This window comes from Berghia stephanieae, chromosome 3, assembly GCF_034508935.2.
Source record: "Berghia stephanieae isolate SIO BIC M18660-M18661 chromosome 3, UCSD_Bste_1.3, whole genome shotgun sequence".
Lineage (NCBI taxonomy): Eukaryota > Metazoa > Mollusca > Gastropoda > Nudibranchia > Aeolidiidae > Berghia > Berghia stephanieae.
In genome coordinates, this window is record NC_088362.1 from 6,372,512 (window position 1) to 6,444,600 (window position 72,089).

Genomic DNA, 72,089 nt, shown 5'->3' on the forward strand with positions numbered 1-72,089 from the left:
GATCGAGGAGTGATACAATGAACATTTAGGGCAAGTTCGCCTTTTGAGAAGTGATACCCCTTTCCCATCTTGTTTCTTGAGAGATGGGCAATACTCATCATAGCAATTTATCTTTAGCTGTTTTGAAAGGAACAAACTTTGAAATAGGCTTTCAAATCTTCCATTATTGCCTATCTCCAAACCATCATCACATGAAGCAAGTGGTACAGGTGGTGGCAGAAAACGCTCTGGAAAAAAAGATGAATAGTTAGTACGCTAAGGTTTGCAGCATGAGTTGTCACTGCATTTCACTATTTGCAGCAGATATTGGGATTGACGAATGTGTTTTATCTTCCAATCATATGTTTCTTGAAATTGAAGTTTGGGTCTTGGATTTTCAGGTGGAGGGATGAATTTTCCAACTACTGGGTATCCATCTATTATCCACTCGGACCAAATATTGGCTAATATTTTTCCAGTAGCTTCAAAGTTCCTTTTTTCCAGATCAACATCAACAGTCTTGTTGCTTCCATCAAGATGACGTCCATGAATATCAAATGGTAAGATGACAGATGCTGTATCCTTTGAAAGCGGTGCCATTCTTCTTTCCACCTCATTATAAGCACTGAAACCTGGAGCGTGTGTAAAGACAAATACAGCATCAATATCCAGCGCCTTGAAATGTCTCTCCCAAGCAGCGAGTGTCTGTCCGTTTTTTGGAGCCTCATCTGGACCACCATCCACTGAAACAAATACTAGGGGTTTGATTTGTCCATTAACTTTGCTGATGACGTCGATTTGCCTGTTTTGATGACATCATCTTGGGTCTGACCCCCCCCCCCCTCCCCCATGTCAACACATGTCAACATTTGGTAGACCCCCCTCCCCCCTAGCTGATGACGTAATATGTGAACGCTCCCTAAGCTTTGACTTTGACGCGACTTTTTTTGGGTCGTGGATAGCTCATACGGTAGAGTCACGAGCTCCCCGGCCCTGCGGAATTGTTGTACCAGTAGATCGCGGGTTCGAGTCCCTATCGTCTCTGCGAAGTTTTTATTCTCTGTTGTCTTCTCACTTCATTTCTTGGCAATATCCAACAAAGTTATGGGAAATAGGCAACAGTGGGGATTGAACCTGAGACAATGGGTTTCGGCGAGTATAGTAAAAAAAAAAAATCAATAACAGGAGGGGGGAGGGGTGAAGAGAATTCCTTTTTTTTTACAAAATCCGAAAAAGTTATGGGAATTGGGCTTGGGACTCAGGGAGGTGTACTCCAGTGGGAAGTGAACCCGGGACTATGAGAAGAGGATATCAGTGGAAAATGAAACTGGGACTAAAGGAGATGGATACCAGTGGGAATTGAAGCCGGACTACGGGATATGGGTGCCGAGGAGAATGAATCCGAGACTATAGGCGGTGGGCACCAATGGGGATTGAACCTGTGACTGTGCGAGATGGATACCAGTGGTAATTGAAGCCTAACTATGGGATTGTGTACCAGTTCAGTTTTCACTGATATCCTCTTCCCATAGTCCCAGGTTCACTCTCCACTGGTGTACACCTCCCTGAGTCCCAGGTTCACTCCCCACTGCTGCCTATTTCCCATAACTTTGTAGGATTTTGGCCGGTGTCGAAAAAAAAAGTAATCCCCCCCCCCTGGTATTGCTTTTCTACGAAACCCAGTCCCAGGTTCACCCCCAACGATGTACACTTCCCTGAGGCCCAGGTTCACTCCCCACTACTGCCTACTTCCTATTGTCGTGAATAGATTTTTACATCTCACTCACGATGAGAAATAAAATAAATAATATGCACGAGGCATGTATCTCCACTAAAGTGGGTAGTTACGCGCTTAGTCCGGGTATGTTCGTCCGGTAGAAGAAACAGAGTCAACACTTGACTAATTTCAATCAAATATCCATTATCCGTTTCGTAGTAAAAAGAGCTTGTAAAATGAAGGCAACCCCGTTTTCATACCCCCTTGTGACGTCACAACTCACGGGAAGTAACAACACACAACAGTGAATGGAACTCACCATGATACTCAAGGTTACCCAGCATGAGAACAATTCACAACAACAACTTAATAGCCAAACAACGACAAACTGGATCACATTGAAACATAATAATAAATACGTTCCTACACTATAACTTTGTCGGATATTGCCGGGTTTTGTCGAGTTCGTAAGGAAGAACCACCCCTGCATAAGAAGACTTTGAATATTAGTTCTCAGTAAGTAGACAGAGTACTAGCCTAATGTAGAATATTACCTATAGAGCCCATCCCTTATTCCTTTGGATGCTCGAGTTGAAAATGGCAGACATCGACAAAGTGAAAGTACTCGTTGTTGGCGACTCGGGTGAGGAAAAGTATTTCATTTGTCATCATTTTACTTTTGATTTGATTTAATTCAATAGAAATGAATTGGGCACTTTTGGAAAGTCAAGTGCCTGCTGAGCGACATGATTTTCCCTTTTTGCCAAAAGGAAAAAAAAAGTCGCAAATTTTGAAGGCTGCATCTCTATCCTCATCTTGGTTGGATGAGAATAGAAAAACAGTCGAGCTCTCATCCTGGGTGAGAATAGAAAAACATTTGACCTCTCATCCTGGGTGAGAATAGAGATAGTGACACCTTCTCGCTATTCTCACCCCTGTATTAACCGACAGGTAGGGTAGTCTAGCCTAGCCGCCGCCCCTTCTCGCTATTCTCACCCCTGTATCATTGTATCAACCACCAGTCAGGTAGGGTAGCCTAGCCGCCGTGCCTTCTCGCTATTCTCATCCCTGTGTAGGGTCAGCTTAGCACCCCTTCTCACTAGTCTCACCTGATCACCATCCTCTCTCTCGTGACTAATTTTAGTAGTACTGGACGTAAGGAGGGTGAACATATATGTCGTGCATTTAAAATTTAAGACTGGCTGGCTTGAGATATGGGAATCATGTTGACATGTTGGAAATCTGTATACGGGAGTCAATCTCTTTCTCTCTCTCTCTCTCTCTCTCTCTCTCTCTCTCTCTCTCTCTCTCTCTCTCTCTCTCTCTCTCTCAGCTAAATGGATTCACCCAATTTCTAAGAATTGGACTTTTCCTTTTATGGCATGGGCATATTATTATTTTGTGTTGACTTAGCTGTCTCAATTTCTCCCTACGTTAGGTATTTTAACTTGTTTATATTTCCTCTCTCTCTCTCTCCCCCTACCCCAAACTCTATTTCTCTACATCTTTATATTGTTTGTATTTCCTTTCTTTTGTCCACTCAATATTTCATATCTCTCTCGCCCTCTCCCCCATCCCCCCTCTCTGTTTTGTTGGTATTTTTTTCTTTCTCTTTCTCCTCCACTTTCTATTTCATCTCTTCCCCCACCCCCAACTCTCTCCCCTGTCTCAATGTATATCTCTCTTTCTTACTACTCTGTCGTTATTTTTTTCAAATATCAACAACCATATCTTTCAAATATTGATTCTATGCGTTAGTTTAAAAAAAAACTCTCATAACATCTACCACCCAGGTACAAAATACTAACAAAAGAGTGAAAATTGAGAGGCTTCGTATGGGAAAAAACAGACAATGGACGCTTCGGGTACAAACCCTTCGTCAGCACAGCAATACACAAATAAACGTGGAAAACAAATAAGATATAATGCAAAAACACTTCTGTCGTCTGTACTCAATGGTGGTTGAGAGTATGAATGAAATGTTAGCATGGCGTGGGTAGAGGGTTCGGTGCCCCAGGGGGGTGATTCGATTGATAAGAAAAGGTCAGCGATGAGGGAAGAGCCTACCAGAAAATAATGGAAGATAAAAGACAAATTAGTAGTAGTAGTAGTAGTTGAAAGAGATGAAGTGAGTAGGAAAGAGTAGTAGAAAGCCGTAGTGGAACAGCAGGGGGCGGTGGAGGAGGCGAGGTCAAAAAGTCACGGCGGAAGGGGGGGGGGGGGGTTGTTGAATGAGCATCGGTCGAATCTTCGAGAAGGAAATACAAACAGAAAAGACGAACGGCCGGCTAGCAATGTGATAGTAAAGTAGAATATACAGATAAATATTTAGGTAGATAGATGCCCACCCATTTTGGATTGACTATCATTAGTTAGATTGGGATTTTCCCTTCCCCGTATCATTTGTTGTTTTTCTGTGCATACACATTCAAGTGTCGAGTCACGTGGGGGGGGGGGGGGGGCTTCTTTCTTCTCTATTTTGTCCTACCTTCTCATGCTCTGTTTCCATCTCTCTCTCTCTCTCTCTCTCTCTCTCTCTCTCTCTGTCTCTGTCTCTCTCTCTCTCTCTCTCTCTCTCTCACTCTCACTCTCATGACACTCTCTCTCCCTCCCTCCATACCTCCATCCCTTTGCTATCTCAATTCTTTCTTCTTTCTTCTCCCATGTTGCCCCCATTTCATCTGTCTTCTCTGTACTTTTTGTTTGTGTGATGTATATGTTTTTTTTTTTCAATCTTGTTCCTCTTCTGCAATAGTCTAAATAGCCTTTTGTTTCATCTCCAGGTGTTGGAAAAACATGCCTTGTATATCTTATATCCCATGGTGAGGTATGCTACAACCCAAGTGCAACAATTGGATGTTCAGTTGAAGTTAAGGTGATTATTGATGAATTGTTTTTTTTGGGGGGGATGGGTGTCTTTCGCCAATTTGTTTTTCAATGATTGATTGTAATTATAATTTTAAAAATCGTCTTGATTGGCAGCCAATTGCTACGGATTCATTCCTCTTTTTAGTTGGGCTTTCTTGTGGATTGACTTTCGCATTTTAACTGATAGTACCTGGTTAGAGTTCTGCTCTGTGGGTGGTGCAAAGAGTAGAGTCCTTGGTAAAGGCTTTTTAATTCAAATTCTCTCACCACACTCAAGTAAGATGAGTATCTGGCTGGTAACAGCATTCCTTCTATTGAAAAAAATTGTAATATAGCGCAACCTCACAGATGTTGTATCTCGTCCTGATGATAAGTATAAGTGCTGCTTTTGGCTTTGAAGCCATTATGCATATCTGGTGTGTATTGCTTTATTTCAAAGCTAAATTCCCCCCCCCCCCCCCCCCTTCAGACAATAATAATTTGTTGAGATCAAAGCATGTTATTGCAATTTAACTGACTATTATTTGTTAATTTTCCCCAAAAAATTACCAATAATTCTGTGTAACCAGTCTCTTCTCTTTTTTAACAGTATTATTCAATTTTTGTTTTCAAATTCTCTTTTCAGTTACACGAGTATCGTGCAGGGACACCTCAAGAAAAAGATTATTTTGTTGAACTGTGGGACATTGGAGGTGCTGCCAGCCATGCCAATAGTCGCTCAATATTTTACAACCAAGTAAATGGTATGGCTTAAAGTTTTTATCATTTTTAATTTATTGTTTAATAATCAAGGTCAGGGTCTGTGTTACGATTTTAGGTCTAACACGCGTGTCACCTGGAAAAAGATGTGTTGTATTAAAACTGTTTCTGAGTCAGTCCGGTTGGAATGGTGTGTTACGTTTATACATCGGTCGGGGATCGGGGGTTTACTGTGTTGTCTCCGTCTGAAAAAAATTGTAATATCGCCTAACAGGTGTCATGTCGAGTATTGCTGTAGGCTAGGGACCCCTTGTAAAGTGATTTTATCATGAATAGTGGATATTTCCCTATATAAATGTTCTAATTTAAAAAAAAAAAATTTCTCGTTCTATTTATTTTTTTAAAAAGATGTTGAAAGTTAGGGGAAAGGAATGATTTGGTTTCGAAAACTATGTTTCATTAGTAATATTGGGGTTCATGATTGGAGAGCACTTGCCTTACAACTTACAAGTAAAGGATTTTTTTTTATGGGTCTTGAGTGTGGACAGGGTCTTTATTTAACCCTTTTGTCCAATCAGCAGTGATTGAATAGCTGGCTCTGTAAGTTCTGTTGAAAAGGACTTTGGATAGACTTAATATATTTGTAAACCGAAACTTGCTCAACAGCTTGATTTTTAATTTTGAGCGGAGTTTCTTCCTAAAATCAAAAATCATTTCTTTGGTTTTTCCTACATTTAATTTCAGGGAGTTATCTTCACACCAACCAACAAATCTGTCGATCTCAGTTCTGTATGCCGTTTCATCATCTTTAAATATTAACCCTTGAAGGGCAGTGTCATCAGCAAATTTCAAAATTGGGACCAAGTCACTTGTATAGTCATTTGTGTAACCCGTAAAGAGGCGAGGAGAGAGAACACACCCTTGAGGGGCTCCTGTCTTAGTAATTATTTTATTAGATTTGTTTCCATTAATTTCTACAAATTGTGCTCTCTCTAAAAGAAAGTCTAGAATCCAGGAAATCAAATGGGGATTTATATTCAAACATTTCAGGTTTTCAACAAGTAAATGGGGCCGAATCGTGTTGAATGCTGAAGAAAAATCAATAAAAATAATTCTGCAATATGCTTTTGGTTTATCTAAATGACTGTAAATATTATTCAACAAAAGTTTAATGGCATCATCAACACTTCTATTTAACCCTTTTGTCCAATCAGCAGTGATTGAATAGCTGGCTCTGTAAGTTCTGTTGGAAAGGACTTTGGATAGACTTAATATTCTAACCAATGGGTAGCACCAGAACAGACTGTGACTCAAGGACTACTACCTAGTTGAGCTTTATATAGCGCAATATCCACTAAATGTGCTCAAAGCGCTTTACAAGGGGTCCCTGGCCAACAGCAACATTTAACATGTAGGACGGGACATGACGCCTGTTAGGCGATATTACAATTTTTCGGACAAAGACAACGCTGTTAACGGCCAGGTGCTCATTTTACACCTAAGTACAGCGAGAGAATGTGAGTAAAGAGCCTTTTCCAAGAACTCAACTATGCACCGAGCGCGAGGCTCGAACCCAGAACCTTCCGATCTGAAAGCGAGTGTCATACCATTAGACCACATAGCTGCACCTAGTTAGTTGTAATACTACCAAAGGTTGACAACAAAATGAACTTATTTTCCATAGAATGACTAGTTGAAATCACTCGAGTCTTCTTATCATCTTTTTCAGACCAGCAGAGAGATGATTGGTTCTTACTAAATTCTCTTAACTCTCTCCTTACCAGCCATTTTCAGGATTTTCCCCAAAACTTCACACCCAACTAACACAACAATATATTTTTTATAACTTGACATTATAGCAGTAAAATTATTGTCATATGCAATTTCTTTAGCAAAACATGCTCTACAACACACTGTTCATTTCCTTTAAATTTTATGATGTGCAAAAGAAATTTGAATAAGAAAAATGTTGGTTGTATCGTAACGAATGTGATGATTTTCCTATAGTTGGTAAGGAGAGGGTAAAGTAGACCATAGGTTAAAAAGGTTAAACAATTATGATCGTTTTGACAGTTAGAAATGGCAAGCATTTTACTTCACAATACACTATATATATGTAACAGACTTAAGGCATTTTTTTTTATTTTGGTTTTGTTTTTTGTTTATTTTTCTGTTCAACTTCTTCTTTCTTCTATTACAGGCATTATTTTGGTCCATGATCTCACAAACCGTAAATCTCACCAAAATCTCAGAAAATGGCTAGCAGAGACGTTAAACAGAGAAAAAAGTAAATCAGGAAATGGGTATGAACTTTAATTAAAGTTGAATGGTGTTTTTTTGGTTTGTTTTTGTTTTTGTTTTTTTGTTGTTTTTTGGGGGTTTTTTTTGGGTATTTTTTTGTATTTTTTTTTTTTTTTGGTATTTATTCCTTCTTTTGTTGTTGTCATTTTCATTTCTTTAATCTTGTAAAAAAAGCAGTTTGCAATAAATAGTTTAACTAAGAATTCACCAGAATGTGGATTTATACTTATGTGTAATCCAGACTCCATGATGTTTCTCTTTGTTGTTATCAAATCAGTCTGGGATTCCCACCAATGGTATTATAAAACAAAAACTGAGATTTCTAATTCAGAAAATTTTTTAAAAAAAGACTCGTATAGGGTGGATTGACCCAACAGTATAGTTGTGTATTATATATATATTTTATTTGTAAACATTTGGGTGTATTCCTCTTAGTGGGGACCTGTGCCTGTGTCTGGATGAGACTTTTAGGTGATCTCAGTCTCAGACTAAGTACATTGGTGGTATGCTCTTGGAATCTACATCTGATCCCTATTTGTTCCCAGTTCCCCTATGTCTTACTTTCTCTTGGCTGCTTTAATTGTAATTCTAGAACTTTTTACTTTCCCATTTTCTTCCTTTTTACTGGCGCTGATATAACCTAAATGTGTTGCAAGCGCCGTAAAACCCTTAAAAACAAAAAACATAGTGAAATATATGAGAAAGTAATTCAGACCAGCTGGGTGGGGATCCTGACCTCCCATAGCGGGCAGGGGGGTACATATTGTGTCTTCTATCCCTTATATCTGTTTTCCAACATGCTTTCTGTCTTTGTCTTGGAATGAGATTACTTGGTTTTGTCCTGGCCTGGCCCGAGTCCTGGCTGGGAGGGAAACAGTCAAATGCATAGTTATTGTTTTGAGAGATGATATTTTTTTCCTTGTAAATCATCTCTCTGTTATGTATTATTATATTTATATTTAATGTATGATGTAAGCATTTGAGTGTGTTCCTCCTTGTTGGATTTTGTGCTTGTGTCGGATGAGACTTATAGGTGATCTCAAGCTAAGTACATTGATGGTATGCTCTTGGAATCTACATTGATCCCTATTTGTTCCCAATTCCCTTTGTCTTACTCTCTCTTGGGTGCTTTAATTGTAATTCTAGAACTTTTTACTATCCATTTTCTTCCTTTTTACTGGCGCTGATATAACCTAAATGTGTTGCAAGCGCCGTAAAACCCTTAAAAACAAAAAACATAGTGAAATATATGAGAAAGTAATTCAGACCAGACACAAGATTATTATTAGGGATATGTATAGAAATTATAAAACTTCAGATTTTAAACCTACATATATATATATCTTTCTATCTGTCTTCTGTTACAGGCATAATTTTGGTCCATGATCTCACAAACCGTATATCTCACCAAAATCTCAGAAATTAAAAAAAAAATTATTTAAAAACATTTCTATTGTGTGTGTGTGTGTGTGTGTGTGTGTGTGTGTGTGTGTGTGTGTGTGTGTGTGTGTGTGTGTCTTTGTTTCATTATTTAAATCCTGGTTTTATTCTGCAGATACGAATATGATCCGGAACAGTTTGCTGGTAACCAGATTCCAATTCTTGTGATCGGAACAAAGGCAGACTCTGCAGAAACATTAAGAGACAAATTCAATCCTAGGTCCTCCACCATTGCAGAGGAATGTGGAGCAGATGAATTCAATGTGGTTGGTATTGTTGACTCTTGCATGCATACCTGCCGAATCTTACGAATTTTTCGTAATTTTACGAATTTTAGACAAATTTCATGACCAATTACTAATTTTTTTTTTTTAATTACGAATTTTTAATTCTCTGTATTACTTAAATAATGATGATAATAATAATAATAACTACTACTACTACTACTACTACTACTACTACTACTACTACTACTACTACTACTATTACTACTACTACCACTACTACTACTACTACTACTGCTACTACTACTACTGCTACTGCTACTACTACTCTACTACTACTACAACTACTACTAATTTCCTTGTCGTATTACTAAAAATTGACATAAAATTACCAAATTTGAAGTTTTCAATTTGGCAGGTCTGTGAATAGTGTTCAGGACATCAAGTTTTCACCATAATTTATACTGTTATTACTTACTAACTTACTTAGGCCTTTCACTCCTCCAGGAGCATAGGCCATCAACGATAATTGAGCTTTTACATAGCACAATATCCACTAAATATGCTCAAAGCGCTTTACAAGGGGTCCCTGGTCAACAGCAACATTTAACATGTAGGATGGGATACCTGTTAGGCGATATTACAATTTTTCGGACAAAGACAACGCTGTTAACCGCCAGGTACTCATTTTACACCTGAGTACGGTGAGAGAATGTGAGTAAAGAGCCTTTTCCAAGGACTCAACTATGCGCCGAGCGCGAGGCTCGAACCCAGGACCTTCCGATCGGAAAGCGAGTGTCATACCACTAGACCACATAACCGCACTGTCTTCTCCACACATACTTCCATGTTGTCCCCTTCTCCTTCAGTTCAGCCTCTATGTTGCTCCTCTAACTCTTACTTGGTCTCCTCCTTGTTCATTTACCAGACTTGCCAAGCATTACGATTTTATCGTAATTTTACGATATTGAGACCGCCATTACGTGATTACGACTTTACCTGCACAATTATGAAATTAAAAAAAATTTTTTTTTAAAAGCAACCCCCCCCCCCCCCCCCCCCCCCCCCCCCCCCCCCCCCCCCCCCCCCCCCCCCCCCTCCCCCGCAAAAAAAAAAAAAAAATTGGTTGTAAAATTGAGAATCTACGAAGTGACGTTTGTGCCCAGGTGGTCGGGCATATTCAACTCTGAACCTGGAAAGGCAACTTTCTCTTTATTTTGGACTGATTACTATTTTTTGTCCCAAATTACTATTTTTGGGGGCTCCAATTACTATTTTATGAATTATTTTTTTTGGCAAGTCTGATTTACCCTGAGGATTCCATAAGAGTGCCATTCATGCTCTTATGCTGTCACTTAAAATAAATTTAGCTCTTTTGTAACACTAGTTTTTATGAATTTCAATCGTGATCATCTAGCCTTTGTCTTTTAACTTTCTTTTTTCTTACTTTGCAAAAAGAATTAATAGAAAACAAAGTCTTACCCAATTGAGTTATATTTGTGACATAACTAGCTGATTTGATATTATTTTACCCCAGAACAGGGAATTGAAGAAAATGGCATGAAAACAAGCTTTCTTCATAAAATATTTATTTATATATTTATTAATTAATTATACAAGAAAGAAAACAAACTTGTGAAAATCCTAGTTCATGTCTCTAAATTAAAAAAAAAATGAAAAAGAATAAATGAAGACTTTACAATGATAGTGGCATTATCATATTGCATATTCAGTTATTAAAAATGTGATGCATGTTTATTTAAATTTTGTGTCTGCAGGACAGCTTTCAAGTTAAATATTTGGCTCCTGGTTCAACAAATGCGGTCAAATTGTCAAAATTCTTTGATAAGGTAAGAATGAAAAATATTTTTCATGTGATGAGATATAAATGATTATATTAATGAATATAGCAGCAGGGAAACATAGTGTTTTGAATGTATTGAATCCAAAGGGTAAATAATTAAGATAATTGAAGAATTTTTCATATCCAAAAATGGTGGTTTTTAACATCATATCTCTAAATAGTATAGGCTTTGAACGCAACAGGTTCATTAGTCAAGAGGAAGATTTCATTTATATCCCTGGAAATAAAATGTACAGAAGAGTGATTTTTTATTTTTGTTTGTTTGTTATTTTAAAAAATCAAATTGCAAATTATGTTTTAATCCTTTCTTCTTCTTAACATAAACTGATTGATTCAGTCAAAGTAAATATTTTTATCAATGTTGCATATGCAAAAGAGAAAAAAAATATTGACAAAAACTACTGAAATAATTGTCATTAAATTTTTCACATTTTATGAGGGTTTTTTCCCGTTCATCTCGTCTTCATTGTCGTGTTCAATGATAAAAAGCCTTTATAAATTGACAAAACACATGCATCAATTTCTTATTAAATGACCGACTCGGATAAGCTGAGTATTACTATTTATATGCATTTCAATAAATTATCAAGGGTGATTTCATGACGGTGGCAGCATTTGTTCACTCTCAAGAGGCTCAATGTTGCTCACGAGTCTACTAGTTGCAGGAAAATTGTTCCATGACTTGAACATATTAGGAAACAAGAGTAAATGAAGTTATAAATTCTTTTTTAAAAATATTATTGAACAAAAATCTTTTTTTATATTTCAAAGTTGGGTCATGGCTGACAAATAACCATAATACACATGTAAAAAAATAATGTACAAAAATAAACAGAACAGCTTCAAAAAAGAACAAAATAAAAAACACAGAAAGTTTCGGACTCAAAACTCTTAACAAAGACCAGTGACAACATTAATGTATCATTTTATTTCCAAACAACATGGGGATTTGAAATTATATATAATTAAGTTTTTACTGAAGAAGGGTTTTGAGTGCAAAACATGCTATGTTTGCTATTTTGTTCTTTTTTAGTGCTTTTATATTCATTTTTATACATTACTTTTCACACTTCTGGCAGTTTAGTAATCCATATTAAACATGCTGTGATTGAACTTTCAAATCCTGAGGAGAAAAAAATTCCATTACTTTTTGAATTTTTTTTTGAATAGCTGGATTTTCAATCACTATGCAAAAATACACTGACATTTTTACAATATACAAACTCTTGAGTTCAACATGAATGGAAATACCATGAACTTGTTCAATTGTCTATTCATACGAATACTAGAGGGTTGTGTGTATTCTTAACTGATGGCATAATGATAATTTCAACTATGTTCTGCTGATTGACAATTTTACACTGGTATCAAGCTTTTGAGACCTTAAAAAGATGCTCTCTACTGCTTTTCAGGAATATACCATAATCTTTTTCAATTTTTGTGGATATGCACATTGACAGTAATAATACTCAGTCTAATTCAGTTAATCAGATTGTATGAGGAGGAAGTAGGAGGTGGATATTTGTATAATTTTATGCTTCTTTTCTTTTTTTTTCTCTTTCTTTTTTTTTGTTAAAAAACTTTTTCACAAATTTTTTTTAGGTGATTGAACGGAAACTTTCCAGTCATCAGGTTAGTAACCCGCCAAATGCTGGCAACCCGTGTGGTGTCCGGGGGTCCCTCAAATGAGAGGGTCAAGAATAGCCCAACGCCAAGCCAGCGTGTCGTAAAAGGCGACTAATGGTGTGTGATTCCCCATCTTTGAGTCACCTGGTCCTCCAGGTTGGGGGTTGGCAAAGGGTTAACACCCCTTTCCGTTAAACTCAAACCGTTACAGAAACACAGACAGACAAACTAAATCCTTTTTTTAGCTTGGGCGACCGAAGAGTTTCTGGAATTACAGAATTTATGAAGGACAACAGACAAAGCCGAAAGGACTCTGCTGACCCGATGACGTCTTCGCCAAACAAGCAGCTTCGAATTGCGTCGTGGAACGTTCGCACCATGTATGAAGCAGGAAAAAGCTCTCAAGTTGTGACTGAGATGAGAAGATACAGGCTGCATATACTTGGAGTAAGCGAAACCCACTGGATACAATCCGGACAGAAACACCTCAAGTCTGGGGAGAAGATTTTATATTCAGGGAGAGGGGACGGGATTCATACACAGGGAGTAGGAATAATTCTAAGCAAGTTTGCCCAGAAGTCACTGAGAGGATGGGAACAATGCGGAGAAAGGATCATCATGGCGTCCTTTACAACACGGAGTAAGAAGATCAGCATGAACATTGTACAGATCTATGCCCCAACAAATGATGCAACAGATGAGGACAAAGATACATTTTATGGTCTGCTACAACAAGTCATTGACAAGTTGCCAAGGAAAGACATCAACATATTGATGGGAGATGCTAATGCAAAAGTGGGACAGGATAACGTAGGCTATGAAGGTATCATGGGACGTCATGGCATGGGAGAAATGAATGATAATGGAGAGAGGTTTGCAAATTTCTGTGCATTCAACAGTTTGGTGATTGGAGGATCAGTGTTCCCCCATAAGAGGATCCACAAAGCAACTTGGGTCTCACCAGATGGTGTGACAGAGAATCAGATTGATCATTTTTGTATCTCTCGTAGATTCAGACGTTCATTGGAAGATGTGACAGTACAGAGAGGGGCAGATGTTGGATCAGACCACCACCTGCTATTGGCAAAGCTTAAGCTCCGACTCAGAAAACACGGGGCCAGATCACATACAAGAAGAAAATTCGAGGTGAATGCACTTGATGGGGAAAAGAATGAGGAATTCAAACTACAATTGAGTAATAGATTCCAACCTCTTACTGAGCTCGAGGAGGACATAGATGTAGAGTCACATTGGGCAAAGATCAAGGAAGTCTACATAACAACTTGCCATGAGGTATTGGGGGTAAAGAAATCGGAACATAAAGAATGGATAAGTCCAACCACCTTGGACCTTATTGAAAAGAGGAGAACAAGGAAGGAACAAGTGAATGCAAGCCGAACAAGGGCTTCAAGGCTGGATGCACAAGAGCAGTATCGAGCCATAGCTAAGGAAGTCAAAAGATCTGTGAAGAAAGACAAGGAAGCATTCATGAACAGACTTGCAGAGAAAGCAGAAGCAGCAGCGACTGGAGGACACATGAGGATCCTTTATCAAACTACCAAGACACTTGCTGGAAAATATGGGAAACCAGAGGTACCAGTCAAAGACAAAGATGGGAAAACTATTTTTGGAAAAGAGGCTCAATCTGAACGATGGAGGGAACATTTCAACTGCCTTCTGAACAGACCACCACCAGACAACCAGCCAGAAATTTTGCCTGCAAGGAATGAGCTACCAATTAGCTGTGATCCACCATCGATAGCAGAGATTGTGGGTGCCATTAACAAGATGAAAAGGGGGAAAGCTGCTGGACCAGACCAGATTCCACCGGAGGCTCTAAAAGTTGATGCGAAAAGAAATGCTGAGGCCCTGCACCCACTATTTGAGAGAATCTGGAATGACGGGATATTCCCAAAGGATTGGAAGGAAGGACATCTTATCAAGCTTCCAAAGAAAGGGGACCTCAGTAATTGTAATAATTATCGAGGCATCACTCTTCTTTCTATCCAGGAAAGGTTTTCAACCGTATTATTTTAGAGAGAATTAAGAATGCAACAGATGCTAAACTGCGGGACGAACAGGCAGGTTTTCGGAAAAACCGTTCAACCACCGACCAGATTGCCTCTCTGCGAGTCATAGTAGAACAGTCTATAGAATGGAACTCTCCTCTTATTGTCAACTTTCTGGATTACGAGAAGGCTTTCGACAGTATTGACAGAGCAACATTGTGGAAAATTCTGGCACATTATGGACTCCCTGAAAAGATAGTAAACCTCATTAAGGAAATGTATGAAGGATCAAGTTGCAGGGTTGTACATGAAGATCAGCTTACTGACAGCTTTGAAATTAAGACTGGTGTCAAGCAGGGATGCTTGCTCTCACCATTCCTGTTCATCCTTGCCATTGACTGGCTAATGAAGGAAACCTCCAAAGGGAGAAGAAATGGGATACAGTGGACCCCCTGGACACAGTTGGATGATCTGGATTTTGCAGATGATCTGGCTCTTCTGTCCCACACCCAGGACCAGATGCAAGCAAAAACCACAATTATAAACAGCCTCTCGGAATCAATTGGTCTAAGAATTCACCCTGCAAAGTCAAAGGTCTTGAGGATAGGTACGCGTCAAAGGGAGCAGATCAAAGTAAAAGATCAGGAACTCGAAGATATAGACACTTTCTGCTATCTCGGAAGTATAATTGACAAGGATGGAGGCACGGAAGCAGAGGTGAAAGCACGAATAGGAAAGGCACAGGCTGCATTCACATCTTTGAACAGAGTTTGGAGAACTAAAGATATCCCCCTTCAACTAAAGCTAAGACTTTTCAACTCAAACGTGAAGTCTGTCCTACTGTATGGATGTGAAACTTGGAACGCATCACAGGCATGTATAAGGAGGGTACAGATTTTCGTAAACAGGTGCATGCGTAAGCTACTCAGAATAAAATGGATGGATAGAATAAAAAATGAAGAAGTATGGAAAAGAACACAGCAGAAACCAGTGGGAGAGGATATAGGAAGAAGACGATGGAGGTGGATTGGACACACGCTTAGAAAGAATGACTCAACTATAACAAAGAAAGTATTGGACTGGAACCCTCAGGGCAGAAGATCAAGGGGAAGGCCACGAGGAACATGGAGAAGAATTAAAGAAGCTGATATACAAAGAAGTGGTAAGACCTGGAATGAGATAAAAAAGTTGGCTCAGGATAGAGAAGGATGGAAACTGTTTGTCTGTGGCCTATACCCTGACCCAGGGTGAAAAAGGCAATGATGATGATGAATGAAATGCTGGCAACCGTCAAGGATTTGTTTATGCCCCATAAAGACTGAGAGAGTCCCAGCATATGGTGACACTGAGGTTTTATTATCCACATTATTATTATTATTATTATTCCATTATTCGTGGTGATGGTTTGATTCAAAGATGGATGGATAAAGCCATTTAGGTTCGGTTATGGGTCCTGCATGTTTAATATTAATTTTTTAAAGTTGCAACTCTCTTTAAACAAGTATTTGATAATATTGAACACTAGAAAACACTACCACAGCTTTTGTTGGTAAGTATGATGTACATTTTTTAAAACAAAAATAAGATGCAGATTATGCACTCATAGACCTGTAAATTCTCAGTCAATTAACTGAAATCAGTCAATTTGTCAAATTCAAATATTTAAAAAAAGGAAAGAAAGAAAGAAATAAATAAAAAAAGAAAGAATTCACAAATCGTAGTCCATGACCGTAAAGTAATTAGGAGTGTTCCACAGCGCTACGCATAGCTCATGGGGACCGTTTATATTAACGATGTATATATTGCCAAGACTAAGCGACACTTTTTATAAAAGGCGTGTCTGAACACTTCCCTGGGTATTTTCACACATCCTTCGTTAAATTATTTTTTCACTTTCCAAACCCGTCGTGATCCCAACTGTAGCCAATTTTAACTGAGCCACCGAGCGATAAATTTCACTGTTTCATCTAAGCCAAAATTGACCACATTTACCCGGCGAGTCTCAAAACTATGATAAAGTAAATTGCGAATGCCAGAAGTACGTTATGTAGACACCTTCAAATCGAAAGTTAGGATAGATTGCTACAAGCACATTTCGATTGCCTCACATTGTAAACAAACTGGTTGACCGTTTCTTCACTGATTGAGTACCTGATCATAAGGAACAATGGTAAGTAGCCTAATTAATTCCCGTGCAAATCAGGACGTTTTCTGCCATTGTTTTGCTCAAGCCCAAGCGAGCTTGCTGTTTTGTGGCGATTTACCTTCATTTCGATTCTTTGAATTTTTCCGCTACGCCTGCCGAAGTTTCTTCTTGATAATTCACTTCTACTTAATAATTCAGTGTATTGGCCTGAAGTCATATTTATTTAAATTTTTTTTTTCTGTCATTTACTGATTGAAAATCAAGTTTGCTCATTGCTACATTATTCTTATGTTCTCACAATGGCTGAGCTGTTCGTGGATTGCAATTCAATTCAGACTTGTCGAGCATCGATAAAGATAAATTCAATTGGTCATGGCTAGAAGTTAAAGATGATAATGGTGATTATTTTTCTGACTATGTCAAAAAAATTCCAGAGGCAGGAATATGACTTTGATGAAGTCATCTTTACCTATATGAATGACATGCTTATTTAGCATTCCTTCTACATCAAATTATGGCAGTCATACTTCCAGTAAGAAATAACACCCACCATTTTAATGTGTTGTATTTATCACTCTGCTCTCCAATGATGCCCTTATTTTTAAAAAAATAATTGAATCTTCAGTTTGTCGAGTTTCAGTCAATTTTTATTGAGCTCATTTACAGGTCTACACTCATAATAAGCAGAATTCGGGGTAAAAAGGATGTATGCATTCAGAGGCATGGTGTAAAGAGAACTGGTCGTAAAAAAATATGTGTGCGTCCCTGACATAATCAGTCGCATGGTGAAAATTTTTGTTTTTGCGTTTTTTTTGCATTTTGTGAAAGCCCAATGTCTCCTGAGCATTTAAATCTTTATTTGAAGCAAATCGGGTGATTTATGGTCATATGCATGGCTAGGGTGTGAAACCCTAATTTTGAGAAAATCACTTCCAAAGTTGACAAGAGTTGATATTAAGTATAATAATTACCTACATAAAAAAATTAAAATAAAATATTTAGGAGTAGAATTCTATTAAAATATTTCATCAATATGTAGAAAAATGTTTGATTTAATGATTTTTGATAACTCATTTTCCATAAAAATTGACCTCTTGACTAAAATTGTCAATATCTATGTTCAAAGTTTTTCACCTTGCGACTGATTTTCTCAGGGACGCCCATATATAGGAAAGGATTTTATTCATCACCTTGATCTATTTATAAACCTTTGCATAAAGTGTAATGTCTGGGTGGGGTTCCCAGCCTCCCATAGTGGGCAAGGTGGCACTTACTGTGTCTTCTATCCCCTGTATCTATTTTCCAGTTTGTTTTCTGTCTTTGTCTCGGAATGAGATTACTTGGTTTTGTCCTGACCCTGGCCGGGAGGGAAACAGTCAAATGCATAGTTATTGTTTTGGGAGATGATGTTTTTTTCCTTGTAAATCATCTCTCTGTTATGTATTATTAATATTTGTTATTTTGAGTGTATAATGTAAGCATTTGAGTGTATTCCTCTTTGTAGTATTTTGTACTTGTGTCCGTATGAGACATAGATGATCTCAAACTAAGTACATTGGTGGTATGCTCTTGGAATCTACATCTGATCCCTATTTGTTCCCAGTTCCCCCTTTTCTTACTTTCTCTTGGGTGCTTTAATTGTAATTCTATAACTTTTTGCTATCCCATTTTCTTTCTTTTTACTGGGGCTGATATAACCTAAATGTGTTGCAAGCGCCGTAAAACCCTTAAAAACAAAAACAAAGTATAATGTACCTAGTATTTTATGGTGACTGGTTCGTTATGGTGGTGGTTCATTTCTTATCTTTTAATCTTGTTTTATCATCGTTGTTTTATTGTGTTTTTTAAAAACTCAACTTTTTATTAGACCTGTAAATTCTCAGTCAATTAACTGAAATCAGTCAATTCGTCAAATTCAAATACTTTAAAAAAGGAAAGAAAGAAAGAATTCCTGAATCGTAGTCGAATGACCGTAAAGTAATTAGGAATGTTCCACAGCGCTACGCATAGCTCATGGGCCGTTTTCTTAACGATGGATATATTGCCAAGGCTAAGCGATGCTTTTTAGAATTGCTGTGTCTGAACACACCCCAGTGTATTTTCACACAGCCTTCGTGAAATTATTTTTTCACTTTCCAAACCTGTCGTAGCCAATTTTAACTGAGCCGGCGAGCGATAAATTTCACTGTTTCGTCTAAGCCAAAATTGACCACATTTACTAGAAGGATAGGAAAAGTATGAAAAAGAAAAATTCGAACACCGGAAGTTCGTTATGTAGATACCTTCAAATCGAAAGTTAAATGATTGCTACAAGCACATTTCGATTGCCTCATGTTGTAAACAAACTGGTTGACCGTTTCTAAGTTTCTTCGCTGATTGGGTACCTAATTATAAGGAACAATTGTAATTAGCCTAATTAATTCCCGCGCAAAATAGTTTTCTGCCATTGCTTTGCTCAAGTGAGCTTATTTACCTTTCATTTTGATTCTTTGGATTTTACCGCTACGACGAATTACGAAGAAGAGTTTCAGTTTCAGTCAATTTTTATAGAGCTCATTTACAGGTTTGTTTTTAAACTTTGGGTAATGGTTGAAATCTTTCTCCCTTTTATTCCCCTACTTATTTGAGACATAATTGAAATAGATAGTTTTTAACTTTGACCTCACTGTGCACAGTGAGAAATTCATCAGAAATGAATTAATGTTTGAAAATAAAACCTTATCAACCCGTCCAGCTAGAATGAATTCGTTTTCCGAATTCAGTGAAAAAGTTGTTTCTGATTTCACAATATATTCATATAATTCTTAGTTCAATTGAATGCACATAAAGTATTATTAGACCCAGTAGCTGAATTGTCAGAGCAATGGAATCAAACGCAAACGGATCTGTAATCACTTTGAATTTTTCTAAGCCCCCCTTGTCTCTCCACTCAACTGTGATTGAGAGGCTGGATCTAAATTAGATCCAGTGGAAAGTAATTTCTCATAGACAGACCAGCAGCTTATCAAAAGGGTAGCAGTTAATTGTTACTGTTCTATGAATCCAGGGGAAAAACTCCAACCTTATAGTTCTTCAATGTGACCTGAGTGACATATCTTTTTCAGATTTTTATCTTATTGTTCTTTTAGGATTTTTAGAATATGATGTAAGGGAATTTGGGGAAGGGGGGGGGGGGGCGGGGGGCTGTGGACTAAATCTTTTCAATTGATTAAGCTAAATATTTAGATTTTAAAAATTTTATTAAGTTTTAAAATATGTTGATAACTGAAGTTTTTATTCTAGAAGGCTCCATTGTGTTTAGTTATAATAATTTGATATGACAGAGACATCATTTCTTCTTGGTGTAAGTTCAGTTGTGTAAAATTGACCCGCAATTTAAAAAAAATAGGTTACAGACTACAGAGTATTAGAGTCCGTCATAATTGTTATGATTTTTTCTTTATTTAAATTTTTTTTCCTTTCCACAGGGTCACATTAGTCCATTGCAGTCAAGACGGATGTGGAAGAATTCTCATATAGATTGATTGTCATCAGCAAGAGAAATACTCAGTTTATAGTCTGTATATAATTATTGGAGTAAATAGAATAATGATTGATTATGGGTCCATAATAAGAGTAGTGTTAGAAGACAACAGAGAATAAAACAATTGCTGATGGTTTTCCTCGGATCCGCGGAAATTCGCGATATTTGAGTCAGAGTCAGAGGAGGAATTTCCTCTTTTTTTAAAAAGTTATATTTCCCTCAATCAAATGTACTGGCAGTGAGAGATTTGATGTGTGGTGGAACAAATAGGTGCAGTTTCCCACTCTCTAGAAGTTAGCTAGAGTATCAATGATAGTTTATCATCTCAATGCTCTAAAAATGTGTGTGTGTGTTGGGGGGGGGGGGGGGGGGGAGGGATGCTGTAAACATAATGGGGCTTAAAGGCAATCATTCAAAATTTTCCTCCCTTTTCAGTTCTTGGCACCATCAGCACTGATAAAAACTTTGCGGGATGAGGATTTGAACCCACAACCTGACTAATGATGGATGGTGTCGATTGCAGAGCTTGCCTCTCATGGCCAGGCAGAGTTGTCGTAACAGTCGGGACATGGGTTGGAATCCTCATCTCATCTCCTCAAAGTTTTTATTCTCTATTGTCTTCTGGCACTTTTCTACTCACTTCATTTGTTGTTATTCTCAACATAAGTGCCTGCTCCTCTCATTTTTCTCCATAATAATTAAAACATTTCTAAGATGGGGAAAGCATAATTCTGTAAAGCCAATATATATTCATTGGTGTGGATGACTATTATAAGATATGATAAGATATACTTTATTCATAAAAAAAAACTGGAAATTTGTTTACAGACGTGGCATGCATGAAAAATGTATAAACACAAAGTTGGCGACAATGTATATATATATATATATATATATAATATATATGCAAATGCACAAAAATGTAAAAATATACAACCAAGAACCAATAGCAACACTTTATATATTAATTTGATAAATTGAGATAGGCCATACCTCTGGCCTTTAGTCCGAACTTGTGTGTGTATATTTAAAAGATAGTATTTAATTTAAATTACAGTGTCATTGCCATTAATGTAAAGACAGATAGACACGTTATGTTCATAATCCTCTCATTTCACGCTAAAGCTGGTCTATATATGGGTTTTGCTTGACATTCTAATATTTGATTTTTCCAAGAAATCTCACAGTATCGACTTCATCATTTAGCAGTTGCATTATAAAGACAAAAACCTAGGGTTGAACAAAAAAAAAAAGGCCCTTACTTAGGGCTGAATAAAAAGGAAAGCCCTTTCCTAGGGCTGGAGCAAAATAAAACTATTTACAAGGTTGCTAGCCCTAGCACCTAGCTGTCCAAGACAGAGCTGTGGAGGGACAGCTCCATCGAGGGCTCTCTGTCCTTCATTTTTTTGTTCTCCTCCCGGAGACGGGTAACCTCTGCCGCCTCTGTCCGGAGGGAGGCCAGCTCCTGCCTGATCCTCAGCTGATTCCGCAGGCTGTGGAAGTCCCCCTGGCGGCGGCGAGATCGGTCTCGGCGGCCAGCTTGTTCCTGGCCCTCCATCCTATGCCCGCTGTGAGGCCGATCGTGGCACTGTCGGGTCGGGGTACTCATTCTTGTGACTCGGCGGGGCAAGCGGGACTGTCTCCTGCGGTCTCGGGACCTCTGCTCCTGGTTAGAGGCGATGGGGGAGGTCCGAGATCTTCTCTGATGGGAGGTGTCCTTGAGCGTCTAGGAGCACTCCTCCAGGGTTGCGCTGTGGAATCTAGCCTTGTGGATATGAAGTAAGCTCTTTGAAGAGCTGGTTTTCGAAGTTCCTTCCTTGGTCGGAGACGATCTGTAGTGGGTAGCCGAATCTGCAGAAGTTGTTAACAGCAGCTTGGGTCGTCTCTTCAGCTCCTGCTTGTTACGCCATTGTAGTAACTACCGTGATTGCCAGAACTCTGTATTCTGGCTGTAGGACTCCATGGCTAGGATGGGTCCAGATGGCCGGCGATCACGGAATTACTAAGTTAATTCTTTCAGCCCTGGGACTGACCAAGCGGTCAGATGCCTGAGACCTGGGCTTTTTAACCCAATTTCAAAAATTCATTAAAAAAAACGTTTTCAGTCTCAAATTTTTTGTGTTTACCAATCAATACTATTTCTATGTTGCTGTGGATAGACAGAAAGCTACGTTTAAAATTAAAAGAATGAGAGCGTTTTGAAAAGTGTCACTAAATTGAGCAAAAAGTAAAAAATCAAGGAAAGAGATGAAGTGGGGGTCTTACCGCAAAATCGCCAGAAAGTCATGCAGTATAATCCAATGAATGCCACATTTTGAAGCAAGGCACCACACACAAAGGTTTTCCACATGGCTCACACCAGTAAATCGTTTCTTTTCTTTAAATTGTTGACTGCTGGTCTCCAGTACAGCGCCGTTTTGTAGAAGAGCATACAGCGCAATTACGAGATGGGTTCTCCTTCTTCGGCATTGGAGGGACGAAGCTGAGATAGTGTTGCTCAGTCAACCGGGAAGGTGTCGGTTTTTGGATTTGGTTCCCGGCAGCCAGATGATTTTCATTCTTTTCACCTCTTTTGACGATAGTCTGCAGCCATTTCGGTGCCAAATTGGAGAAGGAAGTCTTGCAATGGCATTCGAGGACGATTGTTACCGGCAGCACATTTGTTGTATAGGATCTGGCTCTGGATGACTGTTAGGGTGAAAAGGTGAGAGAACTTTTTTCCACCACTTGACAGTTTTGCGACGTAGAGGGGAGTAGGCAAGAAGCTGGTCACTTTTGTCGACGCTGTGCATATTGAGAACATAGTCCTGTACTGCTGCTGGCTTTTCCTTGACAGATTTGGCTGTGGCAACTTTGACATTCACCGTAGGATTATGGATTGTTGTGAGAAGGTGCACAGGTTTTTTGTCCATCCATTTTAAAGCCACAAGCTGTCCCCGACGTCGGTAGTCAGAAAGTCCTTGTTCCAAATTGGTCTGAATGAGCTCTTTCGGCATGCCGACCCGATTTGACTGGACAGTACCGACACTCATGGTGCTCCTGTCCACTAACTTGTCCGCTAACCCAGAGCACGCACAGTAGTTATCCGTGTAGAGGACATGCCCTTTGTCAAGTAGTGGCTGCATCAGATGCATGCAAACTTCTACTGGCCGATTACTTATTGACGGGTCGCCACAGTAAATCTCGAAGTCCCACACGTAGCCGCTTGAAGATTCGCAAACCTCATAAAACTTGACTCCCCATTTGTGAGGTTTATCTTTCATGTAGACCTTGAAGCGGAGTCTGCCTCGGAAGACAGATAGCTTCGTTGATTGATACATTCTGCTGAGGCGTGTAGAGGCTGCGGAATGTATTCCGGAACATATCGACGACTGGCTGAAGTTTGGCAAGTGGGTTGTGGCCAGGTTGCTCATGCGGAATGTAGGTGGTGTTATCGCTGAGATGGAAAAAGGATAACATTTGCATAAATCTATCCCTGGAGAGAATGGTGGAAGCAAACGAGGTGTGGATGACCTTGTGAACAAGGCACATGTGAATCAGGATGACGAAAAATCCACGAATGTCATTCAGGGTGACAGGTTTCCACAGTTTATATATTGAGTAAGGAGCAGCATCTTCTTTAGCAACAATGGCCTGTGAGGCGTAATTATTCGTCTCCTTGTTCAGTTGTTTAAGAATATCCTTTGTCCAAAAAAGGAATTCCCTCTGGGACGTGTATGCTATTTTCCCCGGTGAAATTCAGCTGGTTGGGGAAATTTCGAAGGTTCCACACCCATTCAATAGAAGAATCCTCAGGATCAGCTACAGGTTCTACCACCACCAATTCTACAACCGAGTCATCGGAAACAGAAAAATGTCAATAAAAGGTTATATACAGGAAGCCAGTGAATAAAGAATGCATAGTAATGGGGGATTGTGCAAGAAAGGGGGTGTTTAGAAAAATATAAATAATTGTTTACATTGACAACGAGGGTTAGCAACACAACACTTACTATGATGGGGGCCAATTTTTAAATTTATGATATAATGGACTTGGGTGATAATAATGAAAAATATGAGGTAATATATTATAAGAAATAATGAAAAATATGAGGTAATATATTATAAGAATGATAAACAAAACAGCTAATCTACACTCAAGCACTGATCACAATAATAACAATGACTTTTGTTTTCACCTCTCATGACTCAGATTCTTACACTTAGAGAAGATCCTAGCCTAAGTCAACTAATAAAAACAAAAACTAAGAAATTCATATTTACTACAATATAAAGCCGCATCAACCACTGCTGAGTACAAAGCGCTATTCAGATAAGCGCTCGAGAGTGTTTCTGATTCTCAGTCACTTCAGTTGACAACATAACAATATATTAAGTAAAAATCAAATAACAATGATCATAATACTATTATTATTAGTAGTAGTGGTATTATTATATTACAATATCAGTAGTAAAATAGCGTAGATTTATACAAATCGGGACGAGCATTGATCAGGAAGATGCTTGGTTGGGAAAGTGAAACCCGCCGCTCCCCGTACTTGAGACGGCCTAATAAATCAAATAAAAATAAACAAAATAGATATTTACCTGTATGTAAAACTGTATCATCAGATAACAATGACGTTGAAGGCATTTCTTCATCATCTGAAAAGTCCTCAAAATCTGAATCAGTTGTAAAAACTGAATCAAGTTGTTCGAGAGCTTCACTTGCGGTAAACAAACGTTTCGCCATCTTGAAAACTTTTCAAAGAAAGAGTGAGTGTGTGTCGAGAAATGACGCGTCTTTAGCCACGCCACGCTTGTTTGAATGAAACAATCTAATTACGAAACTCATTGAAAACGATTGGTCATTCATTCATGAATGAGAAAGTTATAGTCTGTTTCTAGTAAATTAGTCAATGAGCAAGCGAAGACCAGTTTGAGCAGTATAGTCTGTATCGGATATATCCGTCTTCAGGGCTAGTGTGTAGTAGCAGAAAGAACGAATAAACCCGTCTTCAGGGCTGATCGAGTTAAAACTAGATATTAAATAGATAAAGTTAAAGTATAAAAATATAGCTTACCCTGAATTTAGGCGGTACGTAGATTAAATAAGTAATGAATGAGCAGTCGAGTGAGAGAGTGAAGAGTCTGTAAATGGAGTGAGTTGAAAGTCTGTAAAAGGAGTGAGAGTCGAGAGGTCCCCTACTGTAAAAGGAGTGAGAGTCGAGAGGTCCCCTATACTTTAATATGAGCCGGGTCATCACGGGACGAGACAGAGTGGAAGTAGGAATGACCATTGCTATGGTCACTGTAGCAGTACGATTGTTTACGGCTAGAGATCCCTACATATCTAAGGGTTGAGTCAAGACATTTTAAAAGAAGATTTGTTGGGATAGGATCTAATGAGTCGAACTTAGGAGACGACGATATGTTGACATCACGTACTTCAGATGAGCTGTTTTAAAATCATGAAAAATAGTGCCTTTATGTGACATACCAACAATCAAATTTTCTTCATTTTGGCCTGTGTCAAGCTTACATCTAATCTTAGCAATTTTTTCTTTAAAATAGTTTACAAACACGTCTGGTAAAATATTTCTATCAATGTTGCCTGGCATGACATTCGCTTTTAATTTACCACTCATTTCGTTAACAACAATGAATAGGGATTTAGAGGTGGAACATGACTACTATAATACAATCCCTTTTCAGAAATAATTTTGTTTTTTTTTACGTCATTGACACACTGATTGTAAATAACACGGTCCTCTTGGTTGTTTGTTTGAAGCCATCTCCTCATGTCGATGCTGTTTAGAAGGCTGTATGTCAGCAGTGATCCACGGTGCAGAAGGTCGATCAGACAATCCTAGATCCAATACAGCACGGAGACAGGCATTGTAAATTTCAGCAGGATTATTGTGTTCTTGGTGTTGGCAATTTTCAAGGTCCTCTTTGATCTGGTCGTTGAAGGCAACAATATCGATGGCCCGCAGGTTGCGAGATGTTATTACGCGTTTCGGTCTACCTGGTTGTGGACTGTAGGAGAATGTGATCATATGGTGGGATTCACTTGGGATACTTTCCAGATCCAATGTAAGAGTTTACGCCACCGACACCTTGTCTTTCGGTTGTGAGTGCTATAATACGAAAGCATCTGGTCAGCCCTGTCGCAACCATTCATATTGTAGTTGTAGTAGTCGATGATTTGGGGTTTTATCACAAGGCTGCTTCCTTCTCAACTGACTGAACTTGACCTTTTGTTGACACAACAGAACACGCTTTTTTTGACTTTTTGTCTTTCCATTGGACGAGAAGTAAATCTTTTTCTACATGGTAAAACCATCTCTCTTCCATGTGTTTTGAATTTGAAGATTTTATTTCATTTGGAAATTCTCTTCTGTCAATGTTTAGTGTGTCTGTGGAGTTGTGTCTGTGCTTGCGTAAAAGTTAATGAGTGGCATGGATTTATAAAGTCTGTCTGGGAAATTGTGGTGTCCAGATCTAACATTGGGTGTCAGGAGCGTGGAAATAACTTTGACTGCTTGCTGTGAGTCTGCATCTATGTGTGGATTGTATGATGTGTCTGCTCCAAAGTAAGTGAGGATGTTGAAAACATAGCCCGTCGCGGAGTCACATAGTCCAAATGTTTTGATGTAGTATTTTTTAGGCTTTGATTTATTGTACTGTTTGTGTTTGAACCTGCCTTTGAAACCTATCACCATGTCGTCAATAGATACATTTTCAAATTGGTAGAATACATCCTTCAAACTTCAGCACAAGAGTATTTATGAAGGGTTCGAGTTTTGTCTTACCTTGCAAACAGGCTCACAAACATGTAGCATAGAATGATGAAATTGATTTCGACTAAACATTTGCGAATACCAGGTGTGTACCCATGATGTTTAATTGACCAGTAATCTGAAATAAAGGGCTTTGGATCCAAGCCCAAGTTGATAAGCACTGCCAAGAATATATAAAGTTCATATCTCCCAATAGGTGACCAAGCAGCAAAGTATCTACTGCTTAGGTTATTTGTTTTCCTTATATCAGCATAAATATTTACTTGATGGATCAGATCATCAATGATGTCCACAATGAAATATTGTTGTAAGATTGTGAAAGGGGTAGCTCTTTCACCACAGCAATATTTTGGACCAGAAACTCCATGAAAGGGAAAATGGTTGGGCATTTCTTCATTTGGCTGTGCTCGCCTCCATCCATTGTTGTAATCCACAGACTTGATGAAATTATCAACGTTATTAGTACTTGTACTATTACCACCGCTGTCCATATTATTGTCACTATCACCACTATCACGTGGACAATGTCACCAGCCATATGGAATATAACATGGAGACAATGATTACCGACATAGTTAAGAGTCATTCCAGCTGGTGTATGGTTCACTCACAATCTAGTCTTGAAATCAGATGGATCCCCAGAATTTTTGTATCCGAGTTCGTGTGAATCACTTTTGAAGCCAGACAGTACTTTCTTCCATCCAGCCCGGTCTTGCTATCCAACATACATGCAGAGCAGTACGAGCTTGGTTTGCAAAGCCATCTAGCACGTGTAGATTGCGATTCACCTCTATCAACCCGAGTCCAAGATGAAAATTGATTAAATGACAGGCCTATGGTTGACTCAACACCTTAGACAAAACTCAGTGGGGGAGGTGGGGGGGGGGGGGGGGTAGGGTCACTCCAAGGAGGGGTATTTTCCTCATCCAGGTCGGAACCATCAGAAACTAATGACAAGCCATTTTCTGAATCATTATAAGAGTAATCTAAATTAATTTTTTCATGAATAAAGGCAAGGGACATCAAATTCGTCGTTAACTTCAACTATCCAGTTTTCTGAAGATGATGGCTGGAATCCTCTGTCGAGAAGATTACCAGTGTTCACCGTTTTGCTTTCGACTTCAAATTCCATATCCAAAAATATGTTGGCATCAAAGGAAGAGTTGCTTGAGATGTTATGCTCCTGAAGTGTAAGTGGTTGGGACATTGACGGAGGTGGAGATGGTGGCGCTGGTTGGGATGTTGATGAAGGATGTGCTAGTATTAAGGCAGGTGATGGTGTACTTGCTGCAAGTACTGAGTCTAGAGGATTCTGTTTGGGTCGAATGGAAATATCTTTGTTGTTGCAAATGCTTGGCTCAGTGATTGTGTTCAGTCCATGGTGTTTTCCCATGGCTTCCTCAGGATTTGAGGCCAGGTGACTTTGTTGATAGTATTCTTTGGATTTGCCATTAGGAATTCTGTGCAGCGCTTCCTGTATGCAGTCTTGAAAGGCTTGAAGATAAGTTTGTCCAATGTTTGAAGAGCATGGGTTGTGTGAGGTGGTAAGCTATAGAATTTCAATTTACTCTTCCCTTGCAATTTCCAACAGGTCGATGACTTTATGGCTGTAGTGGGAATCTAGTATAAGAAGTTGTGGTCTTTCTGGACTGCAGTTCGTTCACCATCCATGCGTTAGGTTGATGTGCCCATTCTGTTCCATGCGGTGCATCATTAGCTTCATTGTTTTTCCTTTAATGACACATAGGGGTGGCATTGCTTGTCCAGCTGCACTGATACAGACAAGCGTGGTTATACTTTCTTTCGATGGACCACATCTGGCGATGATCCTTCGTGTACCCTTCTTTGCCAATATGTGGGAACTGGAGACCTGTTTCATCACAATTCCAAATTTGTGCTGGCTTGTTGAAGAGGTCAAGTCGAGTCATTACGGCAAAATAGCTCTCCACCACCTACTGGGTCATCGAAAGTCTTTTTGATGTAGTGTTTTTTGGCTTCCTGTTGACAAGGTCAGGTCTACAAGATTGGAAGCCAATACAAGTAGTCTCTCCCTTGCACACCATTCTTCCAACTGCGTTTTCAGCTTTAGTCTTCGGACAAGATTCCCCACCTTGTATAGAAAGTGTGCTATTAATGTGAGGCTAAATCTCCAAAGACATGGCTCCGCACTTCTCCGTAAACTGTGGATTGCAATCTGTACAACATCGTTTTGCTCATTGGGGCAACAGGGTTTCCTGATGACACTAGTTCCATTTTAATTTGTCTATCAGCCACAGTGATGATTTCATACATGATATCATTCGACGCCAAAAGACCCCCTTTATTTTTGCGTCAAACTTACGCTGAATGGTGAAAAGAATCCAGGTCTGTAATTTCTAAGGCCAACGTCCACAGCTCAACAGCACATTTGGTACATTTACTTTGTTTGGCCATCCTTTGGCAAATGAAACCAGTGATGTAAAACAAAGTATTCTCATGAAATTCAGAAGGTGAATTTATAATTTGTAAGATTTGCAAACTGATGTCTCGACTTGCTTCCATCTGGTAAGGAAGAATTGTTCATGAAAATGTAGCCGCTGGGCTCAGCAGGTTCTACGCAGTTGACATTTGAAGACGGACAGAAACTGTTGTGAAGAAGCACCCCTCAATGCCCATTTCAGTAATAGCACATTCTGATTGTTGTTAGACCCACCTCTTCTACGCAGATGGCTGAAATACATTTCCAAATGGTCTTGTGACATTTTGTAGGTAAGGATGCATTTCATTGGGTTGGCAGATCTTGAAAGAAGAGATTGGCAAATTTTTTAGATTGAGGCGATTGTCACCAGAAACCCCAAAAATGACGTCTTTCTTCTAATTAAAGCCTTGCCTGCCGTGTTTGTGAGATATGATATATTTATTTACCTTGATGGGTTGAAATTACTAACGATTCAAGATGGATTGGTTCCATGTCATGATTTATTCTTCTTGATGTTGTTTTACATGTTGGATCAAAACGAAAGTGTCAAAAGTGAAAGTAAAACAGTTGAACCGGAAATCAACTAACAATAACTTGTAGCGATTCATTAAAGTTGATGTAGTTATAAAGTGATCCTAACGTTTCAAGTTTTGGATGAAGATTAATTGCGTCCATCCTGCTTTTATTCCCCCTAACAATTGGAATTCCGACAAATTGGCTATCAAATAGTGTGTCAATATTGGAGATTAGGTTATTGGTTTCTTCAATACCAACAAAATCGGGATGCTTTAGATCTTCTCGTAAAAAATCGAGGGCATCAGCAACTGAGGGGTCAGGATCTGGGCTGCAAGTTTTACATTCATCTTAGATGTCATGTAATCGATGTGTCTTGTCCGGAGCTTGTTTGCCAAATGAAGATCATCTTTTAACTGGACATTGTGAAGTGAGGCAATATAAAACCAGTTGAATTCATGATTGTTGTGCTTGATACTGATACGTTCCATGTCTCCAAGGCAATTTCTTACACATTTCAAAAGATGACAGGCATCGAATATAAAAAAAATATTTCTTTTGCTTTGTTATCTGTACGTTATCGAATGACATAGAACATCCAAGAATTTGAGCAGTGGCTTGGTTCGCAAAACTGCCGTCACAAGTAACAGAAACTACATTGAACCCCTTGTCACTCAACAGGCTGTTGGCGTGATTGACTAGTCGTTAAATTGTAGTGGTGATGGTTCTCCATTGCTTTCCAGTGGCAGAAATGGTCCTGTCGTGGTGGATGGCGATGGCGATGGTTGTATACAGTTGTGGTTGTATCATCTATTGAGTTGGGTAAGGTATCTGCTTCGTGCAGAAATGGTCCTGTCGTGGTGGATGGCGATGGCGATGGTTGTATACAGGTCTGTGGTTGTGATCATTCTATTGGAGTCTGTGGTAAAAGAGATGATCCTGCTTTCCAGTGGCAGAAATGGTCCTGTCGTGGTGGATGGCGATGGCGATGGTTGTATACAGGTCTGTGGTTGTGATCATTCTATTGGAGTCTGTGGTAAAAGAGATGATCCTGCTTTCCAGTGGCAGAGATGGTCCTGTCGTGGTCAATGGCGATGGCGATGGTTGTCTACAAGTCTGTGGTTGTGATCATTCTATTGGAGTCTGTGGTAAAAGAGATGATCCTGCAATGAGTTGTGATGTGCTTTGGTCAAGTTTAGCAGCCAGTCTTTTATTGAGGACAGCAGATTTCCTTTCAGTCTTCCTCGAAAATAATCCAATATTTTTCAAATGTTTATTATGAATACAAACAGAATATTCAACAACATTTAAATTTTCGTTGAAAATTTTGTCCATATTCGTTCACTGACCTGGAACATTTATTTGTTCTCCTGAATCATAAAATCTGAAAGGCCATTTTTCTTTATATGTGACCCTCCGTCTCAAAACGGTATTATGTCGGGATGATTCAGACCCCAAAAAGTGAATTTAGAGATAGAATGATGAGAAATGCTCCGTTCTTGCAATGCGGGAAATAGTCTTTATACTACACCATAACGTACAGAAAGTAAACCTAAGTTGGATATTTGTGGCTATGAATTCACTTTCCCTTACCGAGTGGATCCCGACATAATACCGCTTTGATACGATGGGTCACATATAAGATATTCGGGAATGACAGGGTTTACAGATGTTCATCGAATGTGTGTCTGTTCTGTCATTTATAACACAAATGCCGTAGGCCATTAAAATATCGTCCACATTATTAGCCACCTTGGATGGTATTTTCTTATCTGTCGCTTTCCGACATCTCAATCCACATTTCCTACACAATTCATTGATATTAGACAAATGAACGTCCAGTGTGTGATCTGTAAAAAAAGGGAGAAAAACAACAAAACATTTTGACTTGCCATATAAGGTAGAGCATTAATACAAAATAATTTATTAAGTGTGTTCGTGGAATGAAAAACAATTCATGACAGCCACAATATCTAGTCATTTTCAATATCTAAAATCAGTCTGTTTTAGTCCTTTGAAATAAATAACCTTGTTGCTTGAACATTGAATCAAATTGTCTTGGAATGAGATTACTTAGTTTTGTCCTGATCCTTGCCATAGTTCCTTGTCTGGGAGGGAAACAGTCGAATGTATAGTTATAGTTTTGGGAGATGATATTTTTTTCCTTGTAAATCCGTTATGCATTGTATTGTGTTTAGTTTACATATTATATTATATGAATGGTATTCCTCTTAGTTGAGACGTATGCTTGTGTCTGGATGAGACTTTTAGTGATCTCAAACTAAGTACTTGAAGTGTCGAAGCGCGTTAAACACTAAAACAAACAAACAATAAGTACTTTGATGGTGTGCTTTTGGAATCTACACCTGTTTCTTATTTAACCAATTCCCCTTTGTCTTCCCTTTTCTTGGATGCTTTATTGTAATTCCAGAACTTTTTACTATCCCATTTTCTCCCTTAAAAACAAAAACATAAAACAGACCCGTTTTTGGGTTGCCTGGAATAATACTTTTGTTTTTTTGCGCGTTGGGCTCTGCCGAGTGTAGTAATCCAACAAATTAATATTACACACAGCATCCGAAGCAGGCGGTTGCGTAATTTCAGTAGTATCATCAACACTTTCATTCTCCTTGTTGCATCCTGTTTCACCAATCTCCTCATTATCCGAAACGGGTTCCTTTTGTGGTTTCACACTTGAGAAATGACAAATTGATCACCTGAAGTAAGGTGCACTGTGAAAAAATAGTCACTGTCGAGTGCACAATTTAATATCTGGTTTGATCGGGGGTAAGTTCATAATGTGTACCCCCTTCAATAGTTTCAATTAAGGTAACTTGGTAAAAATCAGTCTGTGACTGTTCACGTTTTTCACTGATTTGAGTGTTAAGTTGGAGCAATTTGAGCAGGTTGATGAGCGATAGAAACATCAGTTTCTGACGAAGTTTGAGTGGGAGCGACAGCATACAATTGAAAATTGTCGACCTGGGAGGGTTGAGCAGATGAATCATGATATTGGCCATTATTGTGTTGTTGATGGCCGGCAGAATCCACAATAATATGGCCAAGATCAATCAAGTCAAGATCAGTCTTCTTGGACTTGTGTGTGTGGTGATGAAAATTCATTTTGTTGGTTTGATGGCAGTTCAAAGTCATTGAAATGTTGGTCAACAACCTCTTTTTTTCAGGAGGGTGTAAAATCCATTTTTATCATAGATAAACAGTGCAATCACGTGCTTTTTATCGTTGGACTTGTATGCAACAAGGGTCTTATCCTCTGTAAAGGCAAAGCTGCTGTCGAACTTGTTGATATCCTTCCCTGTTTGGAATGCCTTTGGAAGAAAAGCCTTATTTTTTCTTACGGTACCAACTAGAGTCAATCCTTTCTTTGATAAATGGTCGGCCAATTCAATATCTGTAAAAAAGTTGTCGCAGGTAATGTTACGACCAGTCTTGTTATATGGTACACCATACCTGCCTATTATTACGGAACGTCCGTAATTGGTACAAAAGTGTAAGGACAATTACGGACTTTGGGAAATAAAAGAAATATTACTGATACAAATGGTCACAACGTTAAATTAAAAAATAATACATTTTTTTTCATTATTTACCGCATGTTACAATAAAAAATCTCAATGCTAGGGAAAGACAATGGTGTGATAGCTTTTTGTAAGGAAAAGAACCCCAATATTATTTTATCAGGCTGTCCTCTATATAACATGGTAAGTTTATTTTACATATATAAAAGGGTGTACCGATCATTATTTTTGTTTGCTTTAGTATTACTGAAATTTGACCATGAATTACTGATGAATTTTGTATTTCTTACTGAATTTGAAATTTTCAAGTAGGCAGGTATGGTATGGTACACTCAATTCCTTCACAGTTTCTCTCCCAAGATGTGTTCGTCTCTCACCATGTCTTCCCAAGTATGGTATCGCATGCAGGGGGTAGGCTGTCTCACTGTCACAAATCCAAAACAATTTGAGACCGTACTTGTCCGGCTTGCTTGGGAAGTATTGCAAAAATTTACAGCGTCCTCTCCATGGTACCAACTGCTCATCAATCGTCAGACATTGGGATGGAAGGTAATTACTTTGGAGATTTCTATTCAATTCTTCAAACAGACCACGACGAATTGGAGCAAATATATCATATCTTTGTTTCGTCTGTTTGACCGAGTAGTCTTGTCATCAAATCTCAGATTAGGGGACAGTTCTATAAATCTCTTCATGCTCATAACACACATTGCAACATTGTCAGCTGAAGGCCCATACCATATCTTTGTTACTTTCAACAGACTAAGTTTCCAAGATGAATGAAGAGGCCAATCGGTGCAGTTATTTCTATCAAATCTGCATATTTCCACCTTGCACCGTGCTGCCTGACACCCTCTTGGTTTGTCATTTGTGTTATATATTGCCAAACTTTCATGTTGAAAGTCAACCGAAATGCAGATGAGATCAAATCAATGAATTTTGATTTCCAGACGTGAGATTTAGGGGGCCTGAAAACATTTCTTGTTGGGTGTTCTGCCAACTTGAGGAAATGAGGTTTTGCTCCAGACTATCGCGCCATTTTTGCTCATGAAAATGTTACTGGTTCAGGGTAATTGATAGAATTAACAGCATAAGTTGTAAAAACGAAGGTGCTCTAACCAAACTTTCGCACCGTATAGACCACAATTTTAAAACATAACTTTCAACTGAGGATATCTTTCCTTTGGATAAGGAGATTTCACTTAATTATGAAAAAGAATTAAAGAATGAAAAATAATATCAAGTTTTAAAATATAACGTTATTGGGGTGAGAGAAAAAAATTTTTAGAATTAAACACAGGGTTCGATAAAACTTAAAGGTCGCTGAAAAACAATTTAACTAAGCACGCGTTTTCACCGGAAGCGAGGACGAGAGACACAAGCGCAAAACCATGTTGACATTCTCTCTAAGGACATGTGCTATCGCTTAATCCCGCAGCATCTCTCCATCTGTGTGCGCATTCTGCGCAACCTTTCTATTTTTGTCCCGCAAATTGTGAATATCATGGCTGAGCATTCACTTTAACTTGTGTTGATTTGATATAAATAAACTTTCTTTTATCGACGGGTTACCCATAGTGGGCAAGGTGGCACTTTGTCTTCTATCCCCTTACATCTGTTTTCCAACATGCTTTCTGTCTTTGTCTTGGAATGAGATTACTTGGTTTTGTCCCAGCCCTGGCTGGAGTCCTAGCTGGGAGGGAAACAGTCAAATGCAAAGTTATTGTTTTGGGAGATGATATTTTTTTTCCTTGTAAATCATATCTCTGTTATGTATTATTACATTTATTATTTTGAATTTATAATGTAAGCATTTGAGTGTATTCCTCTTTGTTGGATTCTGTGCTTATGTCCGGATGAGACTTATAGGTGGTCTCAAACTAAGTACTTTGATAGTGCTCTTGAAATCTACATCTGATCCCTATTGGTTCCCAGTTCCCCTATGTCTTACTTTTTCTTGGGTGCTTTAATTGTAATTCTAGAACTTTTTACTATCCTATTTTCTTCCTTTTTACTGGCGTTGATATAACCTAAATGTGTTGCAATCGCCGTAAACCCCTTAAAAACAAACAAACAACAAAACAAGAGTTGCTCTCTTTTTGCACGATTATCTGACCCCGTGGTTTTTTGGAAAAAAAAAAAATTTCAATATTTTGCAAAGAAATAGATGAATTTTGCAGAAGCAAATACACTAATAAGTAAATTTTGCAAAAATTTAGCTTTTCACCAGATTCGTGGGTTTTCCTTCAAAACTGAAGTTGCCGTTTCTTGGCACTTTTTTTATGATTGCCGCATTTTGCCTGTCTTTTAACATGCAAAATTAATTTCTATGCACAGCGGGTACCTACTCTTGTTTTATGAATTGCCATTGTAAAATTGAAATCTAGTCAAATGAAGGATCATCCAATTTCTCCCTTTTTCAGCCTGTATCGTAAAGTTTTAACATTTAATACTAATCCTAATGTTTTGTATAAACTGATTTATGTCTGAATGTGTTGGCTGACTTTTTCTTGTTTTTTTTAAAATCTTATTTTGTTTTCTGTTGGTTTTTTGAGGGGTCGTTTTGCTTGTATATAAAAAAAATTTGGTTTTATTTTTAGGGGTGTTTGTTTTTTTTTCCATTTTATTTATTTATTTTTATTCATTTGTTTTTCTTCGAAGTCCGTGATTTTAGAAATGTAAGCTTGGTGCTTGGCAAGAGAGAGAGAGCGAGAGAGAGAGAGAGAGAGAGAGAGAGAGAGAGAGAAATTATACTCTAAAATATTCCACAGTATGTTTGAAGATGAATTAAAGCATTTTAATTTATTGATCTACACAGAAATAAAAATAACAAATAAAATAATGTGACTTAACTAAATTTGTTTGTTTCATTTCTTTTTTTTATTTTAATTATTGATATTGGTTGGATTTTTAGGTGGTAGCGTAGCTCAGTGGTACGGTCATTGCTCCGTACCAGAAAGGTACCGAGTTCGATCACCCGCCGCTGCACTTTGTGGCCTTGAGCAAGTCACCTCGCCTTAGCTCTAATTGCGGTGCTGCTCTGTGGCTGACGCCTGGGTTATTCCAGTCTTCTCTTGGAATAGACCCTAGAGACAAATTTCCCTTATGGGACGAATAAAGGGAATTTTTTTTTTTTTGCGGCTATGTGGTCTTGTGGCATGACACTCGCTTTCGGATCGGAAGGTCCTGGGTTCGAGCCTCGTTCTGCGCATAGTTGAGTCCTTGGAAAAGACTCTTTACTCGCATTCTCTCACCGTACTCAGGTGAAAAATGAGTATCTGACCATTAACAGCGTTGTCTGTACGAAAAAATTGTAATATTGCCTAACAGGCGTCATGTTTCGTTCTACATATTACGTGTTGCTGTTGGTCAGGGACCTCTTGTAAAGCGCGGGTGGTTGGATGGGAGCATCACCCTTGAATCATATACCTATGATGTTCGCATGGGTGTACGATCCGATAGTGATGTCGTTTCTTCTTCTCTTTACTAGCCTATCCTGCTTCTTTGGTTTGTGATTGTATTTTTGACAGGGGATATTTTTTTTCCTGTAAATCCTCTGCCTGTTTGTTCTTGGTTATTTATAATTTAGCTTATGATATCTTTAGGTTATGCTTTTGATTGACATTTGTACTATTTTTGTTAGATTGCTTGTTTTTTTGTTTCAGCGGTCTCTCATATAACCTCAATTGTGTTGGGAGAGACCTAAAGCAACAAACAAAAAAAAAATCTTGTAAAGCGCTTTGAGCACATTTAGTGGGTATTGCGCAATATAAAAGCTCAATATTTTAAAAATTAATATTTAGTTAGGGGGAAGGGGGGGGGGGCATTTGTGTGACTATGTAAAAATAGCTTTTGATAAACCCAAAACACTTACCCATCATTAGAGTTAGAGGGGACAAGAGAAAGCTACAAATAATCTCAGGGAGGCACGTACTGTCTACTTCCACCGTATTGGTTTTCGTATTTGCTTTCTATAGATAGTTCGAAGATGACGTCACTCATGTCTTTGTTATTGTTTTTTGCCATCCGCGTTTATGAGTATTGCTCACTGAACTGCATTTACCCGACTATAAACGTTCATGGATATACACAGTTTTGTGTTTTGGTCCGTTATACTTCCGGATGGCAATCTTATGATTATGAGCTTCTTAGCCAAGTGCATACTATCTATAGGTTTCCCAATTTGCTTTCTATCTTTGTCTTGCTAGATTATTTGGTTTTGTCCTGGCCTTGACTGTGGGAGAAACGGTCAAATGTTTTGTTAGGTGGTGGGTCACAATGTTAAAACAGTGTTAAGTACCGCTTAAAAAAGAAATTAGCACAAAGGAAATTAAGGGACATAACTTATACACGTGCTTCTTAACTCCTCTTTTAATAACAGAGTTGCCTCCCTTTTACCATAAAATAAATTAGTAGTCCAGAAACCTGTTCCTTTAAACAGATGGATTAAAATGACCCTCATTTTGTAAAAATAAAAAAATTTTAATCTCAAACCTTTTGGGCGATATTACAATTTTTCGGACAAAGACAACGCTGTTAACGGCCAGGTACTCATTTTACACCCGAGTTCGGTGAGAGAATGTGAGTAAAGAGTCTTTTCCAAGGACTCAACTATGCGCCGAGCGCGAGGCTCAAACCCAGGACCTTCCGGTCCGAAAGCGAGTGTCATACCACTAGACCACATAGCCGCACTTTAATTTTGATTTTCTCAAAAGCTGAAAAATGTGACTTTGATCGTTTTTCCCCTGTGGTCTTCAATTTCTTTTTTTATTATAATGCCATACTGGGTTACAATTTTATGGGGATAGGAGCAGGTGAAAATTTCCTTCATCGCGTATTGGGTGACAGTCAATTCTCAATGGCTGAATACTGGCAACAATGGTTCAGTGATATTTGTGACCCATCGTCTCAAAACGGTATTATGTCGGAACGAACCAAATGCTTAAAAGCCGACTTTAATGTTAAACTGGTCAAAAATATAAATTGTTGGCATTAACACCCTAAAATATGGTATCCATTCTCCTCAATAAATGATATAAACTCAACACAAGTCTGATATTTCTGGCTATAAATTCAATTTTCAACATCTTGACCAACCCGACTTAATACCGTTTTGAGGCGAAGGGTCGCATTTATGAATGAGACAATAATAATATATGTCTCGATAAATTCTTTGCAATTTTATGTACTGTTTATGAGCTTCAGTTTATAATATGAACCTTGCCGGGAGAATATGATATTTTATGGCTCCTATATATAGTATGAGCTTGGCTAAGAAGCTCATAACATTGCCATCCGGAAGTATAACGGACCAACACACAAAACTGTGTGTATCCATGAACGTTTATAGTCGGGTTAAAACAGTTCAGTGAGCATTACTCATAAACGCGGATGGCAAAAAAAAAACAATAACAAAGACCTGAGTGACGTCATCTTCGAACTATCTATATCAATCGGTCAATATTTGTGACCAGTCGTTCCAAAATGGTATTATGTCGGGGCGAACTTGTTACTTAAAATAGAATTGTAAGCTTAACGCATAACATTCTGATTTATTGTGCGGCTATGTGGTCTTGTGGTATGACACTCGCTTTCGGATCGGAAGGTCCTGGGTTCGAGTTCGAGCCTCACTCGGCGAATAGTTGAGTCCTTGGAAAAGGCTCTTTACTCATATTCTATCATCGTACGTAGGTGTAAAATGAGTACCTGGCCGTTAACAGCGTTGTCTCTGTCGGGGAAAAAAATTGTAATATCGCCTAACAGGCGTCATGTATCATTCTACGCCACTACCACATCATCTCATTCATCTGTGGTAATTCAATCATCCTGTTTTGTTGATAAAGGGGAAACCCGAAACGCTCATTTGATCTGTTTTTGTAATTAAATTGAAGCTTACATTCAACTTCACGTTATTATTTATTTCAAATAGAAAAGTGGAGAGGTGAGTCAAACCTCTCAAAATACCTGAGCCAAACAATAAACACAGCTCTCGGACACGAGGCGAGGGAGAACCATTGAAGACATCAGCTTCATCGATTCCATCAAAATCAAAGTGGGCAGGGCAGATTATGTCGCTCATGCCTGTGAAAACAATCACAGGGTGTGTGCATGTCATGCAAAACGTTTTCATGCGGTCATCATCCATCGTGGCTTGTGCTCTTGAACACGTTGCCGGTCAGCTGTCTCCACGAATCACGACCCTCTGTGGTGCGCATGAAATCTGTGTTACTTTTAAAGTCACATTTGGCCATTCTTAGGTCATTTAAATGTCATTCTTTGTCTTCCTCTAGATAGCTCTCTTTCCTTTGATCATCCCAGATGTTACCAACTTTTCTATTTCGTCTCTTCTCCACACATGCGGTAGACACTCCATAAAGCAGGCCATGTGCACGATGTGCGGCTACGTGGTCTAGTGGTATGACATTCGCTTTCGGATGGGAAGGTCCTGGGTTCGAGCCTCGCACTCGCCGCACAGTTGAGTCCTTGGAAAAGGCTCTTTACTCACTTTCTCTCACCGTACTCAGGTGTAAAATGAGTACCTAACCGTTAACAGCGCTGTCTTTGTCCGAAAATTTGACCGAAAAATATAAAATATCGCCTAACAGGCTTTATGTTCCGTCCTACATGTTAAATGTTGCTGTTGACCAGGGACCCCTTGTAAAGCGCTTTGAGCACATTTAGTGGATATTGCTCTATATAAAGCTCAATTATTAATTATTATTATTATTATGTGCAAAAATTAGGCCTTCAGTGATAATAACAGTATGTGCCACCATCACCACCATTATCATCAGCATCACACCACAATCAATATATTAATACCATGCCACCACCATCATCACGAAAACCTCACCAAACCATCATTATCTTAATCAACACCATATCACTATCATCTTCATCAACACCATACCTCCCCTCATCATCATCATCATCATCATCATCATCATCATCATCAGCATCATCATCATCATCATTTTCATCATCACCATCATCATCATCATCATCAACATTATGATCTCTTTTTTTTCTCATGGACCCGCAACTGGGGTGCTTTTGCTACATGAGTGACTTTGAAGTTCAAAATGACAAGTCACTCCAGAAGACAAATTCAACCCAGTTAACAGTACTGCCTCAGGAGATCATAATGATTATAAACGTTAAAGGTTACACACAGTTTTGAGTATTGGTATGTGTACCTGGCTGGCGGATGTTGTGAGTATTTTGCCTAAACGCATAGCATGAATATCGTATAACGCGGATAGAATGAAGAGCTGGTATTGACAGAAAAAAAATAATTTGTGATGTTATGATACTTACGTCTCAGTAGTTCGTTATATCATTCCAATAAGAGTGAAAACGTTGGTTGTAAGTATTACAAGTTTATTAAAAATATTTGCCATAAGCGTGCTATACTGTATTATATATTTTTAAAGCCTCATATTCATATATATAGGAACAACCAGGAAAACCTAAACTTATCACATTACAGTAAGTATGTAACTTGAGCTTGATATTTTATATAGCGCAATATCCACTAAACGTGCTCAAAGCGCTTTACAAGGGGTCCCTGGCCAACAGCAACACGTAACATTTAGAACGGGACATGACGCCTGTTAGGCGATATTACAAATTTTTGTTTGGACAAAGACAACGCTGTTAACGGCCAGGTACTCGTTTTACACCCGAGTACGGTGAGAGAATGTGAGTAAAGAGCCTTCTCCAAGGACTCAACTATGCGCCGAACGCGAGGCTCGAACCCACGACCTTCCGATCCGAAAGCGAGTGTCATACCACGAGACCACATAGCCGCACAATGTACTCAATAATAGAGGATTAAACCAATAAAATCAGCCAAATTATTCTACAATCGCTGAATAATACCCCCAAAAAAAAAAAACTTATTCATCGCGTTCAAAGCATTATTCAACGATTACATATTCACTTAAAAGGATAGGGTTCTGTGGAGCAATCATATTTTACCACATTCATTATTCTTAAGATTAAATCTAAAACTAGAGGTGCCTAAATGAGCCAGTAAAATGGAGAGAAAAATAAAGTGAGTAGACGTGACTTATATATAAGGGAACAACACAAAACAAACAACGTTTCGGCCCTTGGCCTTCGTCAAATATTTACATATTTGTGTTTGTGTTTTTTGTCTCCCGACGAAGGCCAAGGGCCGAAACGTTGTTTGTTTTGTGTTGTTCCTTTATATATGAGTCACATCTACTCACTTTATTTTTCTCTCCATTAAATCTAAAAGTTTGATTTTTACCATTGTGTAAAAAGTAAAAAGGATACATTTCGATGAGAAAGCCTGGCTGAGGTCATAATTGGAGGTCATGTAATACAAGTATTCTTGAAATCTTGCCTTTGAAAAGGATTTGTTCCCAATTCACAATTGCCAGATGGCTGCTGCTTCTTATGGTTCACACTATTATGTTATGACGATCGACCCAATCAGCAAAGTCCGGTCCGCATTCGTGCACCGTCGCGAACCCGCCCGGTAGCATCGTCACAACACACCTTTCGACTAGATGCTCTGCCGTTTCGGGTTCTTGCCCACAGCGTGGACATAAAGGACAGGAAGTTAGACCCCACTGATGTAACGCACCGGCCGTTAGGCAGCTCCTCGACCGAAGCCGATTCGCAGCTACCCAGTGTCTCCTCTTACTGGTATCAAAGCCTGGCAACTTCTCACCAAGCTTAGAGGAGTGTAGGTCCCGCCCCCACGAGGGATTGAATTCGTCCAAACCGACTTCCATCTCGTATGTGCAGCTCTGTCCGTAGTCAGGGATTCTGCGTACAAGGGTTGCCGGGACTTATTTCGGCTCGAAACGGGGGCACCGTTCATTATGCGCATGAGAGGGGTATCCCCATTCCCTCTCTCTTTGATCTTACTCAGCCAGTTTCCCGTAATGGTCTCCCTCCGGACATCGGGGGGCTGGATCGCTGCCATCACCGGGCCCCATTCTCTAGGGGTTGTTGCTAGCGTTCCCGACACTATGTGCATCGACTTGCGAAGTTTTACATCCACCTTCTCAACGTTTCTGCTTCTACCCCACACTGGAGCGCAATACTCCGCGGTGGAATAGCATAGTGCCAGGGCGGATGTTCTCAGGAGCGCTTGGCTAGCGCCCCAAGTCGATCCCGCCAGCTTCCTCAGAAGACTATTCCGCTTCTCTATCTTCCGGGCAACCCCTTCGAGATGAACCCGATAGGTAAGGCTGCGATCCAGCGTCACCCCTAGGTATTTTGGACGCGGCTCATATGGGAGTGGCTGGTCCCCGACTAGGACATTCAGTTTACGGGTGTGCCAACCACTGCATAAGTGAAATGCAGTGGCCACGGTTTTTGAAGTGTTCATCTTCAGGTACCACTTGTCAAAGTAGGATTTGAGTCTGGTGACGTCCTCGCTGAGTACGCTCTCGAGACGGGTCCACACTTTACTCTGAGTAACGAGTGCCCAGTCGTCTGCGTATCCCAGCCTCAGGGAGGAAGTGTTCGGCATATCGCTAATGTAAACGTTAAACAACATTGGCGCAAGTACCGACCCCTGAGGGACCCCATTCTTCAATTTCCTAACTTTGCTCGTGGCGTCTCCCAGCGCGACGTGGAATTGCCTTTCCCCTAAGATCGAAGAGAACAACTTCAAGGTCTTTTGCACCTTATGATTTTTGCAAGTTTGAGCATTAACCCATCGCACCAGACCGTATCGTACGCCGCTGATAGGTCTATAAACACAGCGCCTGTTTGCTGTTTTCTCTCGAACCCGTGCTCAATATGCTCTGTAAGGGCAATGACCTGCTCCGTGGTGCACCTCCCTTCCCTGAAGCCTGCCTGCTCAGGTGGCAGGGCAGCGTCTAGGACCGGCCCCCATCGGTTTAATAGAACACGCTCCAACAGTTTGTAAAGACAGCTCAGCAGCGATATGGGTCTGTAACTGTCTGCCTCCTTCGCCGGCTTCCCTGGCTTCAGGATGGCAACTATCTTCGCATGCTTCCACACTTGTGGAAGCTTTCCGTTTGCAAGGATGTCAGACATTGCCTCTGCTAGCCAGGCCCGTGCCCTGGGGCCCAGATGCGTCACCATATCGGGATATACACCATCTATCCCAGCTGCTTTGCCGTTCTTCACTTCGCTAATGGCTGCACCCACTTCTCGGGGACTGAACGGGGCCGTCCAGTCCGACTCCTCCGCAGGTAGCGAGTCCAAAATCGTACGGTACGCCTTGCGGACACCGCGCTCAAAAGCCTGATTAGGGACCCGCTTGCTACGGTTCTTAATATTCTTGGCAATTGTGTCTGCCTCGCATTCCGGTGCAGCCTTCGCGAAATTCCGATCTGGGTCCAATTTCTTTATCAAACGCCAAGCGTGGCGGCTGGAGTGTGTAAAGTCGAGACTTTCCACGGTCTCCTGCCACCGTTGCTTCCTTCCCTCTGCCAGAGACTGGAGTAGTCTATCGGCTGTGTCCTGGGACTGGGTCTGCTGGTACTCTCGGTACAGCTCTTCCGACTCTGCTGTCCAGCAAGGGGTGTAGAATTTCCGTTTGCCCCGTGGAATAGAGCGTTGAGCGCTCTTAACCAGTAGCCTACTAAATCTGGTTATATTCTTGGACTTGGGAGGAATGGCAGGGCAGACCTGCTCGATATAGGAACTGAATTCCTCCCAGTCAGCCTTCCTGAAATTCCATCTGCAAAGTGGGAGAGACTGCACCCTCGGTATTGTCACCCCAGCTGTGACAAGAACCGGCCTGTGCTGGCTATGCGGAAAGTCCCCGAGGACTGTCCGCTTCACCTGCAACGGTTCACCGTTCGCGCCTTTCGTTACGAGGGTGAGGTCTGGAGTATACTCCTTCTTATGGCGGGTACCCCGGAAGGTACCCTTGGCTGTAGGATCGTACACTAGGTGTAGATCATTACAGTCCATCCATGAGCGGAGTTGTCTTCCTGCCTCGTTGCAGTCTCGGTAGCCCCATTCGTGATGGTGGCTATTAAAGTCTCCCAGACAGATGGAAGGATGGCTGACCACCGGTACCGGTGGTGTAGTCCAAGTCGCTCTAGGTGGTTTGTAAATATTATGCAAACACAGTCCACCTACTTCCACGGAAATTCGGTTCACCCCATTGCTGTCCGTTACGCTCTCAATGAGGCGCAGTGGTGTTGGGAACTCATTGGAAATTCCAAAGGGTGGATTTCATGAATACTCTGGTATTCTATATATCATGAAGATGTGAACAAGGAAGACAGCAGTCTTATGAGTTGTCTCCGACGGTGGGATGGATCATCGCAATCCTACAGGTCAGTTACCGACCGCCTCAAGTCGGGCAGCTCCCTGTCAAGTAGGTGCTGCCCCGCTACGATCTGCATGCTTCAGATGGTGCCTGGAGCTAAGAGCCTGCAAGCTTGACAAATGGATCGTTCAGCCGTGTACCAGGCAAGCAAAGGAAAACGAAAACGAAGTCTCAGCTATTCGGTTGCTGTGAGTGAGGGAGTTAAGAGAAGTGAGGAGAGGAGAAAGAAGACGTTTTAGGAGAGGAGAGTAAGGAGGAAAGAGAGGCAGCAGAACCAAGCACCAATTCTACTACTTCTCTAATTTTCATGCTGTCAACCCTAATTTCAATGGTTTTTTAAGACCTAATCCCCCCTACTAATCTTATAACGCCTCATTTCAAACATCCTCTAAACTGACTTTATCTGTGCTTTAAAAACATTTATCGTCTTTATTGTTGTTTCTTCTAGTAGTAGCAAATTGAGATTTAAGAGAATAAAAAGTAGGTTAAATTCTTGTAACTGTAACAACTTATCAAGACTATTACTACAATCACCATTATTTACTTTCCCAAGTCCGTCATTGTTGCTATCAATAGTTTCATTATTGTCATTATGTCTTGTGGAATTGAAATGAAGTTTCAACGATTTAAACTATTAAGTACTTATATACAATCAATAATCGCTAACCGATTATATGTACTTGAATACAAATTGTTGTTACTACTAATGGTTGTTAAAGAAATTGTTATCTTACAAAATGTTATTTTATAATTTGTAATGAATTTAAGAAATTTCTTTAAAATATTTGTTAGGATTTAAAAAAAAATTTAAATCTTGACAAAAATTGCTTATCTATTTGTATTTTATTGCACAGACTAATTTATCAACGACATTATTCATAACGTTATTTAAATTTCCTATAAATTTTGTGCAATTCTATTATCGATAAAGCATGGTTAAATTATATATTATACTATATCAATTTTATATAATTGATTTTGAATTATATAAAGAAGGTAATTTGTCAAGATGAATAACCAAAATTATGTATTTATTACAAGTAACAAACACTAATAAACATAACGGCTTCAATAAGGAACAAAACACCAAACACGTAACATTTCTTCTGCCAACCACTTATTACAAGATATTCAAGCAACCGCTTGTATTCATACACGGTATAATATGATAATAAAATACCCGTGTTTTAACAACGACAGTCGCGGTACTCAGTGTTGTGACAATGAAATAAATTACTTATTTTTATTCATATAATGGCCGCCTTTTTAGTGCACAATGTATTTAGCATTAAGCATTTATATAGCGCAATATCTACAAAATGTACCCAACGCACTGCACCCAGGGTCTCTAGCCAACAGCAACACTTAACATGTCAGGCGAGACATGACGCCTGTAAGGCGATATTACAATTTTGATTGTCAGAGCCAGCTCGTGTTAATGGATATGTTCTCATTTTTCTCTTGGGTAAGATGAGAGAATGCGGGGGGAAACTTTTCCAACGACCCAATTCTGCGCCGCTTAGAGCAGGGTTAGAACCCGGGACCTGCACGTTCGAAATGGAGTGTCAAACCACAATACTACAAAGCAGCATAGTGAGCTATCGTTATGAAAATATCCCTTCGATATTCAAAAACTGCCGTGAAGGGGAAATTAACCGCCCATTTTCATTTTAGTCTCGAACCAAAACGTTTATGTGAATTTTAACAAGAAAACTGCCATAGTCTGGATAAACTGTATTCATTATTTTTGGCCAGAAAATTCGTCCGCAAAAATTTATCGCAGAGTCCCTGGTATGAGATATTTTTCCAAGATGAGGGTCATTTAAATCGATTCATATTTGAAGGATGATCAATCCAAATCGCATATTTTTTCCCGTCGATCCACAAAATGTAGAACAATCCATCTATGCGTTCAGAAGATCGGAGATGCGGCTATGTGGTCTTGTGGTATGACACTCGCTTTCGGATCGGAAGGTCCTGGGTTCGAGCCTCGCGCTCGGCGCATAGTTGAGTCCTTGGAAAAGGCTCTTTACTCACATTCTCTCACCGTACTCAGGTGTAAAATGAGTACCTGGCCGTTGTCTTTGTCCGAAAAATTGTAATATCGCCTAACAGGCGGCATGTCCCGTCCTACATGTTAAATGTTGCTGTTGACCAGGGACCCCTTGTAAAGCGCTTTGAGCACATTTAGTGGATATTGCGCTATATAAAGCTCAATTTTATTTTTTATTTTTATTAATTTTATTTGCACATTGCATGGGTCCATCGATAGTTATAGGCTACGTGATTCTGGTAGATAATATTGGTTTACGGGGAGCTGAGAGAGGAATGCGTTGACGGTGAATGATAAAAAATCTCTTTATGTAATCTATATGATCTTGGGATGAAAATAGTGATGATGATATCAACAACCGTAACGCGGCGAGATACTTGGTAGTGATTTTGTATTGACAGTAGTTGTATTGTAGTCCGTTCCAAGTCCGGTGCGCATGGAATATCGCAAATTCCTACAAAGTTACGAAATGTGGAGCCGTGATCTTTTGCAAGATAGTTTATATTTTAAGCGACATTACGAATTTTGAATATCGATAATGATTGACCAAACGGTTTTCTCACAATGACGAATTCGTTTGATCTTTTCATCGTTTACAATAAAATATGACTCAAACTTTAAAATGTTTATAGTAATGGTGTGGGTCATTTGGAGCACACTTTGCAATGTGACCAATGACCTCGAGCACATGGAAATGTTATATAGGTCGTGCCCATTATCATTAAAATCCATTAAACGGTTGTGAAGATATCCACGTCAACGCGAGCACACGGGTTATGGAACGGACTATAGTAGTGGTTAGTAGTATAGTAGTGAATAGTTATCGAATATGTTTGTAAAGCGTCTTGCTGTTTTTCTTTGGATGTTTTCTAAAGTGTCGATGTTTTTCTTTGTGTATAGGTCCCAAATTAAGCTTCCATACTCCAAAATTGGTCTAAAAATAGTTTAAAAGCAAGGGTTTGAGTTGAGAGTGGGCATCTTTTTAAATTGCGGGTGATGAAGCGCTTGTTTGATTTGCCTTTGAAGCCTGGTGACATATGTGGTTGTTCCATTTGTGACCCCCGTCTCAAAACGGTATTATGTCGGGAGGATTCAGACCCCAAAAAGTGAATTTAGAGATAACATTATGAGAAATTGGAGCTTAGAAGTTTTTGCAATGCAAGAAATAGTCTTTATACTCCACGATAACGTACAGAAATTAAACCCAAGTTGGATATTTGTGGCTATGAATTCAATTTCCCTTACCGAGTGGATCCCGACATAATACCGCTTTGAAACGGTGGGTCACATTTAAGGTTTTTAGAAAACTCAATGGCAAGGTATTTTGCTATCTTTACATGTTCCAGGTTTTGATCATGAAGTTGGTATTCAAATGTAATCGGTGCTTTCTTATCTGTGATGTTTAGAACATTGCACTTTGATACGTTGAATTCTATTTGATTTATTGTTTCCCATTCTTGTAGTTTAGATAGATCGTCATTTAGTGTTTTGCAGTCATCTGTTGTTCTTATCTGATTCTAGAATACTGTGTCGTCAGCAAAGAGGCGCACCTTTGACCTTATACCTCGTGGAAGATCATTTATGTACACAAAAAATAAGGTGCGCCCAAAAACTGAGCCCCGAGGTACACCTGTGGTCACCATCCCGATAGTGGAAGTATTGCTGTCGACAAGAACTTGTTGGGTGCGATTGTCCAGAAACGCTGCAATCCATTGTGAGGTTTTGTTCCTGATGCAAACATCATACAGTTTCTGGATTAGCCGACGGTGAGGGACCTTGTCGAAGGCCTTGCAAAGTCCAGCAGCACTAGATCAATTTGACCTCCTTTATCAATAGCCGCTGACAGATCATGTTTTAATGATATAAGTTGTGTTTGACATGAGCGGTGCTTACTAAATCCGTGCTTTACATCAGAAAAAATACTGTTAGTTTCGAGATATTCAGTTATTGAGGATCTCAATATATGCTCTAGCAGTTTGCAGCAAATGCAAGTTAATGAAATTGGACGGCAGTTTTGATCCCTGCTTCTATCACCTTTGTTGTAGATGGGTTGGATAAGAGCGTGCTTCCAAACAATTGGTATGTCTCCCTTTTTAAGAGAGAGTTTGAAAAAATGCGTGAGGGCAGGTGCAAATTCGTTACTCAATATCTTTAAGAGACAGGATGGTATTTTGTCTGGGCCACATGCTTTCTTTGGATCTAGAGTGGCGAGGAGTTTGGAAACGCCCTCTACTGTCACATTGATTTCGGCCATAGTGTTGTGATCGTTTTCTTCTCCTTGTAGTTGTTGAGTAGAAATTTTAGTATGAGCTTTTGAAGCAAAGACAGAGCAGAATTGGTTGTTAAGCATGTCTGCTTTTTCCTTTGTGTCAGAGTAAAATACACGATCATGCTCAAGAGGCGCTATACCAACCGAATCGCACCTCCTACTTTTTATAAATTTCAAGAGCTTTTTGCTTGAGTCTTCACTCACAAGTTCCTTAACATAATTATGATAGGCTCATCTATTCTCTCTTTGCGTTTCTTTTTTTCATTCGGGCGTAATTCTACCAGTCTTTCTTACTGTTGGACTTTCTCGCTCTGCTCCATACCTTTTGTTTCCGTCTGGATAATCGTTTGACGGTAGTGTTTATCCATGGTTGGTGACATTTCCTTGAGCTTTCCTTCGTTAGTACATGTTTGGACATCCTTTTGTTTAGGTGGTCGTTGGTGGCAATCCAAATATATGCCCCAACATCAGCACATGATGATGAAGAAGTTGAGACATTTTATGAAAATCTAGATGTTGTTCTGAAGCAACTAAAATCACAGGATGTAAAAATAATAATGGGTGACTCCAATGCCAAGGTAGGCAACTCAAGAACAGAAGAAATTGGTCCATTGGGACTTGGAGATAGGAATGACCGTGGTGATAGCCTAATTGATTGGTGTAGAAAGAATGAATTCATTGTTTCAAATACATGTATAAACAACATCCAAAAAGAAGGTATACAGGGATGAGTCCAGGCGATAGAACGAGACCAAATATACTTCATCCTACTCCGATGTTGAGCAGCTGGACTCCTTCCGGTCTTTATCCAATTTGGGATATGTTTCTAGAAGATGCTCTATTTCCAAGTATGGGTTGTAGGAAAAGGGTAGAGCAATAATATAGAACAATGTCCACTAAACGTGCTCAAGGCGCTTTACAAGGGGTCCCTGGCCAACAGCAACACGTAACATAAAGGAGACATGAAGCCTGTAGGAGAGATTATATTTTTCCGGCAGAGACAACGCTGTTAACGGCCTGGTACTCATTTTACACCTGAGTACGGCGAGAGAATGTTAGTAAAGAGCATTTTCCCAGGCCTCAACCATGCGCCGAGTGAGGCTCGAACCCAGGACCTTCCGATCCAAAAGCGAGTGCCATCCCACAAGACCACATAGCCGCACCAGGAGAAACAACGCTCAATCTCTACCCGAGTGTGGGTAGGTCAAATTAAGTCATGACTTCTCACTGTCGACCTGCTGGGCAGTGGTAGCCCTACCGACCAACATAGCTCGCAAGAACACTAAGAGACACACGGCTTTCTACCACTGTAAGGTCTTAAATAATAAATAATAATGCTGAAAACTTATATAGCGCTATAACTCCTAGACACAAGACTCTAAGCGCTTAAATTACAAATTACTTTGGCTGAAACATACTCATTCACACACACCGCACACATTCACAAGAGCACACACACACACACACACACACACGCATAGACAACACAGATCACAAACCAGATCTATCTTGCTTCTCATACCATCTACTAAAAACGAAACATATGTTTTAAGCGAACGTTTAAAAATAGACAAAGATCCTTTTTCATGAATGATCTGTGGTAAGGCGTTCCAAACAGAGGGTCCGTAATGAGAAAAGGATCTCATTCCAGCATTTTTCCGTATTCGAGGGACAACTAGTTTTGTGGAATCACTGGCCAAACGCAAGGGGCGGGGTTTTGAATATCTTTCAACTAGTTCCGAAAGGTAGGAAGGGCAGTACTTTCAAGACAACGACGCACTTACTAAAACACAAGCTTTGAATTTAATCCTTTTCTCAACAGGCAGCCAATGCCGGTCATGAAGCAGAGATCTAGCAGAATCGCACCTACGCTTCATGAATACTAGTATGGCAGCGCTATTTTGGACAATCTGAAGACGTCTCAGATTATATTGTGAAACGCCAAACAAAAGAGCGTTAGAATAATCCAATTTCGATAGTACGAGGGACACAACCAGTTGTTTGGCCACATCCTCAGATATGAACCGTCTGATGGAAGCATTCTTTTTTAGTTTGAAGAAGAGAGATCTAACCAAATTATTAACCTGATGCTCCATCGACAGTCCAGAGTCTAAGAATGTGCCAAGGTTTTTCACTTTGTCAACAATTTGAATCGAGGCATCCCCCAGCTTCAAATCTGTTTCACTTTTCTACTTCCTGTTCCCCACATACAGCACCTCCATCTTATCATCACTCAGTTTCAGTCTGTTCTCATTCATCCATTTCTTGGATACATTTCTTACTATCGGCTGATACTTCTTGTAAATTTCTAGTATTGGAAATGCAGTACAATTGCGTATAATTAGCGTATTGATGGTAAGACAGACCGAAACTTCTGATGATTTTAGACAGAGGGACAACGTACAGAACAAAAAGATCGGGTCCAAGTACTGAACCCTGGGGAACCTCACAATCAAGAATGATTTCCTCAGATCTATATTCATCCACCGTAATAATCTGTTTACGATTCTTGACCTATGGTATCACTTGTACAAAACTGCTTTTTTGTTTTTGTTGTTTTAATTTCAGAGACGTACTAGTTTGAAAATCAAGGGATGAATTCAAGTGTCGAGATTGGCATGGGTTTCCCAACTCCAGACAATCAAGAACAAAAAATATTAAGCGATCGATTTTTACAAACATTTGAGAAAGTAATCCAACCTGTTAACTTAATGGTGGTCATTCTCGGACTCATCACAAACGTCATCAATATCCTGGTGTTTCTGGAACAGGGAGTTAAAAACAGCACCACTAACATAGGTCTTCTCGGGCTTTCCGTATTCGATCTTTTAAGCTGTCTTTTCTTGGTTCCTTCGTTTTCCTGTTTCGTTTTCTATTTCCTTGACGATTACAGAGGTTTTCAAATATGTCACTCGCACGGTCAATGGACAAAATATTTCTCCTTTATCTTTGCTTTCTCTAGCACCTTGACAACTGTGTATATTTCCATAGAAAGAGCTCTTTGCATCGTTATATCCCTTTAAAGGTCAAGTTCATCTTGCGACCAAAGGTCACCGTTGCCGTCATCGTCAGCAACACAGTCTTCTTTAACGTCGTGGTTGGGATTTTCATTGCGTCTCATAGAATGATCTGGAAATTTGACCCCAAGTTCAATAAAACCGTGTCCTACATAATCGTGGTGGGCTACGGGAATGTTTACAGGAATTATCTCTCCATCGCGATCAACAATGTCGTTTACAGCATTGCACTAGTCGTTGTGGCCATTAACACTGCCATTATGATCCACAGACTCAACCAGTTCAGACAATGGCGGAAAAACAACGTCAACACTTCCAGTAAAGAAAATGCAACCCAGCAAGACAAGTCTATGTCATCCAAAGATGCCCAGATGGTGAAATCTATCATAGCCGTGACCTGTATATTCCTGGTGTGCACGTCCATCAACCATATCCCGGCTATGATGATTGTCGTAATGCCTGGTTTAAAATTAAATGGAATCAACCAAAAATTCATGTATTTGATATATTACATTCGATACTTCTTTAACCAGGTCAGCGCCTCGACCAATTTCTTTTTCTACATTAAAGTTTCATGCCGTTACAAAGAAGCCTTCAGTGTTGTATTTCAAAGATGCTCTTCCCATCCAAAGGACAATTGATGACCATCTTATACATGTAAAATGTTAAAGCAGGCATTGATGCAGGACAAATTGATATATGACCCATCGACCCAAATGGTTTTATAACGGGCTGGACCATAGGATGAAAAGGGATTCTACAGTTAAGGTCCAATACGATTCAGTAGTCTGATGTCACGCGCCCGGCAACGGCGGCCATCTTGGTTCTAAACAAAGAAAATCATTACTTTTTATTCTTCATGCTGGCTAGAACTTTTCATTCCCTTTTCGTATGCCTTGTGATCAGAATGTGTAAAAGTCAAAACATGATCAAATTTATGTTTTTCCTCTGGAAACGCTTTTATGCTCGCCGGAGAAATATTTCATACGGCGTCCGCCATTGTTCCGATAGTTTAGAGCCAGTGTTACTAAGTTACCATGCGTCGTTAGGAAGGAAGTGACGTTACGACTACTGAATCCTATTATAAACAACGTTTACCACGCCCTGATAACGGTCTGTAGCGATGAGTGGCCTATTTCCCACTGTGAATGAAGGAATAGACATTTTAACTTATTAGCTGCAGTTCGCTGGAAATAGACGTTTTTTGTTTTTTTGTTTTTTGCTAGCAAACTTTTCCTTTTCCAAAATATCAATCGATTTAAATGACCTCGCAAAGTTCCAGGTTTGAGTGCGGCTATGAGGTCTAGTGGTATGACACTCGCTTTCGGATCGGAAGGTCCTGGGTTCGAGCCTCGCGCTCGGCGCATAGTTGAGTCCTTGGAAAAGGCTCTTTACTCACATTCTCTCACCGTACTCAGGTGTAAAATGAGTACCTGGACGTTAACAGCGTTGCCTTTGTCCGAAAAATTGTAATATCGCCTGACAGGCGTCATGTCACGTCCTACATGTTAAATGTTGCTGTTGACCAGGAACCCCTTGTAAAGAGCATTGAGCACATTTTAGTGGATATTGCGCTTTATAAAAGCTCCAAAAAAAATTGATATATTTTTCCGAGATAAGGGTTTTTCTTAATCGATCAATATTTGAAGAGCGAGCTTTCTAGCCAAATTATGAAACACGAGTTTTACAGATTACGTCAGTTGACTGGTTAAAAAATGTTCATAGAGCCATTCTGGAATAAAACTTTCATACTTGGTTTCTGGAAAGAAATGGACACATTATACACACATATGGAAAAGTAACTTGACATTTGTTTTGAGTCAATTCTTTTTTGTTTTAAGAGACATAATTGGGCAAAGGTTATATCACAGAAATGAGCAAAATCTTAAAAAATATATGAGCTAGATTTCATTAGCATGCATGCATAGCCATAAAAGAAACAATGGCCCAAAGAACACAGTTGGGTTTTCTGCTTCTGAAAAAAGGAATAACTATACGCAACAAAACCAGTAACGCATATAACCACCACGATTAAAAAATCAGTGCTATTGCAAATCTCCGCATATATTTTATCAAGGGGTTTTATATCATTTGCTGTGATGTCACTCCATTTTGCTACACCAATGTTCCCAGGCTCGTAAAAATTTCTTGCTTGGCACTGTTGTTTCCTTGTTGATCTTTTGAGGAGATCTCAGAGGTGCTCACTACGGCTTTTTATATTCTTGGCAATTGTGTCCGCCTCACATACCGTTCACCCTTCGCAAAAGTTTGGTCAGGATCCAATGTCTTCATCAGTCGCCAAGCGTGGCGGCTAGAGTGTGAAAAATCGAGACTTTCCACGGCCTCCTGCCACCGTTGCTTCCTTCCCTCTGCCAGAGACTGAAGTAGTCATCGGCTACGTCCTGGGACTGGGTCTGCTGGTACTCCTTGTACAGCTTGTCCGACTCCTCTATCCAGCAAGGGTATAGATAGCTTGGCTAATAAGTTCACAACAATGCCATCCGGAAGAATAACGGACAAACACACAAACTGTGTGTAACCATGAACGTTTATTGTCAGGTTAATACAGTTTAGTGAGAATTAGTCATAAACGCGGATGGCAAAAAACAATAACAAAGACCTGAGTGACGTCATCTTTGATCTATCTTTTGAATTTCCGTTTGCCCCGTGGAATGGAGCGGTGAGCGCTCTTAACCAACTATTCATACGTCGGTGGTAATTTTGTTACCCTGTGACAATGTATGCACAAAGCATGCACGCGTTGACCATGCCGCCCTTTGTGACCATACAAAGCCCGGGCACATCAATGGCCGAGAGACGCATGTGATCAGTTTCGACCAATCAGAATCTCTTATTTGTAAGGTTATTAAGGAAAAAGCTAGTCTTGTTTACAGTTTTTAAAGTTCATTATGGGTTGAACCATGTAACTGCCGATTTAGCCATGCATACCATGAGATAGATAAAGACACACCCTTTGCTGTGATACCTAACATGTTATTGGTCGGAGAAAGCACGCGGTATTATTAAGCTTTGGAAATGGTGGCTATCTGAGAGAAAGGCAACTCTCGTGTTGAATGCGTCACTGATAGTTGTATTTTAAAACTTGAAATTACACAACTTATTGCAAATATTTATGTTGAATTATTATGTTTTTGTGTACAAAAATGATTTTAGTATCTGAAATAACCAAAAACTGAAATCTGATAATTTTGACCTTTTCCACTCTTTAAAACAGATTTTCTCCGTTTTCCAAATCCCGACTTAATACCGCTTCGAGGCGCAGGGTCACAATTGTTAACACGGACAAATTTGTTTACATTATGACGCATCTTTTCATTCATGAGTAATACCAAATTTGTCATGTGTGCTGTTCTCTATCATTAATTAGTCACACAGCTGTGTCTCCAAATACAGTAGTCGCAAATTTAGCAATCCGGATACCATCACTCTCTGCAGGTATTTTTTTGGGGGGTGGGGGGGGATGGGGGGGGGGGGGGGGGGGGGGGGGGGCAGAAGCTTGGCTCAACGATACGATCTTTGCTTCGTACCCGAAATGTACCGAGTTCAATCACCCGCTGAGCTGCGTGGACTTGAGCAGGTCACCTCGCCCTAGCTCAGTTTGCGTGCAGCACTATAGATAGTATGCGCTTGGCTAAGAAGTTCAAAACATTGCCATCCGGAAGTATATCGGACCAACACACAAAACTATGTGTAACCATGAATGTTTATAGATAGTATGCAGATGACGTCACTCAGGTCTTTGTTATTGTTTTTGCCATCCGCGTTTGTGAGTTGTTCTCACTAAACTGTATTAACCAGACTATAAAAGTTCATGGTTACACAGAGTTTGTGTGTTGGTCCGTTATACTTCCGGATGGCAATGTTGTGAACTCCTTGGCCTAGCGCATTCTATCTATAGTCTGGTTAATACAGTTGAGTGAGAATAACTCATAAACGCGGATGGCAAAAAAAAAACCAACAACAAAACAATAACAAAGACCTGAGTGACGTCATCTTCGTTCTATCTATATATTTATTTTGATACGACACACTGGAGCTGGGTGACCGAATTTTATCTATAGATACAATGAAGTTGACGCCACTCGGGTCTTTGTTATTATTTGTTGCCATCCCGTTTATGAGTAATTCTCACTAAACTGTATAAACCAGACAATGAACGTTCAAGGTTACACATAGTATTGTGTGTGGGTCCGTAATACTTCTTCCGGATGGCAATATTGTGAGCTTCTTAACCAAGCGCACACTATCTCAGTCGATAACTATAGCTAGCATGAGCATAGGATTTCGGCACGTTTTTCTTTTGTATTTGTTTGTTTGTTTTGCTTGTTTTGTTTGTTTTGTTTTGTTTTCTTTTTTTCTTTTTTTATTGTTTTTTTTTTGTTTGTTTGGTGTGTGGGGGGGGGGGTATTTTTTTGGTTTCTACTGAGAGCTTGCGAGAATCCATCGAGTACTGTATGTATTTGAGACCCACCGCTTCAAATCGGTATTGTCTCGGGGTGAACCCGATTCGGTTCTTATAAATCCAACTTTGAACCTAACTCTTATAATGATAAATTAAATGAGCTTTTATATAAGACAATATCCACTTCACGTATCCAATAGCAACAGTCAACATGAAGGAAGAGACATGATCCAAAGATTCAAAAAGTTTATTCTTAGGCAATTGAATTCAGTCGTCTGATGTCACGCCGCCCGGCAACGGCGACCATCTTGGTTCTAAACAAAGAAAATCATTACTTCTTATTCTTCATGCTGGCTAGAACATCTCATATGCCTTGTGATCAGAATGTGTAAAAGTCAAAACATGATCAAATTTATGTTGTTTTTTTTCCCCCTCTGGATACGCTTTTATGCTCGCCGGGGAAATATTTCATAAGGACGTCCGCCATTGTTCCGATAGTTTAGAGCCACTGTTACTAAGTTACCATGCGTCATTAGGAAGGAAGTGACGTTACGATTGTTGAAGAGTATTGCCAATATAACTCATACAAGAATATCATATTTTTCATCAACAACATGACTCCTGTTATGCGATATTATTATAATTTTTTTCAGTCAGAAACAACGCTGTTAACGCCAATCAGGTACTCATTTTAGTAGGTACGCTGAGTACGCTGAGAGAATGTGAGCAAAGAGCCTTTTTCCAAGGATTCAACTATGCGCCGCTCAGAGATGGACTCGAACCCAGGACCATCCGATCCGAAGGCGAGTGTCATACTACTAGACCACATAGCCGCATATTAAAATTTGAGTTGAAATAAAGGCATGTCCTGTTCATTGGAGAGAGTGAATTCTTTTCCTTTACATTAACATTGAAAGAAAAAAACAAACAAAAACAAAACAAAAACAACAACAGCTTGTATGTGATTCATCACCTCAAAACGATATAGATAGTATGCAGATGACGTCACTCAGGCCTTTGTTATTGTTTTTGCCATCCGCGTTTGTGAGTTGTTCTCACTAAACTGTATCAACCTGACTATAAACGTTCATGGTTACACAGAGTTTGTGTGTTGGTCCGTTATACTTCCGGATGGCAATGTTGTGAACTCCTTGGCCAAGCGCATTCTATCTATTACGAAGGGGCGATTTAAGATTTGGAAATTTAATTTATAGACAAATCTATAGTCAGTCTTGGGTCCCTATAGATAGTATGCAGATGACGTCACTCGGGCCTTTGTTATTGTTTTTGCCATCCGCGTTTGTGAGTTGTTCTCACTAAACTGTATTGACCAGACTATAAACGTTCATGGTTACACAGAGTTTGTGTATTGGTCCGTTATACTTCCGGATGGCAATGTTGTGAACTCCTTGGCCAAGCGCATTCTATCTATAGCTCAATTGGTAGAGCACTCGTTTAACACGTATAGATAGTATGCGCTTGGCTAAGAAGCTCACAACATTGCCATGCCATCCGGAAGTATAACTGACCAACACACAAAACTGTGTGTAACCATGATCGTTTATAGTCTGGTTAATACAGTTTAGTGAGAATTACTCATAAACGTGGATGGCAAAAGACAATAACAAAGACCTGAGTGACGTCAACTTCGAACTATCTATAGATAGTATGCGCTTGGCTAAGAAACTCATAACATTGCTATCCGGAAGTATAACTGGCTAACACACAAAACTGTGTGTAACCATGATCGTTTATAGTCTGGTTAATACAGTTTAGTGAGAATTACTCATAAACGTGGATGGCAAAAAACAATAACAAAGACTCGAATGACGTCATCTTCATTCTATCTATAGCTCAATAGGATTCAATAGTCGTAACGTCACTTCCTTCCTAATGACGCATGGTAACTTAGTAACACTGGCTCTAAACTATCGGAACAATGGCAGACGCCGTATGAAATATTTCTCCGGCGAGCTTAAAAGCGCATCCAGAAGAAAAAAAAAACCATCAATCTGATCATGTTTTGACTTTTACACATTCTCATCACAAGACATATGAAAAGTTCTAGCCAGCATGAAGAATAAAAAATAATGATTTTCTTTGTTTATAACCAAGATGGCCGCCGTTGCCGGGCGGCGTGACATCAGACTACTGAATCCAATTGGTAGAGCACTCGCTTCACACGTATAGGAACAGAGATCGATCCCGGATGAAGTCGAGATTTTATTTTTCTGACCCCCCCCCCCTCCCTGTTTAATTTGCAGTGATTGGGTAGTTGGGTTTGTTAGACTTGGCGGGAAGTACTTTGCGGTTGACTTAGCGTCCTATCCAAAGGATAACAGGCACTTGCTATAGTTCGTTTCACGCTTTAGAATCCGGGATAAGCTCCGGCTCTAATTGACTAATGGCTCTGAAGGACTATCTACTTCTATTTATGGACGAGTGTATTCTTGATATGTGATTAGTTTTGTGTGTGTGTGTGTTTATGTGTATGTGTGTGTTTGTGTGTGTTTGTTTGGACGAGTGATTAGTCTTTTCTCTCTCTCTCTCTCTCTCTCTCTCTCTCTCTCTCTCTCTGTGTGTGTGTGTGTGTGTGTGTGTATGTGTTGTGTGTGTATTTGAGCGCGCCCGTGTGTCTCTCAATGTGTTTGTGCGCGTGCATGTGTGAAATAATCATCAAGGGTAATAAAATCCCATCGCACGTGTCCCCTATTTATGAATAAACATCAAAGAAAAGCCCGCGCTTTGATCTTCACGACATGCCGCAATTAGATTTTGTTGTTGGGTCGGATTAAAATTCTATATAAAAAAAATAATGTGTGGTGTTTGACGAGTATGTCTGTGAGTGTGTGCTTGTGTGTGTGTGTTTGTGTGGGTGTGTGTGTATGTGTGTGAGATAGATAGATAGAGAGAGAGAGATAGGTAGAGGGAGAGAGAGAGAGAGAGAGAGAGACAGAGAGAGAGAGAGAGAGCTTGGTTCCTGTGTTTGTAGTCGTCTATGTTCTTTTTCTCTTTATCTCTCCCCCCCCCCCCCTTTCTCTCTCCCTGTTACTCTCTCTCTCTCTCTCTCTCTCTCTCTCTGTGTGTGTGTGTGTGTGTGTGCTGTCTACCTATCTATAATATGTCTCTTTGTGTGTATGCGTTTGTGTGTGTGATTATGTGTGTGTGTATGTGTTTATGTACTGGGAGAACAAAAAAAGAGTAAAAATGTATTTATCTATTATTTTATGATTGTCCACCCCCCCCCACCCCCACCCCCATAAAAAAATAATAAAGAGGAAAGAGAGAAAAAAGAAAGAGAGAAAGAAAGAACAGACTGATAAAATATTAGAGAACATCAAAGCAATATTAACCTTTTACTGGCGAGACAAGAATACCTTCATATTCAAAATCCTCCCCTTATTTATCTGATATTTAATCGTTTCACCTGGACAGCAGTGACAGTGATAACGATGGATGGAACACAAGTTTATTGGATCGTTGTAGTATCTGCTCTCTTGGTGAAAACATGAACAGTGTTCTTATAGGGAATGAGATTAGCGGAGAGTAGCGTCCCTTGATTGGACGTCACCTTACAGAGAGAACGTCAAAATGGTTTTGCACATGCGTCTCTCTCGTCCTCGCTTTCGGTGAAGTGTCTCATGCCGCACAACTAACATGACGTTCTCTCTCTAATAACTTTTCCGCTAGTGACTTCCAATCAAGGGACGCTTCTTCTTCTTCTTCTAGGTTCCATGCCTGGTCCAGGCTTCGGATACTGCATGAAGGGACGCTACTCTACCGCTAATCTCATTCTCTATTTGCAGGTCTGACCGATAACCCAAAATAATACGGATCCCTTACCGTAGAGGAAATACAATACTTTTAAACCTACGCAAAATAGTCTTCATTACACTCACTCACTCACTCTATCCCATGACCGGTTGGTCGTCGGGGGGACTCTCGGGATGCAGACTTCACGATTCGACGCCACTCATCACGGTCTTGGGCCTTCCTCATTAGATTGTTCCACGTCAATCCTGTCCAATCTTTAATGTTATCCTGCCACACTTTCCTCTGTCTTCCTCTTCTTCGACAGCCTTCGACTGTGCCCCGCAATATTGTCTTGCATAAGCTTTCGTGTCTTATGAGGTGACCAAACCAAGACAATTTCCTTCTCTTTACCATTGCAAGTAGTGGTTCTTGCCAGTTCTTTTACTTCGTCCAGAACACTTACATTCATTACAACTATACATAAAACAAGCCCAATTTGCGTTCGCTTATCAGACTTTTGTGCGGCTATGTGGTCTAGTGGTATGACACTCGCTTTCGGATAGGAAGGTCCTTGGGTTCGAGCCTCGCTTGGCGCATAGTTGAGTCCTTGGAGAAGGCTCTTTATTCTTCGCATTCTCTCATCGTACTCAGGTTAAAATGAGTTCCTGGTCGTTAACAGTGTTGTCTCTGTCCGAAAAAAAATGTAATATTGCCTAACACCCCCGTCCTACATGTTAAATGGTACTGTTGCCCAAGGACCCCTTGTAAAGCGCTTTGAGCACGTTTAATGGATATTGCCCTGTATAAAAGCTCAATTTTTCTTCCTTTTTTTTGAGCACGTTGGGTTGAACCTGATGCTTGATAAACCAACTTTAAGCTTACCTCTCAGAATCTGAGTTGACATCAATGCGTTCATTGGAGAGACTGAATCTTTTTTTTCTTTCTCTACTACATTGAAACAAATAATGTTAAATTCCTAATTTTGAAAATATGGATGAAAAACTCAATTTCCATTCATTTTCTGACATAACACCAGATTGAAGCGACGGGTCATGATATTTGCTTGGACCCTTTCCTTACCACCTAAGGCAAAATCGTCACATTTGTTACGACACAATATACATTTTTTCTTATTACGAATGGTTTTGTAATAACAATAATAATAATAATAATAATAATAATAATAATAATGAAATGTATTTATATTGCGCCCACTCCTCTATACAATAAAGCTCTAGGCGCATAACAATAACTTCAATCCATTCAAATTTCTCTCCCTCTCTCTCTCTCTCTCTCTCTCTCTCTCTCTCTCTCTCTCTCACTAACTTTATCTATCTATCTATCTATCTCACTCCCAGTCTCTCTCGCTCTCTAACCCTCTCTCTCTCTCTCTCTCTCTCTCTCTCACACTCAAACACACACACACACATACACACACACACACAAACCTGTCTACACAAACTTGTATATCAAAAACTGTGAAGAATGATCTTTGTTTAATCAATAAGAACATGAAGTTGTTTTGTAGAGAGCTTGTTTGAGTTTAAAATATCCATTTTTCTGCTAGAGATATTATGCGCTTGGCTAAGAAGCTCATAACATTGCCATCCGGAAGTATAAGGGACCAACACACAAAACTGTGTGTATCCATGAACGTTTATCGTCGGTCAGGTTAATACAGTTCAGTGAGCGTTACTTATAAACGCGGATGGCAAAAAACAATAACAAAGACATGAGTGACGTCATCTTCGAACTATCTATATAAGCCTGCTATACTCTTCAACAGTCGTAACGTCACTTCCTTCCTAATGACGCATGGTAACTTAGTAACACTGGCTCTAAACTATCGGAACAATGGCGGACGTCCGTATGAAATATTTCTCCGGCGAGCATAAAGGGTATCCAGAGGAAAAAAAAAAACACATACATTTGATCATGTTTTGACTTTTACACATTCTGATCACAAGACATATGAAAAGTTCTAGCCAGCGTGAAAAATAAAAAGTAATGATTTTCTTTGTTTAGAACCAAGATGGCCGCCGTTGCCGTGCGGTGTGACATCAGACTATTGAATACAATTAAAGTCAAGCCGATTCCCGTTGGTAATGGGGAGAAATGCATTGGGGATATTTATCTCATACAATCAGAAGCGATTCTATCCAGCACATATTATACCGTTCTGCAGGTTCACCAAAGGTTTGATAAAATCAAATATCATCATAAGATAATAATTGGGATTGTAATTGCATTTATTTTGTGTGCATAACGGTGCGGAATGGAATGGAATGGAGGAATGTTTGCAATACTAGAACTATTATTTGGGGTTATAATATTGCGTTCTTTAATTTTGATATGATTGTTGTACCAGTTGATTGCAAAATTGTCATATATGATGATAATGATAATATCATATAAAAAAAGTATTAAGTATATTATGTGTCTATAAATATCTCAATCACTCATGTCTATGGTGCATGGCCCTATAGATAGTATGCGCTTGGCTAAGAAGCTCATAACATTGCCATCCGGAAGTATAACGGACCAAAACACAAAACTGTGTGTATCCATGAACGTTTATTATAGTCAGGTTAATACAGTTCAGTGAGCATTATTGATTTTTGCCATCCGCGTTTATGAGTAATGCTCACTGAACTGTATTAACCTGACTATAAAAGTTCATGGTTACACATAGTTTTGTGTGTGGGTCCGTTATACTTCCGGATGGCAATGTTATGAGCTTCTTAGCCAATCGCATACTATCTATCGTGTCGTTGATTTTGTTTTTGTTGTCGTCGTCGTCGTCGTCGTCATTGTTGTTGCTACTGCTGCTGCTGCTGTTGCTCTTTTCTCTTGCTGTTTTTCCCCCGGTTGCTGCCGCCGTCGTTCCCATTACTTGTGGTTTTGTTTCTCCATTGTTTATTTGAACCCATAGGATTTCGACGTTTAGACTTGCGAGGTCCCAGGTTTAAGAGTTCTTGCCAAGATGAGGGTCATTTAAATCGATCCATATTTAAAGGACACGTTTTCTGGCCAATTTTTTTAAAAAATACGAGTTCGTCAAGAGTACGGTAGTTAACTGGTTAAGAAAAAAAAAAAGAAAAAAAAAAGAAGAACAAAACAAAACAAAATTACCCCAAATGCTTACCCTATAGGACAAACAGGAAATGAAAACCAAAGATGAAAGGTGGGATATGAATAACAACTAGTTCCACCCATACATTGGGTAATTCCTACGCGCACACTTTATTATTACTAGCAGGTCTGATAATGATAACCAAAAGAAATTATGTGTTTGACTAAAAAAATTGTTGTTATGGACGTTTTTTATTGTTTTTGGTTTTTTTTGTTTGTTGTTGTTGTTTTTTTTTTTTGTTTTGTTTTTTCTGCCTTAGCTTTAGAGTAGCAATTTCCTTCACAACAAAGGTGTACCTTGGGAACGATTTTCTTTTCACCACAACTGTTCATCCCTTTCCTTTGGAAAGCTAGAACACAGTACAGATTGAGTGTTAGATAAATGCGTTTTGTGTTGATCTACGATTTCATTATTCAGACATTGCGTATTCTGCAGAAAACTGGGATGGGGGGGGGGGGGGGCGTATTTAAAATTTCGGCGGAAGAACCATGGTTTGAGAGTTTTTTGCAAGATGAGGGTCATTTTAATCCATCGATATTTGAATACAAGTTTTATGGCCAAAATTTTAAATGTGACCCTCCGTCTCAAAACGGTATTATGTCGGGATGATTCAGACCCCAAAAGTGAATTTAGAGATAGAATGATGAGAAATTGGAGCTTAGAAGTTTTTGCAATGCAAGAAATAGTCTTTATACTCCACGATAACGTACAGAAATTAAACCCAAGTTGGATATTTGTGGCTATGAATTCAATTTCCCTTACCGAGTGGATCCCGACATAATACCGCTTTGATACGGTGGGTCACAAATGCAAGTACGACGGTATTGTATTGCCGCTTATTATTTATTACTCTTATTCCAAGCTGAAGAAGGGTTTTTAACCTGAAACGGTCCTTTCTTTGTATGAATTTCTTAATTTTCTTCTTCTAAACAGTTTATCACTTTCTAAAATTATGCGAAGACACGAACCGCATGGTTTGAATTGATGTATGCAAGTCAAAACAACGTCCAAACTACCAAGGAGAAAATGTTGATTGTTTATAAAGATTTATCTGCACACCTGTTCTGTATGAAGGGTCTTTGAAAATATGGGTTGAAATGAAAGTTATGAAAACCGATGACAGCATCATTGATCAACACGGTGGAGTGTTTAATACACCTGGATAAAAGTTTAATTTTGATCAAACATGAATGTCGTTTTAATGTTTTAGATCTGACGGTTTATTTAGGAATAAAAAGAGCTAAAGGCGAGTATTTTTAGCTGAAAGCAGAGTGAAAGCATTAGTATATTATTATAGATTCTCTCTCTCTCTCTCCCTCTCTCTCTCTCCCTCTCTATCTATCTATCTCTCTCTCCCTCTTCCTCTCCCTCTCTATCTATCTATCTCTCTCCCTCTCTCTCCCTCTCTCTCTCTCCCTCCCTCTCTTTCTCCCCCCCCCCTCTCTCTCCCTCTCTCTCTCTCTCTGTCTCTCCCTCTCTCTCCCTCCCTCTCTCTCCCTCTCCCTCTCTCTCTCTCACCCTCTATCTCTCCCTCTATCTACATCTCTCTCTCTCTCTCTCCCTCTTTCCCTCCCCCCCCCCTCTCTCTCTCTCTCTCTCACACACACACACACACTCACTTATACGTGACCCATCTCGTCAATCTAGTATTATCTAGGAATAAAGACTGAAATGGTCCCGGTGTCAGAATCACAGAGCGCCATAATGTTGACGTCCTCTGAAAAAAATGTATAAAAAATTAAAAATTTAATTTTAAAATTTTGACCAGAAAACTCCTCCTTCAAATATCGTTCGATTAAAATGAACCGCGTCTCGTCAAATACTCACAATACTGAGTTTACCTTTGAAATTCAAGGTTTGAGAGTTTTTTGACAAGACAAGGAAAAACATATCATTTCCCAAAACCATAACTATGCATTTGTTTCCCTCCCATTATCTCACCTTACTCAGGCGTAAAATGAGTACCTGGTCGGTAACAGCGTTGTCTTTGTTCGAAAAATTGTAATATCGCCTAACAGGCGTCATGTCCCGTCCTACATGTTAAATGTTGCTGATGACAAATGACCCCTTGTAAAGCGCTTTGAGCACATTTAGTGGATATTGCGCTATATAAAGCTCAATCAATTGTGTATATGTGACCCATCTCGTCAATCTAGTACTATATAGGAATACAGACTGAAATGATCCGGGTGTCAGAATCACAGAGCGCCATAATATTGACGTCCTCTGAAAAAAAAACAAAAAAAAAAAACAACATAAAATGTAAGAATTTTGACCAGAAAACTCCTCCTTCAAATATCGATCGATTAAAATGAACCGCGTCTCGTCAAATACTCACAATACCGAGTTTACCTTTTGAAATCCCTGGTTTCAGAGTTTTGGACAAGATGAGGGTCATTTAAATCGATCGGTATTTGAAGGACGAGTTTATTGACCAAAATTTTAAAATCGTGTTTTTTTTCTGATTAGGACAGGATAGAAACAAAGTTCTATCCTTAAAGAAACAAACAAATATTTTAAAATGTGGCTATGTGGTCTTCTGGTACGACACTCCCTTTCGGATAGAAAGGTCCTGGGTTCGAGCCTCGCGCTCGGCGCATAGTTGAGTCCTTGGAAAAGTCTCTTTACTCACATTCTCTCACCGTACCTCTTGTAAAGCCCTTTGAGCACATTTAGTGGATATTGCACTATATAAAGCTCAATTTATTTTTTTTAAAATTTAGATGAGGATGAAAAAATCGATGCTGCAATTTTAGGTATTTTTGATAAATTTTATTACGAAGTAAAATAAGATGGCATACCCGCACTGGGTAATCACCCGAACTGAGTACAAGGTGCCCCCAAGTTTGTGCGGCTATGTGGTCTAGTGGTATGACACTCGCTTTCGGATCGGAAGGTCCTGGGTTCGAGCCTCGCGCTCGGCGCATAGTTGAGTCCTTGGAAAAGTCTCTTTACTCACATTCTCTCACCGTACTCAGGTGTAAAATGAGTACCTGGCCGTTAACAGCGTTGTCTTTGTTCGATAAATTGTAATATCGCCTTACAGGCGTCATGTCCCGTCATAAATGTTAAATGTTGCTGTTGACCAGGACCCCTTGTAAAGCGCTTTGAGCACATTTAGTAGATATTGCGCTATATAAAAGCTCAACTTTTTAAAACTCCTTCAAATATCGATCAATTAAAATGAACCACGTCTCGTCAAATACTCACAATACTGAGTTTACATTTGAAATTCCAGGTTTGAGAGTTTTTGACAAGATAAGGGTCATTTTAATTGGATTCAATAGTCTGATGTCACGCCGCCCGGCAACGGCGGCCATCTTGGTTCTAAACAAAAAAAAAAACATTACTTTTTATTCTTCAAGCTGGCTAGAACTTTTCATATGCCTTGTGATCAGATTGTGTAAAAGTCAAAACATGATCAAATTTATGTGTTTTTTTCCTCTGGATACGTTTTTATGCTCGCCGGAGAAATATTTCATACGGGCGTCCGCCATTGTTCCGATAGTTAAGAGCCAGTGTTACTAAGTTACCATGCGTCATTAAGAAGGAAGTTATGTTACGACTGTTGAAGAGTATTGATCGGTATTTGAAGGACCAGTTTATTGACCAAAATTTTAAAATCGTGTTTTTTTCTTATTATTACGACAGGATGGAAACATAGTTCTATCCTAAAAGAAACACACAAATATTTTAAAATGAGGATGAAAAAATCGATGCTGCAATTTTAGGTATTTTTGATAAATTTTATTACAAAGTAAAATAAGATGGCATAGCCGCACTGGGTAATCATCCGAACTAAGTACAAGGTGCCCCAAGTTTGTGCGGCTATGTGGTCTAGTGGTATGACACTCGCTTTCGGATCGGAAGGTCCTGGGTTCGAGCCTCGCGCTCGGCGCATAGTTGAGTCCTTGGAAAAGGCTCTTTACTTACATTCTCTCACCGTACTCAGGTGTAAAATGAGTACCTGGCCGTAAACAGCGTTGTCTTTGTTCGAAAAATTGTAATATCGCCTAACAGGCGTCATGGTAAATCTCGTTGACTTGTATTGTGACGTAATTTTGTTAAAGTACAATCATGAGTTGACGAAGGCCAAGGTTGAACTAAATCTTTAAAACCCCAACTTACACACACGCTCACAAGCGCGCACAGACGCACATATACAAACACATACACGTTCCGTAACTCACTCACAAAGAACCAATTTTGACGATTCACGATTCACGTGAGGAGAGGCAATAGAGTCATAGCTCGTTATTATTATTATTATTATTATTATTATTATTATTATTATTATTATTATTATTATTATTATTATTATTATTATTATTATTATTACTATTTTATTTTTTATCCCCTAATGCCTCTGGCGCTCTGCGAGTGATTTGATTGCAGTTATAATCATTAAGAGTGAGATTCCTTTGAATAAAATGCCAGGCGGTTATGCCTCGGTGCCTTTTCAAGCCTTTGATCTCATCTCTCGAGGCTGGCAATAATGGTCGTCCGCCATCTTCCTCCTTAATTGGTCATAATAATAATAATAATAATAATAATAATAATAATAATAATAATAATAATAATAATAATAATAATAATAATAATAATAAAATAATAATAATAATAATAATAATAATAATAATAATAATAATAAAATAATAATAATAATAATAACAATAATAATATAATAATAATAACAATAATAATAATAATAATAATAATAATAATAATAATAATAATAATAATAATAATAATAAAATAATAACAACAACAACAACAAATTCTTTTATTGGCTATCTCTGTTTTTAACCAGTTAACTGTCGTACTATGGAAACTCACGTATTTCAAAATTTGGTCAGAAAACTCGTCCTTCAAATATCGACCGATTTAACCCTCTCCTTACCACCCATAGGAAAATCGTCACATTCGTTACGATGTAACCGACACTTTTCTCAATCTGATTTCTCTTGTACAACACCAATTTTTTTTAAAAATGCTTTGATTACGGCTATAAATACTAAACACTGTGTTGTAGGGCTCATTATGCTGAAATACATTCTGTATAGAATGAACTTGTTACTTTTTTGTTTGAGTAAGAAGAGTCTATTTTTTTTTTTTTTTTTTTTTGCTGGGCGGGTGTGAATTTTCGGGGGGGGGGGGGGGGGGGGGGAGTGGAGGGGGGATTCTAAAAATAGCTGGTAAGGAGAGAGGGTAAAAACTCTCAAACCTGGGACGGTGCTTAGTCCCAGGTTTGAGACGGGTTTTTTTTTTGCCTAGACGAGGGTTATTTAATCGATATTTGAAGGACACGGTTTTCTGACCAACTTTTTAAATACGGGAATTTCCATATTACGGTAGTTAACTGGTTAAAAAGAAGGCGTACTTGAGAGAGAGAGAGAGAGAGAGAGAGAGAGAGAGAGAGAGAGAGAGAGAGTGAGATAGAGAGAGAGAGAGAGAGAGAGAGAGAGAGGAGGGGAACGAAGAGACGATAATGGTTGAGTTGGTGACGGTTTAAAAAAGAAAAGAAATTAAATCGTTTTAAGCCGATTAAAATAGCCTTAATTTCATCTTAAGCGCGGAGATATGACGTTGATTTAAGAGGAAGCTAATTGCTTTTGTGTGTGTTTACCCCCCCCCCCCCCCCCCCCACGTTTCATTCCATTACAAATAATGATTAATATATAATATAATAATCGAATTCTATATGTGACCCCTCGTCTCAAAACGGTATTATGTCGGGATGGACCAGCTGCTAAAAAGTCAAATTATAGTTCAACTGGTCAAGAATATGACACATTGGTATTTAGCACAGTGAAATATGATATTCCTCCTCCTCTATAAAGCATATACACCCAACTTAAGCATGATATTTCTGGCTACAAATTCCCTTTCCAGCGTCTTAATCATCCCGAGTTAATACCGTTTTGAGACGAGGGGTCACATATTCCTTTGATAAACCAAAACAAACGTTTATTAGAGCAAAACGTCATCAGTTTGGGCCCTGTTAAAAGTTCATCAAATTCTTGACACAAGACCATAAAAAATTTGGCCAGAAAACTCGTCCTTTTAATATCGATCGTTTTAAATGACCCTCATCTTGGCAAAAACTCTCAAACTTGGGACTTCGTTAAGTCCCAGGTTTGAGAGTTTTTTGACAAGTTGAGAGACTGTATGAATAAAGACTTGTGCCCCCCCCCCCCCCACACCAAACGCAAATGCCTTGAAATATCTGTCCTATATATATATATTATATATATATATATATATGATATATAATATATAATAAAATAATATAAAAATATGATAGAGAGACAGAAGATAGATAGATAGATAGATAGTAGATGATAGATAGATAGATAGATAGTAGATAGATAGATAGATAGATAGATAGATAGATAGTAATAGATAATAGATAGATAGATAGATAGATAGATAGATAGATAGATAGATAGATAGATAGATAGATAAGATAGATCAGATAGATAGATAGATAGATAGACTAGATAGATAGATAGATAATAGATAGATCGGATAGATAGATAGATAGATAGATAGATAGATAGATATAGATAGATAGATAGATAGATAGATAGATAGATAGATAGATGGATGGATAGTATAGATAGATAGATAGATAGATAGATAGATAGATAGATAGATAGATAGATAGATAGATAGATAGATAGATAGATATAGATAGATGGGATAGATAGATAGATAGATAGATAGATAGATAGATAGATAGATAGATAGATAGATAGATAGATAGATGATAGATAGATAGATAGATAGATATAGATAGATAGATAGATAGATAGATAGATAGATAAATAGATAGATGGATAGATGGATAGATAGATAGATAGATAGATAGATAGATAGATAGATAGATAGATAGATAGATAGATAGATAGGTTGATAGATTGGTCTAGGTAGTAGTTGGAAAGTTGCGACGTAGAAAAGTAGTTAGTATATAGTATTTAACTGTTTGTTTTCTATGTGATTAGTAGATTTGTCGTATTGTGAAAAGTTCATTTATTGAGAGAATAATAAACGTGGATTGTATAAATCACTTAACGCTCTCCTTACCAGCCATTTTCAGGATTTTCCCCAAAACTTCACACACGACTAAAACAAAAATATATTTTTTATCATTCAAACATATTAGCAGTAAGTTCTTGCGATACATAATTTCTTTAACAAAACATAATCTACAACACACTGTTCATTTTCTTTATGATGTACAAGAGAAATTTGAATAAGAAAAACGTTGGTTGTATCGTAACGAATATGACGATATTCCTATAGTTGGTAAGGAGAGGGTTAACCAGTTAACTGCTGTATTCTGGGGGGAAAAACAAAATAAAAAAAACACATACTTAAAAATTTGGCTAGAAAATTCGTCTGTAAAATATCGATCGATTTAAATGACCCTTATCTTGGAGAGAAAGAAAAAAAAACCCTCTCAAACCTGGGAATTAGCCTAGGACTTCACTAAGTTCCAGGTCTGAGAATTTTTTGCCAAGATGAGGGTCATTTAAATCGATTGATATTTGAAGGACGAGTTTTCTGGCTAAAGTTTTAAATATGTGTTTGTTTGTTTTTTCCAGAGTACGACAGTTAACTGGTTAACCCTCTCCTTACCACCTATTGGAAAATCGTCACATTTGTTACGATGCAACCGTCACTTTTCTCATCCAGATTTCATTTCTTTTTTCAATAGCTACAAAAACTTGACATTCTGTAATAGGGTCCATATTGTGGAACAATATTTTGTATAGAATGTGTGTGTTGCTTTTCTGTTTGAGTAAGAAATGTCTGTTTTTGTGTTGGATTGGTGTGACGTTTTGGGGAAAATTCTGAAAATCGCTGGTAAGGAGAAAGTTAAATATCAAATATGGACTTGCTTGATACAAGTATGTCGTTTTACGAGATCAATGTAACAAGATGTATTCATGTAGGTACATCCTTTTGATTTCCTACCAAGGTCAGTCCAATAGATCAATAAGATTTTACGACCTCCTTGACCGCCCATGACCACAGCAGTCCAGCCATAAATCTGGGGAGTGGCTCTATAAACAACCAAAAAATGGTCTTCCTGTATAACTGAGTTTATTGCCTTCGATACTTACCATCCTCGAATTGTTGATGTCTCCTGGACACTGGAATTTGTCCTTTCGAAATACGCTTCAACAGTCATGACGTCACTTCCTTCGTAATGACGCATAGTAGCTTAGTAACTGGTTCTAAACTATCGGAGAAATGGCGGAAGCCCTTATGAAATATTTCTGCGACGAGCATAAAAGTGTATCCAGAGGTGAAAAACATTATAAATCTGATCATGTTTTGACTTTTATACATTCTGATCACATGACACGTGAAAAGATCTAGCCAGCATGAAGAATAAAAAGTACCAATTTTCTTTGTTTAGAACCACGCTGCTCGCCGTTGCTGGGCGACGTG

General features: G+C 39.1%; 1 protein-coding gene and 1 long non-coding RNA gene across 2 annotated transcripts; both read left to right on the forward strand.

The window, feature by feature from the left end:
* Positions 1-2,260: 2,260 nt before the first annotated feature.
* On the forward strand, positions 2,261-24,640 carry LOC144967067 (rab-like protein 3). The gene is made up of 8 exons (XM_078903878.1): positions 2,261-2,339; positions 4,480-4,571; positions 5,190-5,307; positions 7,464-7,566; positions 9,120-9,270; positions 11,007-11,078; positions 12,695-12,724; positions 20,341-24,640. The coding sequence occupies exons 1-8, from the start codon at positions 2,279-2,281 to the stop codon at positions 20,395-20,397; spliced, it is 684 nt and encodes a 227-aa protein (XP_078760004.1). The 5' UTR covers positions 2,261-2,278; the 3' UTR covers positions 20,398-24,640.
* Positions 24,641-30,995: 6,355 nt separating this feature from the next.
* Positions 30,996-36,545, forward strand: LOC144967068 (uncharacterized). The gene is made up of 2 exons (XR_013644317.1): positions 30,996-32,434; positions 32,485-36,545. It is a non-coding gene; the product is annotated as an uncharacterized LOC144967068 (long non-coding RNA).
* Positions 36,546-72,089: the final 35,544 nt, after the last annotated feature.

Excerpts from the sequence above, each read along its gene's own strand:
- LOC144967067 (XM_078903878.1), top strand. The coding sequence starts at position 2,279 with ATGCTCGAGTTGAAAATGGCAGACATCGACAAAGTGAAAGTACTCGTT. Across the intron at positions 4,572-5,189 it reads GATGTTCAGTTGAAGTTAAG|TTACACGAGTATCGTGCAGG; the intron begins GTGATTATTGAT and ends TTCTCTTTTCAG. Across the intron at positions 5,308-7,463 it reads ATTTTACAACCAAGTAAATG|GCATTATTTTGGTCCATGAT; the intron begins GTATGGCTTAAA and ends CTTCTATTACAG.